General features: G+C 37.6%; 2 protein-coding genes across 5 annotated transcripts; both read left to right on the plus strand.

Moving 5' to 3' along the window:
• Positions 1–1,770: 1,770 nt before the first annotated feature.
• On the plus strand, positions 1,771–25,385 carry LOC145683802 (uncharacterized). Of its 4 annotated transcripts, none has more exons than XM_081755391.1 (5): positions 1,771–1,904; positions 17,491–17,575; positions 20,513–20,664; positions 23,956–24,189; positions 25,112–25,385. In XM_081755391.1, exons 1-5 carry the CDS (start codon positions 1,836–1,838, stop codon positions 25,370–25,372), a joined length of 801 nt encoding a protein of 266 aa, XP_081611517.1. In that variant the 5' UTR covers positions 1,771–1,835; the 3' UTR covers positions 25,373–25,385. The 4 variants fall into 4 exon arrangements, with proteins under 4 accessions (XP_081611517.1, XP_081611516.1, XP_081611519.1 ...); XM_081755390.1 differs by having other exon boundaries at positions 1,773–1,904; positions 17,437–17,575; XM_081755392.1 differs by having other exon boundaries at positions 1,797–1,908.
• LOC145683804 (uncharacterized) lies at positions 25,372–53,695 on the plus strand. Its single transcript, XM_081755394.1, has 4 exons — positions 25,372–25,515; positions 48,583–48,767; positions 51,363–51,528; positions 53,133–53,695. Exons 2-4 carry the CDS (start codon positions 48,681–48,683, stop codon positions 53,621–53,623), a joined length of 744 nt encoding a protein of 247 aa, XP_081611520.1. The 5' UTR covers positions 25,372–25,515; positions 48,583–48,680; the 3' UTR covers positions 53,624–53,695.
• Positions 53,696–72,089: the final 18,394 nt, after the last annotated feature.

Below are 72,089 nucleotides of genomic sequence, written 5' to 3' on the forward strand. Positions count from 1 at the left end.
CATTTCACTCATTTCTCATTATTACCGTCTCCTTTAGCCTAACCGGCATATCCGTGGGGCGTTAAACTTAAAGATTTCATTTTATTCAGCGGAAAGTCAAAGTTTGGTTTGGAAAAAATCATCGAAATTTATTTTATTTCTTCAAAAAATTCGATTACGTCATTTTAGCGTTTTAGTTCTTCTAATGTCCTTTTAACACGCAACCACCGAGCTATGTCACTGCTTGTGAAGTATTGCTTAAATTGGAGCTTTTGTACGGGGCAACTGTAGTTGCTTCCTCTAAAACAGTCGCCGCCACCGTTAGCTTTGGAACAACTGTCTCGAACAACTCTTAGTACCCGGCACTCGTGAAGAAGCATTGTGTTAAATGGAAGGATTCGTACGGGGACACGGCAGTTGACGCCATCGTACCAATGTATCTTTTTTTCTTTAAAAAAAATCTTAGTTGGAGTACTGATCACAGGCGAAAAAAGCGGAATTGTTTATCACTTTATTTTACGTCACATACTGGTGTTCTCCGATGTCTCAAAACAACTATAGACTATTCCTATATTCCATGTATATTACATTGCAGTATCATCCCTGTGATGAACGCATAAGATACCAGGCTTACATTGTTGCCTTCTTCTTTATATTTATACCATCTTCCAAATTACGGTTATAATATTGATCCTTCTGTAACGTACAACGTGCCCATGGAAGCTAACTAGTCATCTATTAGGTTTTGTTTTATGCACATGAAGCATACATATTAATCATCCGATTTGCAGCCACCGTTAAAGCATTTCTGGATGTATGTTATTACTATTATTGAGTTGAGTTGATTTTGAGTTTAACGTCCCTTTCAGCAGCGAGACTATATGAGACGGGACCTACTGATTAACGTGGAATCCGAACCACATGAGCTCCCGGCAGGAATCGAATCCGGGTCTCTCACGCCAAAGGCGCGTACGCTAACCGCTTAACCACGAAGGAACTCATTATTATTATTATTATTATTATTATTATTATTATTATTATTATTATTATTATTATTATTATTATTATTATTATTATTATTATTGAACCACTAAAGAAAGAAGTAAAGGAGGAAAATATGTTGTTGACCAAACCAAACATACATCGATGGGATTCCTCGTTGCCAAGTAGTTAGAACTTCGCTGCCTATGCAGAGGACCAGGTTTGATTCTCGATGGTAGGTACTGTGGTTTGAAAAATGAAATGAAATGAATTGAAATGAAATCTTTCAGTTTAACGTCCCGTACTTATGTCCGCTAAGGTAAGGGAGACGATGAACAAAGCAAATGAATGATGGATGGGAAGAATTGATGGAATGAGAATGTTGGAGGAAAAGGAGTACCCCGAGAAAACCCACGCACACGATGTTGCCCACCCCAAACTTACTTCGTCGAGGATCGAACAAGGGACCTCACGCCACAGAGACAAGCGATCTACCACTAAGCCACCGTGCTCTCTAATGTGGTTTGAATTAAAGCTACGGATCTACGTCTAATGTAGCCTCGGTGTTGTATCTTTCCATGTATATCTTGTGTACTGACAACCCAGTCCCACTACAGAAAAAAATACGTGGGTATTGAAAGGTTTAAAAAAAACAACAGAAAAAACAAATAATATATCAGTGTCTGCTATCAGTTGCTTGACGTAAAAAGCATTTTTTTTTATTTCCATTGCCCCATAGTAAAATTGCCCGTAGGGGTTACTAACTGGTGGATGTTTTTCATTGGTAGCATTAGCGGGCGGGTTGTCATTATGTTTGTATTACCCAGAATTCAGTAGCATAGAAGTGACTTAGCTTCGTCTTGGCTTGACATTTGATGTGCAAAATTAGTATAAGAAGGAGAGTGGAAGCGTTTTTGATCGTGGTCACTCACCTAGGATTTCAAGTAGGTTGGTTTTCCTGCACTAGAAGATCTACTATTTTACATTTCAATTAGTTTTGTTTTACTTTCACCTCAGTGCTGCGAGATTCCGTAAGCTCGTTTGTTTTTTATTTACGTAAATGTATGAAGGTATGTTTGTAGAAGTAGCAGTTTGTGTAGACTATGTTAATCTTTCATTAAAAAAAAAAAAAAAAAAAAGAAGAAGTTTAATGGGTAATAGTATACATGAGAACCCCCTTATCTGCGTTTCTTCTGTGTTCTATTACCACTTCTACATGAAATATCATAAATTTTCTTCGTAGTGCAATAGTGAGAAGTATCCATGTGCGCAAGACATACGATATGCGTTAAACCGCCCCCTCCCCACACACACACATAGTCATAGATAAAGTATAAGGGCACTACACATGCAGATATAAAGTACAGGTACGTTCTTTTTTATATTCGTATCAGTCGATAAGTAAATAAAAGTCGCTTTGTTACCCCCTTTGTGAGTTCGTACATAATGAATAATCCCTAAAAGTATGAGCGTCCTGCTCCTTCGGGAACTGATGCAGCTTCATGTATACTATATCCGTTTAATGTCCCACGATTATGCACTGGGGCTGAGGGAGACTGATTATGAAATGAATGATTATGATGGAATAACGAAAGTGGGAGGAAACGAGAGAACTCTGAGGAAAAAAGGGGCATGGTGTTTGTTCATCACAAAGCACTTGGGAATAGTGTATTTATTCCGTTAAGCCCCAACAGCTTTTCAACTTTGACAGTAATTACGGGGAAGGTTCTAGAATGCTGGTCCGCACATATAAGTAACGAGAGTTGGTACCCAGGATGGTTACTTTCTTTATCAAAGCTCAATATTCGAATTCACATAGTAATGCCAAGTGAGCGATAGCGAGTCAAGATTAGTTAGTAGTAGCCAGGGTGATTATTTTATTACGATTCAGTGGTTCTATTAAAAAGGAAAAAAAAAAAAAACTGGCATAATTACGTATAAATATATTTTGGTTAGGTTTGCTTAATTTTCGTTCACTGGTAAGAGTGCACTTTGAGCAGAACAAGTGATTTTGGGTATCTTTTAGTTTCTCCCCCAATCCTGCAAATATAAGATCTCCAGTGTTACTAAGCAAAATATAACTAAGCGAGTGACAGCAAGCGAACGGGGTTACACACCCCGCAGGGCTTGGTTTAGTATTGGTTCCAATGTATGTTCTGCTTAAAGTGCATTTTTGCCCGTTCACTTACATAGTAGGTCTGGACCGACGGAGTTTATGGAACTTAACCTTGGAACAAGAATTGAACAGGGAGGAATCCCTGACGTCAGAAGTGACCACTCTACCACTGAGTCACCGTGGTCCGAGCTCGCATTTCATAACTTAAATATCATACAGTATTGACTCTTGGATTAAGTCATTTGAAATCTTGGAGCATTTTGAAATTACTCAAAGGTGTATATAGGTTGCATAAAATATTTTTTCTTTACGTAAGTAATCGAAAAAAAATGTCCTATGTTAGAGGAACGTATGTTCACATAGAGTAGTATAACACGGTCATGTCCGTAGCTAAGATGTAGGCCAGGGGGGAGGGCTTGAGAACCCTTTTCGACCATCTTCAGGCCTTATTGAAAATTTCAGCTTATTGGTATGTATATATGAAAGTAAAGTGAGCTCAAATTAGCTTCCACAAAAATTAACTCATTCCCTTGCCTTAGTAGTTTGAAATACTAGAAATTAGTAATATAATTTTGAATAGTTAGTGATGTGCGATGGTTCTAGCTTATGACGAACTGGTTCCTTGAAATCTCTGGTTACTTCATATTTGGTCTAGAAAACGTAATTTTCAAAATTAAAACATGTTTTCATCATTTTGGATACAGAAATTTGGAATTTAGGTATACATTCCTCCCTTCCCATCTGCGTTAACTTGATATGGAGAGTTGGCGTGTTTGCGATTTGTATTTGTCTTCGCACTTGATTTGGTTATTAAACCATAGTTGAAAGCCATGGGTATGCACGCAAGCCGCCACGAGAGTCTGCAACGGACATTAAAACAAATGCCTGACGTGGGTTCGAATGCCAGGCAGTTTTAATTTCACCTTTCACAGTGAGACTTGTAGAATTGGACTGGGTTCATATTCTGTGGCTGGTAAAAACTTAAAACAACTGAATTTTAACTTGGACAGATGCTATAGATCAGCGTTTCCCAACCGGTGTGCCGCGGCACAGTGGTGTGCCGCGAATGGGTCGCTGGTGTGCCGCGAGGAAATCGGAACGAAATTATTAATTCTATAGCAATCAAATTGCAAGACATACAGAAAAAGGTATATTTGTATTTCAAATTACTACCATGAATCTAAAATTTAAAGTTTCATACTGTGTTACTTTTCTGTAGAACATTTTCCTGTACATTTCTAATTTTTTAAAAAAAGTATTTGTTATCATTGTTATGACCATTATTGCTTCTTTATTGTTGCAGACTATTTCGTAACTTGAAATTTTAAAATATTATTCAATCCTTCCGGCAAAGTAAACATGCATACGAATTACCTATATTTGTGTTTTAAAAGTAAAAGAGATTCGTTTGTTCGTTCGTTATTTAGTGATCCTCCTTCTTAATGAAAGGTTGGATACAGTTTTCGAAAAAAAAGTGTATTTTTAACAACTTGAGCCCTATATCTGATTGTAATTGTTTTCTATTTTTAAATTAAAATCAAAAATAAGCATAATGATTTACCACGGGGACAAAACAGTGGTCTAGCTTTCTTCTCTGTGAGAAGGATGTCAGTAATCAGAAAAAAATACTACAGTATTTTATATTTTCAAATAATAATAATAATAATAATAATAATAATAATAATAATAATAATAATAATAATAATAATATGTGTGCCGCGAGAATTCAAGTTACCCTGAAGTGTGCCGCAAGTTGAAAAAGGTTGGGAAACGCTGCTATAGATGTTATGAGACAGAGCATGTTACATTCAGTTATTATCGATAAGTAATAGTAAAGATATAATGTGGTTACTAACAGCAACGTGAAGACCACATAGTAGTTGGTAACTGTATTTTCGTTGTTTTACGAGTGGTGGTTCACGGTATAACCAGATCTGATCAATCAACTACTTGTATTATTAAATTTTATTACGTTACAAGCAGTGGCGGATCTAGCCCGGGGCATCCCCCCCAGTTTTTACCTTCCAGAACACTCGGGTTACAAGCGGGACGTAAATCTGAAAGATGTTTTACTTTGTTTCCATGTGTTTTCTTTATAGCTGTGCCCAACCTGGGCTAATGCGCCTGCCTGCATTCCCTAATGTCACGAAGATAATTGGGTCTAATTCTCTAGTTGGTATAGTTTAAGGGCACTGTCATAAAAATCGTTCCGTGATATTGGTGTGTACAGTTCACTATTTCAGATGAACTGCGTTAAATAGCATACTAATTATATACCCTGTTGGCATTTAGAATAATATTCCTTCTCAATTCTTTACACTAATTTGATTTCTACTTTACATTAAATATATTGCTACATTGTATTTTAGTAGTATTCCCCGCTGATCTAGTGATTTCCGTGTGGCCTTGGGCAACGTGGCCCCTCGTTCGATTCTCGGTGGGAGGGTGGAAACAAATTAAGTTACTTCCACAAACGCGTTTACTTCTATCAATCATCAGTCTCTTTTGGCCTAAGGTCGTAGCTGTGCGACATGAAAAAAGAAAACTAATTTTTAATTCCCTAGTTTGGCTTTTGTGTAGGGCTACTTGCTGGAGTTGAGAACTTCAACGGAACAGTAAGTTATAGAATTTATAACTAGTTTAATCAGTCGGAAATTATTCCGGTTCCTTGAGATTCATTCGGTTATTATTTTTTCTTCATAGTTTTGTTTCACTATTTCTAGAAGGAATTAGGTATTAACAAAGCAACTAATATGCAAAAACTCGCTATGCTAAGCTTTGATTCACTTGAATTATTTCTCCTATTCCGTTTAATGTGTTTTGATCCCCAGTTGCGCACATTCTAGTGCTTTGTTTTTAGACCAGGCCCGCAACTAGAGGGGGGCTAGCGGGCAACTGGCCCCCTAAACTTTTCGTGGCCCCTCCAGACCTCAATACGGAAAACACAATTTAGATATTTGTAAGAGAAGTTTTGATGACTTACCCCCCCCCTCCCCCCATATATTCATGGTCCCTCCAAACATATTTGGCTGGTTTCGGGCCTGCTTGAGACTACGTTTACCCTGCTGTATCCAGGTGGGAGGTGCAGTAACTCGAAGGGTTCAAATGAAGCTTCTTACGAGAGGGTGACTTTTCTAGATATACAATCAACGCTATTTATATCTGTGATGCAATACGAGGGTTGCACTGAAAGTTTCGGGAAAATGATAGAACGCAAGAACATCAAAGTGCATTTTTTTTTTCTTATGAAAGTATTCCCCCTGAGTAGCAGTGCATTTTTATGCAATAAAACCAAATCTTGAAACAGGCATGCCACTCCGAGGTTGGTATCTGTGAAACCTGCAGTTTGTATGCCTCGATGGCTTCTTCTGGAGGTGCAAAAGCGCTTCTCACGCAACATGTTCTTTATTGTTGGGAACAAGAAGAAATCACTGGGAACTAAATCAGGGAAATAAGCCGGATGTCATGACTTCGCTTTCCTGGTCCAGAAAATCACTTGTGGTAGCTGCTGTGTGCGAGCTGGTATAGTCGTGATGCAGAATGATACGGCGGTTGAACTGTTTGCTCACATTCAGTACTTCTGATAGGCACATGGTTGTGTACCATTCTGCATTGACTGTTCTGCGATTCTCCAGTGGGACAGTTGCGATATGCCCTGATTTATCAGAAACTTATGCAATCGTTTGTTTGGAGGCACAGTGTGCTTGAACAACTTTGATTGGTTTAGGTTCTCGCGGAACACCCACACAGCTGTTTCCGGTTCTTACGTATAAATCCAAGTTTCATCACCTGCTCCAATGTTAAACACCGAGATGATCCAGACTTGAACCGTTTCGTTATAACTTTGCACCACTTCACACGGGCGTCTTTTGTGCGCGACTTAAATTGTGTGGAATCCAACGAGTGCAAAGTTTTTTCACACGTGAATAATAGTGCAATATTATTTGTATTTGGCTCATAACAATGCCTAAGATTTCCTGAATTTCGCGATAAGTCACATGCCGATCAGTGTTCATAATTTCACGAACAGCAGCAACGTTTTTTGGCACAATGACCTGCACAATCCCGATCAGTCAGGCTGAGCTGGCCACACGTGAATTCCTGAAACCACCTGTAAATTGTCTGAGATGGGGCTTCATCAGGAAAAGTAGCAGTTATCTGACGAACACATTGTTGCTGTGTTTACCCTTGCCGAATATCGTAATAAATCATAATACGAAAACGCTCTCTCATCAGGTCAATTTTTGTTCAGGATCACCTCACTTCAAACTAGTACCCTATAACGGCAAAGATTGAGAGTTATATACGGTTTATCTTTAGAGTGAACAATATTAAATTACTTGGAGAGGGGAAATCTTCCTCATCCCTCTCCGTTCATTCGGATCTTGTGGAAGCTCAGTGATGCGTATTCCACGTTAAAGCTCTAGAACCAAGTCTCAGATAGCCTCGGACCTGAATTGGACGCTAAAATTACTACTAACAACGCTTGTGTAATGACTTGTGGTTTATTAATTGCGAAAGATTGGTAATGTACACTATATGTATTTTGTTAAATCATTTTTTATCTTAATGTCCCAGGATTATGCACTTTAGACTAAAGGTGACGGATGATTAATGAAAGTGAGTGATTGTGAAAGTGATCGAAGCAGGGATCACGTGCAACGTCACATGTGCTACCCATTAGGTCATCTGGGAAGGTTGTTTTTTCTCTGTGATGACGCTAGTATAAATCATTCCCTTATATTTCATTTAAGGTTATGTCACGAGCATAGTTTTCTCTTTTTTATGCCACAAAGTAGTAAAGAATTTTCTGAATTTATGTAGTTTAGCGTCCGTTCTAGCAGCGAGGCTATATGAAATATGGACCTACAGTTTTAACATGAAATCTGAATCACATTTGTTCCCACCAGAAAGCGAACCCCGATCTCCCTCGCCAACTTACCTTATATATTTACAGAATTGAGTTTTTAATATTTACGTATTTTAGTTTTAAAAGGCATATTAAAAATACTTTTTTTTTTTTGAATATTGAGATAATGGAGTATAAAGTATGTTTTGTAGGAGATCGTTGAAATGAAATCGTAATCAGTGACGCAATGCTAAAAATTTTAGTAGGTATACACTCCACCCTGAGTGTGAGATTCATTACGTCCCTGAATGTGAGGGATTACATCATCAAGATGCAACAATCTTGTGTATTTATTTACTTCGCGATTTTGAGATTTTTTTCTTTCAGTTTTTAATTTTGATTATTTTCGTTCCGAAATCTAATTAATTCGTCACCGTGTCCTATTCCCACAACCGATTACAAGTTTTGCTTACTTAAGGTAATGGTTCGCAACCTTCTTGACTAAACTCCAACGACATCACGATATATTTGTTTTTAGGTTAATTTCCGATAAGCCCAGTCTCATCAAACCAAGGTAGGCATACTAAGTAAACTAAACCAAACCAAACTTGAACTAACCTAACCTATCCGTAATTCATTGTCACAAACACGGCACGGAGTTAACGGAATAAATGCATATTTTGTATTAATAATATAGACTATATTAGTGTAAGCCTATAAGTTTCAATAAAGTACCGACTATGTAGTACTAAAATCTTAAGTGTTGATGCTTCTGGAGGCGTTAACTGGTAATGTCTCCCAATAGATTTTAACTAAATGCTTCGTGGTGTCTAAAGTTTCGGGACACACTGGTTAAAACCACTGACTTAACGAACTATGCCAATTAAGGGAGTTCACATGTGCAGTAGACTCATAAGTATCCGGCTCACGACTATTCGACTTCCGTACTATCCAGCCTAGTTTTCTTGTATCGTAATTGAGGAAGGCAAGGCGTTGCATTGGCAACATTGCCAAGGCATTGGAAGCAGGCGTTTACTACGATCCTCCTACGTGTCATGTGCAAAATACAAGTTGTGACAGGAAAAGAGCAGCGTTCTGCTCCTTGTTCATTGTTTCGTCAATGTGTAACGGACCTCAATACAGTACGCTTCAGTTATTCCTGCTTATAACTGTACGGTACTGTATACGTCAATTGTTCTTGGGGTATGCTTCATGTAGACTGTACTCCGGCCTATCCGGCTTTTTTTGTTATCCGGCCTGCCCTTCCGCCACATTAGCCCGGATATTCTTGAGTCTACTGTATTCCGTTTGCAATATGTGTGTAGATGAAGCTGAGGGGAGGCATGCGAGATATGACTATAAAATTTTCTCAGCCTAAATCACCACTTAATGTCTTAAATCTTACTAATTAGTAACCTCTCACTAAATAGTAGGTATGTTGGGATGAGGATTAGCTTAGTTACTCTTCGGTCATTGTAGGGAGCGAAGGCAGAAAATTAGCTCGTGGAGTTTGCGCCTACGGCGCAGGAGGGTGCACTTTCCGAAATCTTAATGGATGCGTCAAGTAATTTCGTCGCTTCCACTCTCAACCTAATTGCATGGATATGAAATCCACATTTTTGGTTCCGAACAATACCTACGCTAGATAAAGCATAGGTCGGTGTATATTTCACTTTTCATGTAACTAAGATTCTCTCTTATCTTTATTTGCTCTTTGAGTTTCCCTTTTCAACAACTTAATCATATATTCCGATCCTTTCTGATTATAATATTTATAAATCAAATGAAATATACCTATTTGTAAGTCCTATATCAGCTCACGACTTCGAAAGCCAGCGAAAACAAATGAACAGCGAATATTGGTGAGTCGGTAAGGGAATATGAATTGCTAATTACATTAAGATTGTACATGATCTACAGTAAATCAGTGCCATTACTTTTTTTTAGCACTACAATATACACATGGTGATCAGAAAAATGGAAACACTTGAAGGAAATTGCAACTTACCAGATTAATATGGTGTCGGGCCACCTTTCACCTTCAGAACAGCCTTGATGCGACGTGGGATGGAGGCAGAGGTCGTGAATGATAGCAAGTGGAATTTTACACCATTCCTCGTGCAGGGCGTCGGCCAGTTCTGTGAGAGGAGATGGAGGTGGAAATCGTCGCCGGAGTCGGGTTTCCAAGACTGACCACAGATGTTCAATTATGTTGAGATCTGGGGATTGGGCGGGCCAGGGGAGGCGTTGAACTTCATCCCGATGTTCCTCAAACCACGCTGCAACAACGCCAGCTGTGTGAAAGGGTGCATTATCATCCTGGAAGATGGCGTCATTGTCCGGGAACAACATCCGGACCATAGGATGCAAGTGGTCTCCTAAAATTGCGACATAATCGTTGGCAGTGATTCGTCCGCTAAGTGTGACCACTGGCCCAATGAAAACCATGATATGGCAGCCCACAGCATCACAGAGCCGCCGCCATGTTTCACAGTTGGGCGGAGACACTGCAGATCATAAGCTTCTTTGGGCGTTCTCCACACACAAACACGGCCCATGGTTGGGAATAGGGTGAAGGATGACTCATCCGACTATATCACACGTTTGCAGTCCTCAACGGTCCAAGTTGCATGGTCACTGCACCATTTGCGGCGTGCGAAAGCGTTATGGTCCCTGATGAGCGGTTTGGCCCGTGCAACACGACCCCCTAAGTTCATGTCATGTAATTCGCCGCGGACTGTGATTGTCGAAACAGGGTGGGGGAGGTGCTGATTGAGTTCCTCCGTCACTTGCTCCGCAGTCACAAGACAGTTCTGCGTGACAATGCGCTTTAATACCCGGCGTGAACTGTCACTCATGATTTTCTTCCGCCCACTGTTCCGCTTCCCCGATGTGTTTTTTCCGTGTTGTGTAGGCCGTTATCCCCTTCGACACTGTCCCACGCGACACACCTAACACAGTAGCCACTGCCGTCACACTCACTCCACATAACCGCGCACCAACAATTTGCCCTCTTTGAAATTCTGAGAGGTCTCCCATTTTACACTACCTCCGTCTGCTGCAGCCACTGGACACTGCTGTTCTACTGCACCTGACGTAGTATGGAGACCGACCTAACACATCACCATCAGCAGTCCGGCGCTGCGGGCTCCACGACACCACTGCCAATCCATACATCTGACGTGTTGCCAACTACAGGTGTTTCCATTTTTCTGATCATCTATATATATATATATAATAAAATGGTTTCTACGTACACTGCAAAGTAGTAAAAAATTACTCTTAACTATTTTAATGACGGTATCATACAAAATTTAAGATATAATATGCAAAATGTAACTAAATTTAACCTTGTGTGTGTAATTTACATTATTGCTATTTCTTTTACTTTTATGTTTAGCCTATATATAAAGATCTGTCCACTTCAGATGCATTATAATACAGTGCTAAATGTATGTAAAAAGGAAGAAAATACGATACCATGCTTCTTGCTTAACTTGCCCATTGTTGCGCCCTAAAGTGAAAATACATATGTTTTAATTCACGCTCAAATTCATTCCAACATAGCTATCTAATTTATAGTTAGCCAGGCTATTCGCCTGTCAAGTTTACCAATACCCTGTTTGAAAATAGAAATTTTCTTATACGAGTATTAAGGCGTTCGAAAACTGACAGAACTCGTTGGTGCGTGGTAAGAATGGCTCGATCCAGAGATTGTGTGCGTCAATGAAAAGTTGACCCACCACCCATCGTGACCCACTCTGATCAACCACTCACCAAAACCCATTGTCATCAACTCTGCCTCATAATCCACAGTCTCGTTTCCATCGACTTTACTAAGATTACACTTGTAATAAAATAAGCCTTTGAAATTCACTAATCGAAGTTTGAATTTCTACGAGTTTGTTTGGTCAATCGTTGAAGTATCGCTCTGTTACAATACCGATGGACCGGACCTTTATGATATAAAATTGTGAAGTGTTGGTCATACGGTAAATTTCAATTTATCATATACAATTATTTCTTTGTTGAATTAGATACTTTTCAGTGAAAAATAGAATGAAAGTTGTCTTAAATCAAGGTAAAGTAAACCAACGTAAAGGAAAATACGAAACAGAGTAAAATTTTCCATATAATTAAGCATGCCGTACAAATTTAAAATTTCCATGTAATTAAGCTTAAAGTAAAAAAAATTGTCTAGTTTTCTCAATTTTATGGTTCGATTGCCTAGTGCTCTGAACGCTCAATATAATAAACATAAGCTTCAGCAATTATTATAATAGAAAGCAATGGATATCGATTGCGGAGCGCTGCAGTTTTTCTATAGTTTCTCAATTTATTTCTCAACTAATATCGATCGTTTTCGATTATTTTTACATATCAACCCACTACGAATTTCCTACCTATAGTAGCCGATCCCCATTAAAAGAGAATTTCAATAGATGCTAGGACACGCTCTGTTTAATAGTTAATATACTGCATTTCGGCTCTCAGTAAGCTAAACGGCTCCTGAGATGTTCAATTTGTATATAATTCATATATTACAGGTGATTAAAAATATATTTATTCCAATAGTCAGCTCTTCTAAAATCGTACAGCTAGTCTCGAATGTCAAGTAGTAAGTCCTATTGCTATTATTACAATTACAAATATCAATATCCAAACGTGGCTGAAGTTCATTTTCACTTAGATATACTTACCTCAGGTAATAAATAGAAACTAATGAAAAAGGAAGATAATGGTGGGTCACGGTGGGTGGTGGGTCACAGTGGGTCACGTCCTGATGACCCACGACCTACTAATCTACTCACAAATCTTCACCCACTTGACCGACGACTCACTGACCCACTCCATCTATGGCTCGATCCAGCCTCGTGTAAAGATGGCGTTTAATAGACCATTTCCGTTGTTCAAAATGAACTGTAAATCACTGCGGATATGCATCTGAGGCTTTGGTACCTCACATAGCACTATCTACTGGTTTAACGGTTATTGCGCCCGCGTATGTACACTTGGTGACAGCTTTGATTCTCGCTGGTAGAGTATACATAAAATTGTGATTCGGGTTCTATCATTCCTAGGTTCATGTATCATATACCCTTGCTACTGAAGAAGATACTAAACTTAAAAAAGTGAAGTGTCCTTCTCAGAAGGACCAATTAGGTTTACTTCGAAACATCGAACCATATGACGTGTTTTTGACCTTACTATTGCTAGAACTATTTTGTATAATATACAGGATGTATCAAAAGTTTACCATCCTTTTTAAAATCTATAAGGATATAATTTCATTGAATGTGGAATGGGCGATACACATTAAGTCCAGGGGAACACTTTCAGAAGTATGTCATGCGGACGGCCGCGGCCGCTATCTTGTTTCGCTATCCAGATTTCAAAAGTGCTATTATTAACAATAGGTGGATAATGTGATACTGTACATGACCATGAGTTAGAATTGTGTATGTATTGTCAAGTATGCAATCAAATTTCATATAACTTAATTTGGTGAAAAGTTATTGACAACTGAAAGATATGTTTACCTGTTCCACATGTCCACGCTGAGCAATTGCTGGGACACGAAGCAGAATATCGAGTAAAATTTGCGATACGTTGTTCCAGATGACAAAGATTGCAAATGTCTACAGCACAAACCATAGACTTAACATATCCCCAAAGGTAGAAATGAAGTGGCGTTAGGTCTGGTAATTGGGCAGGCCATTCAACTGGCCTACGTTGATCAATTCATGTTCTAGGAATTCACGTAGCGAATCCAAGATGGCGATCGTCTGCATGATATACAGGGCGAGACATAAGGCGGTAACACCGCTGTAGCACACGAACGGTTGGCGTTCACACTTGGTTCATGGTATACGTTGTTTGGGTGGGTAATTGACCATATTGCATGACATTGTTGCCCTGGCGGCCATCTTGTAAGCCACCATCTTGGATCCAAGTTTGGATTTTTAAATGGGAAGGGGGCATGTGGGGTATCATTTGATACGAGCTCGATCTCAGGAAAACAGTGGTGTAGTTTATTTTCACCTATCGTTCTTGAAGTTATTGCGTCACAAAGGGGGAAAATTTGGCATTACAACATGTGCTCTATGTGCTGTCCTTCTTGAGCAAGGCACTGCAAGACGCATCTGCCAATCCTTATTGACTCGCAACAGCATGTCCGGATCGACGGTTTCACAACATTACAGAAGGCGCTGCATCACATAGTGGATATCACGGATGGGTTCTTGATAAACCAGGTTCTTCAGATGGTCCCAAAGGAAGAAGTCTAGCGGCGCAAGATCTGGAGATCGTGGTGGCCGCTCTATCGGTTCCCGTCGCCCTATCCAATGTCCCGAAAATTGTCTATCGAGCAATTGGCGTGAACATAACGCATAGCGAGGTGTAGCCCCGTCTTGCTGGGAAAAGGAGGGGAAATCAATCCTCCTTCAAGAGAGCAGGGAAAACCTCATTCTCGAGCAGATCACGATATTTCTCACTAGTCAGGGTGTCGTGGATGAAGTACGGTCCAATAATGCGTCCCCCAGATTCCACATCACACCACAGCCATTTCCCCACCAATCTCTTTGCTGTCTTGGTGTCAATCTGGGTCACTCTAGTATCTATGCTTTTGTTCATTGACCTGTTCTTGAACGAAAAATAATGCATCACTGAAAAGAACACGTTGTGGGAACATGGGGTCCTCATCATAGCTTTCTGTGGCCCATTCAGCAAACGGCATCAGTCTGTTCGGATCCCTCTGTTAACCGCTGCTGGAGTTGTTGCTTGTATGGGTGCCACTTGTTCACACGCAGCAATCGTAGCACGGATCACTGATTCCTGTTATAGATGCCATACGACGATCCTTGTCGATCACAGAGCCCGTCTCATGGAACTTAAACAACTTGAATACTGTTACGTATGAGATGTTCTCCCCTTTCGGTGGGATGCATTAAACTCAGCCACATTCACCCTGGCAGATCGTCCACAACTCTTCTCCACGGTCTCGATTCGTTCTGGAATTGTTAGCGACATCTTCCATCACCTGGAACAACAGATAAAAATATGCTGTAATGCCAAATTTTCACCCTTTGTGACGCAATAACTTCTTAATCAATAACGGTAAGTGAAAATGGACTGCACCACTGTTTCGCTGAGATTGAGATCGTGCCAATACCCATGTCCCCTTTCCCATTTAAAAGTCCAGTTGGATCCAAGATAGCGGCTTTCAAGATGGCCGCCAGGGCAACATGTCGTGCACTATGGTCCATTTCCCACACGAACAATACCATGAATCAAGTGTGAACGCCAAGTCGTTCCTGTGCTACAGGGGTGTTAAGACTTTTGCCTCACCCTGTACTCTCAAGTATTTCACTGGGTCTAGAGTGTATCGCCCAACTCACATTCAATAAACCTTCATCCATGTAGGTTAGAGTGGTAGAGGGCTTCTGATACACCCTGTATATATTTTTAAAATGTACAGATGGATTTCTCTAATTCCACAGTTACACCCCTATCCCCCTATATATATATATATATACTTTTACTCAGGGTGGATTGATTTAAATCAGTCTGATTTAAATCACGATTTTAATCAAGATTTAAATCACTTGATTTTTTTAATAAAAATCGTTGATTTAAATCAAATTCCGAAATGAATTAATTTAAAGTGAAAGTAAGTAAAATCCCGTTTCTCTTCTGTTATTCCGATTATGGAAGATAATAATCATAATACAGTGAGACTCAAATGTATGTAAGCACAGCATGAAACGAGTATCATGTGGGAACTATCAGGGAAAATCCCGTTTGAACGGGTTACGGGTGAACCCTGCTTTCTTCTCTTTGTAACACAGGGTTTTAAAATTTCTGTTCCAACGGGAAAATCACCATGGACATTTAAGATGAAAGCTCTTTTGTGTTCATGTCTATTTGTTTGTTTCCAGATAATAGGGGCGTATTTAGAGGGTTCGATCCCCTCTCCGAAAAAAAAAAATAGATTTTAAAATTTTGGGCGAAATTTATGTACTAAATACATAGAAGTTCCTCGGGATCGTAATACGACAAATTTTGGATGCGTTAAAATATCGAATAATACTTTTGATAAAGTGGATACTTGACCCCATTGCAGAACATGCCGCGATCTGCGATGTGATCGCAGAAAATTTGCCGCGCCTGTGCAGGAAAAATTGTAAGAGAAAATAAAATACCCAACAGAAAAGTATAAAAACGTGCCTGCTATGTATAGATGTCTTAAATGCACGGACAACTCGCATTTGAACTGTTTTTCACGTCACATAAAACATATTTTTAACAATCACAAGTGTTTCTTCTTCTGGAAATGATCATCTTGATTTTTTTATTTTGGAATTCCTGCAGGGATTTCGTGTTACTATTCAGTTCAAAATCTCTTATCATCGCGAATTGTATCGAGGAATTTGAAGCTTTAAAATATATAAAACGATAATTATGCCTGTTGTGCTGTATGGTTATGAAACATGGTCGCTTACGCTGAGGGAAGAACGCAGACTGAAAGTATTTGAGAATAAAATCCTGAAACGAATATTCGGAACCAAAAGGAACGGAAATGAGAAATGGCGAAAACTTCATGATGAGAAACTGCATAATTTATACCATTCACCAAACATTGTTAGGGTCATCAAATCTTGGAGGTTCAGGTGGGCAGGACTGTAGCGAGAATGGAAGAAAGTAGGAACGCTTTCAAAGTTTTAACTGGAAGTCCAATCGGAAAACGACCATTAGGAAGACCTAGTCGCACATGGGAGGGCAATATTAAGATGGATCTCGCAGAAATAAAAATACAAAATAGAAACTGGATTCAGTTGACTAAGGATAGAAGTCAGGAGAGCTTTTGTGAACATGGCATTGAACCTCCGGGTTCCATAGGTCATAGAGTGAGTTAGTTAATTTTAGGCAAAATTTATGTACTTTATATGTATTTCGTGCCGCTAGCTAGTTCCAATTGTTTAAAAATATGCCCCTGCCAAATATCAGTAACTTTCGTGAAAAAAAAAGTGTCATGTTGATATACATTGCTGTACTTTTTCCTTAATGCTTAAGAAACATTGTTTGGGGTTGAAATAGGTTAACGATTGGGATTTAAATCAAAATTAAAACCCAATACTTTCACTTAAATGACATAATTAACATTTAATACTAATTCCTAATGTTTTTTCTTCAGTTCGCGACTTGTATCATACGAAGAAAAAGATTTGATTTAAATCAAAAAAATCGATTTAAATCAAAAAAATCAACAAAAATGATTTTTTTGAAAAAAATCATGATTTTTTTCCACCCTGCTTTTACTGAACTCCTTATCTTATGACATATTTGATGTCACTATTACTGTAGTATAATGTAGTTCGTTTAAATTTACCATTTAATACAAGCAGATTCTGACTTACGGGATTTTCGATGCAACTTTGTCTGTAACTAATGAATTCTATTTTATTAAATTTAATATTTAATACAAATTCTTTTATCTTCATGATTAACTTAGTGGGTTTGTATTATACTGCAACTGATTATTATAATCCCATTATTGCTTGAGAAGAAAGAGATGGACAAATCTTCCTGTGGAGAAATCAAAGCTCTATTGGAAAGCTGGGGACTACAATCGTTACTTTCCACGTTTCAAGGTACGCAAATTAGAAATTTTGTGTTTTATTAATTACTATCATTATTTATTACTATTGTGTTTAAAATCAATCCCTAATCTCATGATTTTGTACACTATGAAAATTAGCACAGAATATTAAGAAACATAGCTATGCCATTTGGGTAAGGAATACCATTGTAGAATTAACTTCCTGCTGGTAAGACAGTCGGTGCAGAATAATAATACAGCTACTAATATAAAAGTTGTTCATACACCTTCGCACAAAATCGAATGTTATTACTTTCGAACATTGTACTGTACATGCGACAGTCCATTCCGCTGAGTTTTAGTACAGGACTTCCTTACCATCCTAGCTAAGAAAGTGGGGAAATTCTGTATGAAATTCGTTTCATATATTCTAGAAAACTGATAGCTACTTTTACCAGAATATTTGCCCGAGAATATTGTTTTTAATTATTTGCAGGGAGTTTGATATCCTGCGATTAGGATCGATGTTAAAGAATGAATGGTGAGATGGATAATAGGGGAATAATGAAGGGAGAGGAAACGGGAGTTACCTCAAGAAAAACAACGCAGCCTTTCTTTGATCACTATAAAGGCTTATTTATAATTCACTAGCTTATCTTACCTATTTAGTGGTAGTGCTTTTACCTCTGTTGCGAGTGATTCTGGTTCTATCCAACGTCACGAGTTTGTTGTGGACAATATTGTCCGTGGAGTTCCTCGAGGTTTTCATTAATCATTTGTGAACTTCAGCCTACATAGAATAGCAGTACGTAAAACTATTTTCTTTTTGTTTCCATGAATTTTCTCTGTAGTTATAAAATAAGTTCGTAGATCTGTATGCTGCTTACCTGCTTACCTGCTTTCGTGCTCAGCCGCCTACACTTCGAACATGTGGACAAAGCAAGCCTAATTTTGGAGGGATTGGGATGGTTTTGGAGGGATGTGAAATAAGTAGTTCCATGATATGTGTGAATTTCATTAGTGTAGATAATTAGTAAATAGACTAGCAGTTACTCTAAGTAAATGCACTGTCCTGTGTATTAAGTTGTTTTGGGTGCCGCGGAGCTGTAGTAGAGCGCTCTCTGACGCTTGGATTCTTGGCTTCATCCCAGCTCACGTCAAGTGGGCTTTGTGTTGGACAAACATCATTTGAGTAGGTTTTCTCAGTTTCCTCCCACTTTCTTTTTCACTATTGCATTTGTCAGCGTCAGTCTTCTTTAGTCTACCTGGTATAACTGTGAGACGTAAAACTGATAATCTTACGTTTTATTAGTCTCTTTTGTGAACTTACTCTTGTGAAGATATTCAACATTAATTAGTTATGGTGTTAATAAATGATAGTTTAAGCAGTCTGAAACCACAATGGTTCTTTGTGTTCTATTATTTTGAGTGGTGTTTCTTTATAACTTTGTTCCAGATGTCTCGAAGAAATATACAACTAACAAATCAGAAACGGCCAGAAAACTCTTTGCCCTGCTTTACATAATATATTTGTATTATTTCTTCTGCTCCACTAAACATTTGATCTTCAGATAGCGCATACTTACAGCACGGTTGGTTTTGATTGGTATTGTAGAGTTAACACGCTTGTGTATAACTTCCTCGTCACCATACTATTAGTGCCCGCACCTTAGCTGTAGAAGACCTGAGTTCAATTGTCGGTGGAAAGTCTTATGGTTAGGATCTGACGTTAAGCAGTTAAGTTCGTCTCATATGCCGTCTGTGCTGAAAGGGATGCTAAACTGCAAACTAACCTATCTTGTGTGTGTCTACCGTTCTGGTCTACTGGCCAGTGCGTTTCCCTTTAGTGTACGTGGGCAATGTAGAATCTATTTTTGTTGGAAAAGCAAATAATTTGATTTCACAATAATTCACTCCTTGATCATTCACTACTTTGACTTTACAATTAATCATCCGCCTCCTTTAGTCTAAAGAGCACAATCTTGGAACGTTATACCGAAGAAAAAAAAACACCTAATTTTCTGCTCACTGGTACCTTGCTTCCAGTTTTCTATTCGTCCTTTATATTGGTTATTTTTGTGATTAAATGAACAGGATTAATTTTGCTGCTTGTGAGTATATTACTAAACGTGTTCTGCGCTATTAACTTGTAGGGAATATCTAAAGATAAATTACAAATTGTTTTGAACTTGCAGGAAACAAACTGAATGTTCAAAAAAGTGAAATAGCAATAACAGTATAGAAAGAAGGTTATATATATCTCGGGTGTTCTAAACATGGCGCCAACGGACCACAGATCACTCTTCTACAGATCAAAATAAAGCGAAAATGTTGTGTGATGAAATGCCCTGCGGGGCCTCCTTCAGCCGCTATGGGGATCAAAATTTCACAATGTGGCAACGTCGCAGATTAACTTGGAGCCATTAGCATTACACTATGAATACAAGCAGTTGAATCGATTCCTACACTAATAAGTGATACTAGTGTCAATATCGACTTTAGCTGCCATCTGGAAAGAATCGATATAACTATGATAGATTGATAGATCCAGGGGCGGATCCAGGACAGACTTCTGAGGGGGGCGGTGGATTGTCATACTGCTACTTTTAAGGGCTCCAAACTTTGGGATGATTTTTATTTATATATATAAAATAAGAAATTTTCCTCTTTTGGGGGGGGCGATCGCCCCCTGGATCCGCCCCTGGATAGATCTAATTAGTTTTTTTATTTGCGACGTTGGCACATAGTGCAATGTGTGACTCCAGACGATAACTCCAAAAGTATACAAATATATATATTTTGTGCTTTATTTTGAATTGTGGAATAATGCTCTGTGTTCCGTGGGCGCTATTTTTAGAACACCCGATATATATATATATATATATATATATATATATATAAGATAAATAGATGTGTGTGTGTGTGTACTTTAGTTTGTTTTGATTGTATGTATGACTAAATGTAAATTTAATTTCATTTTTTTAAATAGAAAATCTCGTTGATGTACCCGCTTTGCGGCTGTTAACAGAAAGTGATTTGAATCAGTTGATACCCCTTGTTGGATTGAGAGCTAAGTTTCGGGAGAAGTGGAAGGCGTGGGTTAACCCATCGAATGCTACTGATAACTCTTCGGTGGGAAGTGTATGTATTTTGAATAAGTGATTGAAAAACGTTAGCAATTTTACTTGAAAAGAGGACCTAACACTTTAAATAACATAATTTCTTAACAGCCATTTAGACTTAGTTTAAGCTTTCTCAAACTTTTGCACAGTGGAGCCATTCAAATAGTTTAACAACCGGATCTATGGTCAGTATACTAAGTTGACGTAATATTAGTACTATATAATTATAATTTCAATGATACTAACAATAGTAATTAGGATTAAATCTTATACCATCTTTAGATTTATATTTTGTATATTGTAAGGTGCGTTGCAAAATGACACGATCCGTACAAGATATCGTCATATTATATGATCATAAAGGAAACTGAAAATGAGAGGTATAATAAATGACACTGTTGTATTTGTTACACGAAAACAGGTATTGCAGGAATAGATACGTATAGACGACAGGGCGAAACGAAAATGAATAATAGCCCAAGAGAAATGTTGTAAAATGATACGAACGCAGACATGTTTAGCATATCACGTAGTTTGGTCGCTGCTACGGAACATAGAGGGCGTTGGACGAGAATGCGAGATGTTTAGCAAACGAGTGATAAAGTTAAGGTAGTGAGTGCTACGACGAGGACGCTTGTGTGAGGTGGCGAGTAAGAAGCGTAATGGACCGTAACAAAGTATTGTCTGAGTGCGAAAAGGGGCAAATAGTGGCATATAAAGAAGGTATGTTAATGAAATTGCATGTCGAAGTGGACAGACTGCTTGTGTCGTGAACAATTTTCTTAAACTTGGGATGCGGTATGGAGTAAGGAACTCATCAGGAAGGCCGCATACACTAACTCCACAACAGGAAAGACAAGTTGTTTGAAAGCTAAGTTGTGGTGGAATATCTCTTACACAGTTGGCAAGAGACCCTAACATTCATGTACATAAATCTGCCCTATCAAGAGCTGTGAAATGCTGCAATCATCTCTGATATAAGAAACACAAGCGTCAGCCACGACCCACGGTGCATCACAAGGAGCGACTGCTGGTCTGGACCAAAACACATGTGACCTGGAAGCAGAATTAGCTGTCGTGTCATCTTCAGTGACAAAAATAAATGTAATTTGGGTTGTTCCGATGGCTGACTGTACTACTGCGGAAGGAGGAACAAATGTTCTCTAAGCGACAGTACGGATGAGTCTGTAATATGGGAGGACTTTGGTTATTATGGTACTACAAACTTCGCATATTCTAAAATTCTGACATCAACCACGTACCAAACAGTACTTGCAGACAATTTGTTGCCATTTGTCGCGCGAATTGCTGGTCCCGAGTGGATCTTCCAACAGGACAATGCTACTGCCCACGTTGCTGGAACCACCAGGGATTGGTTTCGTGAGAAAGACGTGATTGTCCTTGCTTGGCCTTCCAATTCCACAGACATAAAAGCGATGGATAACCTATGGGAAATGTGTCGCTCAGTATACGCCAACGGTACCCAGTACAACAGTGTTTGCGAATTGCAGGATGCCATCATCGCTGCATGAAATCAAATTGATGTAACGCTGCAGTAAACGCTGCTAGACAGCATGTTTGATCGGGTGTTCAAGATGGTGTTACGCAATTGCTCATAGAACTGGCATTTGTATTGCGTTCGTTTCATTTTGCTATAGTCATTATCGTATTTTGGCTTTTTTTTTTTTCAGTTTGCCTAGCCGTGAAATGAGTGAACTATCTGTATATATATTCTCCTTGTCCATCTCTACATATCATGTATTCCATCCATGACATAAGTTTTCTGAAGTTACATAACATGTTTGTATCTTCTGCATAATTTTGCAACATACCTTACATTTGTATAATTTCCTTAAACGGCATCTAGATTTTTCATATACGTCATTTACACTTCGCTCTGGGTGGACAGTTATTAACATCCCTATTATCCACCATCAGTAGGATTGTCCACACCGCCATGCAAGACAATAAAAGAAAAATAAAGATAGTCATTTGACTGCTATTTTCATCAATGAAAGCCGTAGGAAATAGTTTTGTTCTGTTTTTCTGTGCACACTGACGATGTAACGACAGGAGCGCATGTGGTTCAGATTCCATGTTAAGATGTAGGTCCACATCTATATATATAAAAGAGAACGTACAAAATTTTGTCCGCTCATCACGCTAATACGGCTGAACCAATTTCTTTCATTTTTGGGGGGTTATTAGGATTTGGACCCTAGATGGTTTTTATCATATCACTTTAATTTTTAATTACCAGCGTCTTGAGATAATTGACCATTCAAGTGTCCATAACGTACAAATCCTTTGTTATTAGTTCATCATAGGTAAAAATAAACGTATTTATATGCAACCCGCATGACCGTGTCACTCGGCGGGTTAACATAAATGACAGGCGATATACAGCGGAAAATAGCTTGAATCTTCTGTTTAAAATTTTTTAATTGATTTGCTTACTTTTACAGACACTTTTACAATATGCCAGCACCGGGATGACCGCAGCGAAGCGGGGCGGGTTAACATAAATGACAGGCGATATAATGTTAAGATTTACTGCAATCTTCTATGGTTTTTATCATATCACTTGAAAGCGAAAAAGTAAAAATTATCTAAGTAACAAAGTTTATTGCGTTCCGGGGTGACCGCAGCGAAGCGGGGTGAACGCTGCTAGTCTCATATAACCTCGCTGCTGAAAGAGACGCTAAACTGGAAACAAAATCAAATTAAACTAAACAATACAAATTAATGGATAAGTAATCAGAGGCGATAGGTAACTGGGGCATTCACAGTAGCTTCCCGGATCTCAGAAATAAAGGGGGCGCGGTGGCTCAGTGGTAGAGCGTTCATCTCCGGTGCTTGGGGACCCTGGTTCGATCCCAGCTCGCGCCGTATGAACTTTGTCGTGGACAAACATCGTGCTCGTGGGTTTTCTCGGGGTTCTATAGTTTCCTCCCAACTTCTTCATTCCACCATTTCACTCATCTCTCATCACAGTCTCCTTTAGTCTAACCGTCATAATCATGGGACGTAAAACTTAGATTTCATTTCATTTTCGGAAATAAAAGGGAAACTTTAATTCCAGACGACACTAAGAGGTTTCTCGTCTGGTTACTGGTCACAGCAGCTACAGGCAGCGTATTGTGAACTGAGGCCCACATCTAAGGGTTTTGTATAGGTAATGCTAGGTTGCTTGTATGATGTTAAAATCAGAGTTGAAGTTGTATGTACCTGAAGTATAATCAATAATAAATGAAATCTTTTCATTAATGTAGATCTGGTATTGAACATGGAAATGTTTAATTTCCTTAAGGTTTCTGTTCATTCCTATAATGATGGAGACTGCTTAGTGGATATATCTGATGCTGTTCTAAGAGCTACAGGAGCTAAAAGTGCAACAGACAACGACCTTGTAGAAAGACGACAAATTGAAGATACTTACGAAGCAGAAGGACATAACGAGGGTGTAGATAAAGCCCCCTCCAATTTAGATGGAAGTCAATCCCAGATATATGGAAATTGTTTGAAGCCTTTTGACCCTTTATATGTAAGTATCAATACCATCGATATTTCCCTTACTATTTTGCTTATTGTTGCTATATTTATCATAGTAAATAGGATTGGATAAACAAAAAATCTGTTACAAGTTTCAAAAGTAAATGGATATTGAGATACACATTTTAATTCATACTTTTACTAATGGTAATTAAATTCTTTATGCTTTTCATTTATATTATGTAAGTTTATGGTGTGTCCCTCCACATTCTTCACTCATATTATGTTCACTTTAGTTACATTATCCTATCAAAGGTTTGTCTTTGTATACTATTATTTACCCTCACTCTACACTTATAAATTACTTACCAATGCCGAGCATTTAACTTCTTTTATTTATTTTTTAAATGTACAGCTTTCATATCTAGGACTTTTTCTGAGACTTGCTTCCTCCCTTCATATACATATTCTTGATATCTGGGTTTGTTTCAGGTAACGTAATGAGTTTACAAGTGAATGTTACGACTCATAGTTCATTTCATTCATACTTCTCCCTAATGGCATCACTCAATTGGTGCCACATATGACCACGATCAGTAGAAAAATTGAGAGTAGCAACCATGTAACTTAGCAGTGCACCATCTTGCCATGTTCTGTCGTCTTAAAATACAGAAAAAACAGAGGAAGGATGTCAAGACGTTCCTTCTGTGCAAATGTTGCTTCACCATTTGAAGGGAAAAAGACTATACATTGCTAAAAACAAAATAATAATAATAATAATAATAATAATAATAATAATAATAAGTGCTAGAAAGGTCTGTGGTCTTGAGATTAGGAAGGAACAGGACGACCTTCCTGTTCTCATACTGTATATGAAGAAATGAACATATTGTCTATTTAATCTCAAATACTTTGTTTCCTTAAGCACATCCAGTGAGTGCACACTGAAAATGTTTTCGGATCTTTTGTTTCAGGTCTTTAATGTTCTGAACGAAACACTTGATGGAAAGGCAATAATAAATTCATCAACACAAAACAATGGATTGTTGCGCGGAAGTCAACGAAAAGAAGTAGGACGGCTTTTGATTAAGCACATCCTTTTTGAAAACCCATACAGAAAAATCCAGATGTTTGACTTCACAACCTTGGCAAAGCAAATTGTAGACCTATTTCCTAAGGAAGCTGCATCTCTTTATTATACCTGCAACACGATATCAGACGAAGAGAAATGCTAGCGGAATATTATACGAAGCTTACATTACACGGAGAAGGAAACTTCGGGAGTTAAAAGATCCCACCTCATCTCAGAGTTGTCCATCAAGGCGTTCTACGTCTTCGAATTTATCTTCAGTACTAACAGTAGAGGAAGAAAATGAAGGTATATAGATCTTACATTTACTAGCTTTCGTTTCATGCTAGTATGTAGTTTAGATAGTATGTAAAGTAATTTGTTACATGAAAGCAAGCATATAATGACAAATAATAAACCGGAGTTACTTTGGCAGACATCTGCTAACAAATTTTCAGGGTTGCAAGACCACAACAATGAATATTAAAAAAATTAAACGAAACAAAAATACCAAGAAACGAAAAGTAAAAAAAAAAAAAAAAAAAAAAAAACTGCAATAGAGGGCTATTACTTCTTCAAAATCTAAATATAATTAAGGGTTCAGAACAATTGCATTGGCATGGTTAAAATTATATTTAAAAGGAAAATACAAGTAATTCTGGTTTTTCGTTATCTGCTCTGAACCCTACAACTCAGCGCATCACCAAATTGTTCCTAAATCACACAATGGGTACCACACTCTTATTTTCCAAAATATAAGAGAAATCGAAGGCGTGTCTCACATCGTAACGGCACGGTAAACATTATATTGAAAGAGAAAATACAAGTAATTCTAACTTTTTCGTTATCTCCTCTGAGCGCTACAGCGCAGCGCATCATCAAAATAGCCCTAAATCACGCAATGTGTATCACACTCTCATTTTCCAAAATATAAGAAAAATCGAAAGCGTGTCTCACATCGTAACGGCACGGTAAACATTATATTGAAAGAAAAAATACAAGTAATTCTAACTTTTTCGTTATCTCCTCTGAGCGCTACAACGCAGCGCATCACCAAAATATCCCAGAATCACACAATGGGTATCATACTCTTATTTTCCAAAATGTAAGAAAAATCGAAGGCGTGTCTCACATCGTAACGGCACGGTAAAAATTATATTGAAAGAGAAAATACAAGTATTTCTAACTTTTTCGTTATCTCCTCTGAGCGCTACAACGCAGCGCATCACCAAAATATCCCAGAATCACACAATGGGTATCATACTCTTATTTTCCAAAATATAAGAGAAATCGAAGGCGTGTCTCACATCGTAACGGCACGGTAAACATTATATTGAAAGAGAAAATACAAGTAATTCTAATTTTTCGTTATCTCCTCTGAGCGCTACAACGCAGCGCATCACCAAAATATCCCAGAATCACACAATGGGTATCATACTCTTATTTTCCAAAATATAAGAAAAATCGAAGGCGTGTCTCACATCGTAACGGCACGGTAAAAATTATATTGAAAGAGAAAATACAAGTATTTCTAACTTTTTCGTTATCTCCTCTGAGCGCTACAACGCAGCGCATCACCAAAATATCCCAGAATCACACAATGGGTATCATACTCTTATTTTCCAAAATATAAGAGAAATCGAAGGCGTGTCTCACATCGTAACGGCACGGTAAACATTATATTGAAAGAGAAAATACAAGTAATTCTAACTTTTTCGTTATCTCCTCTGAGCGCTACAGCGCAGCGCATCATCAAAATAGCCCTAAATAACGCAATGTGTATCACACTCTCATTTTCCAAAATATAAGAAAAATCGAAGGCGTGTCTCACATCGTAACGGCACGGTAAACATTATATTGAAAGAAAACATACAAGTAATTCTAACTTTTTCGTTATCTCCTCTGAGCGCTACAACGCAGCGCATCACCAAAATATCCCAGAATCACACAACGGGTATCATACTCTTATTTTCCAAAATATAAGAAAAATCGAAGGCGTGTCTCACATCGTAACGGCACGGTAAAAATTATATTGAAAGAGAAAATACAAGTATTTCTAACTTTTTCGTTATCTCCTCTGAGCGCTACAACGCAGCGCATCACCAAAATATCCCAGAATCACACAATGGGTATCATACTCTTATTTTCCAAAATATAAGAGAAATCGAAGGCGTGTCTCTCATCGTAACGGCACGGTAAACATTATATTGAAAGAGAAAATACAAGTAATTCTAACTTTTTCGTTATCTCCTCTGAGCGCTACAGCGCAGCGCATCATCAAAATAGCCCTAAATCACGCAATGTGTATCACACTCTCATTTTCCAAAATATAAGAAAAATCGAAAGCGTGTCTCACATCGTAACGGCACGGTAAACATTATATTGAAAGAAAAAAATACAAGTAATTCTAACTTTTTCGTTATCTCCTCTGAGCGCTACAACGCAGCGCATCACCAAAATATCCCAGAATCACACAATGGGTATCATACTCTTATTTTCCAAAATGTAAGAAAAATCGAAGGCGTGTCTCTCATCGTAACGGCACGGTAAACATTATATTGAAAGAAAACATACAAGTAATTCTAAATTTTTCGTTATCTCCTCTGAGCGCTACAACGCAGCGCATCACCAAAATATCCCAGAATCACACAACGGGTATCATACTCTTATTTTCCAAAATATAAGAATAATCGAAGGCGTGTCTCACATCGTAACGGCACGGTAAAAATTATATTGAAAGAGAAAATACAAGTATTTCTAACTTTTTCGTTATCTGCTCTGAACCCTACAACTCAGCGCATCACCAAATTGTTCCTAAATCACACAATGGGTACCACACTCTTATTTTCCAAAATATAAGAGAAATCGAAGGCGTGTCTCACATCGTAACGGCACGGTAAACATTATATTGAAAGAGAAAATACAAGTAATTCTAACTTTTTCGTTATCTCCTCTGAGCGCTACAGCGCAGCGCATCATCAAAATAGCCCTAAATCACGCAATGTGTATCACACTCCCATTTTCCAAAATATAAGAAAAATCGAAAGCGTGTCTCACATCGTAACGGCACGGTAAACATTATATTGAAAGAAAAAATAAAGTAATTCTAACTTTTTCGTTATCTCCTCTGAGCGCTACAACGCAGCGCATCACCAAAATATCCCAGAATCACACAATGGGTATCATACTCTTATTTTCCAAAATGTAAGAAAAATCGAAGGCGTGTCTCACATCGTAACGGCACGGTAAAAATTATATTGAAAGAGAAAATACAAGTATTTCTAACTTTTTCGTTATCTCCTCTGAGCGCTACAACGCAGCGCATCACCAAAATATCCCAGAATCACACAATGGGTATCATACTCTTATTTTCCAAAATATAAGAGAAATCGAAGGCGTGTCTCACATCGTAACGGCACGGTAAACATTATATTGAAAGAGAAAATACAAGTAATTCTAATTTTTCGTTATCTCCTCTGAGCGCTACAACGCAGCGCATCACCAAAATATCCCAGAATCACACAATGGGTATCATACTCTTATTTTCCAAAATATAAGAAAAATCGAAGGCGTGTCTCACATCGTAACGGCACGGTAAAAATTATATTGAAAGAGAAAATACAAGTATTTCTAACTTTTTCGTTATCTCCTCTGAGCGCTACAACGCAGCGCATCACCAAAATATCCCAGAATCACACAATGGGTATCATACTCTTATTTTCCAAAATATAAGAGAAATCGAAGGCGTGTCTCACATCGTAACGGCACGGTAAACATTATATTGAAAGAGAAAATACAAGTAATTCTAATTTTTCGTTATCTCCTCTGAGCGCTACAGCGCAGCGCATCATCAAAATAGCCCTAAATCACGCAATGTGTATCACACTCTCATTTTCCAAAATATAAGAAAAATCGAAGGCGTGTCTCACATCGTAACGGCACGGTAAACATTATATTGAAAGAAAAAATACAAGTAATTCTAACTTTTTCGTTATCTCCTCTGAGCGCTACAACGCAGCGCATCACCAAAATATCCCAGAATCACACAATGGGTATCATACTCTTATTTTCCAAAATATAAGAGAAATCGAAGGCGTGTCTCACATCGTAACGGCACGGTAAAAATTATATTGAAAGAGAAAATACAAGTAATTCTAAATTTTTCGTTATCTCCTCTGAGCGCTACAGCGCAGCGCATCATCAAAATAGCCCTAAATCACGCAATGTGTATCACACTCTCATTTTCCAAAATATAAGAAAAATCGAACGCGTGTCTCACATCGTAACGGCACGGTAAACATTATATTGAAAGAAAAAATACAAGTAATTCTAACTTTTTCGTTATCTCCTCTGAGCGCTACAACGCAGCGCATCACCAAAATATCCCAGAATCACACAATGGGTATCATACTCTTATTTTCCAAAATATAAGAAAAATCGAAGGGGTGTCTCACATCGTAACGGCACGGTAAACATTATATTGAAAGAGAAAATACAAGTAATTCTAACTTTTTCGTTATCTCCTCTGAGCGTTACAACGCAGCGCATCACCAAAATATCCCAGAATCACACAATGGGTATCATACTCTTATTTTCCAAAATATAAGAGAAATCGAAGGCGTGTCTCACATCGTAACGGCACGGTAAACATTATATTGAAAGAGAAAATACAAGTAATTCTAACTTTTTCGTTATCTCCTCTGAGCGCTACAACGCAGCGCATCACCAAAATATCCCAGAATCACACAATGGGTATCATACTCTTATTTTCCAAAATATAAGAAAAATCGAAGGCGTGTCTCACATCGTAACGGCACGGTAAACATTATATTGAAAGAGAAAATACAAGTAATTCTAACTTTTTCGTTATCTCCTCTGAGCGTTACAACGCAGCGCATCACCAAAATATCCCAGAATCACACAATGGGTATCATACTCTTATTTTCCAAAATATAAGAGAAATCGAAGGCGTGTCTCACATCGTAACGGCACGGTAAACATTATATTGAAAGAGAAAATACAAGTAATTCTAACTTTTTCGTTATCTCCTCTGAGCGCTACAGCGCAGCGCATCATCAAAATAGCCCTAAATCACACAATGTGTATCACACTCTCATTTTCCAAAATATAAGAAAAATCAAAGGCATGTCTAACATCGTAACGGCACGGTAAACATTATATTGAAATAGAAAATACAAGACATTCTGGTTTTTCCTTATCAGTTGTGAACCCTACAACTCAGCGCATCACCAAATTTGTCCAAAATCACACAATGGGTACCACACTCTTATTTTCCAGAATATAAGAAAAATCAAAGACGTGTCTCACATCGTAACGGAACGGTAAACATTATATTGAAAGAGAAAATGCAAGTCATTCTAGCTTTTTCGTTATCTCCTCTGAAGCCAACAACGCAGCGCATCACCAAAATAGCACTGAATCACAGAATGTCTATCACACTCTCATTTTCCAAAATATAAGAGAAATCAAAGGCATGACTCACATCGTAACGGCACGGTAAACATTATATTTTTAGAGAAAATACCAGTAATTCTTGCTGTTTTGTTATCTGGTCCGAACCCTACAACGGAGCGTATCATGAAAATATTCCTAAATAACATAGCGGATATTACATTTTTATTTTTCAAAATATGAGTAAATTCGAATGGGAGTCTCGCCTTGTTACACACGAGAAACATGCTATTTGAATTAAATCGAAAGAGGACCGGGAGTTTGAGTCAACGACAGTTACTTGTGATTCTTTACGAGACCGTAGGCCTAGAAGACAAAGACAAAACCATATTCAGTTTCGGTAGTCTTTTTTACTTCCTTTCTTGACGAAAATGTTCTGAAATTATGTTTAAGAAATGTTCAGTCGCGGTTTCTTTTTATGTGGGTTCGTAGAATGATTGCAATTAAATAGTGGTAGGGGTATGAATATACGTTACGTAGGGACAGGGTCTGGGTTAGAAATTACCACCTCTGATCACTTTGTATATCAAAACCCCTTTAAATTGTACACAATTTAGAGTTTGTTGTCAGTTTTTAAAACATTGTTTCAGTCATTTTTATTACTCAAAGAGTGTTTCTAAAATGTAATTTTTTAAAGCAAGTATATACGAATTCATCTTTCTAGCATTATGTTTCTACTCATTGTATTTACTGATAGAATTTCGTTAATTTTATAAAGGAAGTTTTACTGAATTTAGTCAAATTTGACAGGTACATTTTGTATCAAACCTATCTTTTATATATCTTCTTTATCTATGTCTTCTGAGCTCTGAATATAAAATAATATTTATTTAAAAGGAAACAATTTTAGTCTGTAAAGATATTTAAATTACAATTTCAATAATTAACTTGTTACAGAGGAATTACGGTTTATATTCGCAAATTTCTAAATTTAAAATTCATCTTTATTGTATAAATTTTCATAATATGCAACTGTTAAAGAGGACTTTAGAATATTTTTATTTTTACTACTAGTATTATTAGTAACATTGTTGGCAAGAAATTAATCCCAGCTGATTTTATCTCCCCTTTGAATTTATTTTTTCTTAGTTTCTTTTATTGCTTTTAGACTTTAATATGATTCGTCAAATTCTGAAATTATCGCAAGATTGATTGATTAGTTAGTTTACACACTTTGAAATAGTAATATTATAGGGAATTGTTTAATTTTCCATGTAATTTTATTTTTTCATTTCCTTCCTCTGTCGGGGAAAGAGCTAGAGATGGGCGGCAGTTTGGGATGGGTTCTTTTCCTGGAATCCATTCTTTTCAATTCATTCCAAACAAGGACTCGGTCCTGCGAATCGAATCCTCTCGTTTCGAAAGGTTGAATGATTCCGAGTTAATAGATTTCCGATTTGGTTCTTCCAAGAAAGGATTCGTTCTTTTCTGAATCGAATCTTTTTGTTTCGTTAAGTTGAGGAATTCCTATAGCCCATATGGTTCTCCAATATGATTCTTCATTTATCAAAAGTGGTCAAACTACTTTTATCGTTTGAGGAGGTATTGCAGGCAGTGTTTTTTTCTTTTTCTTTTCTTTACGGTGGGAAAGAAGATTGGAACAGGCCCGTATCTACGACGGGAGGGGGCTAGGAGTAGGGCCTCCCTGAATTTTTACTGCCCCCAAAAAACTTTCACGATAGGATTGGAAGAGTAGATATTACTATTTGATTAACTATAATATGTTTGGATCGCCCCCCACCCCCTACATTTTTCCGCTGGCTACTGGCCTGGATTAGAATGAGTGAAATGAAATGAAATGAAATATTTAGTTGAACGTCCCACAATTATGCACCGAGGCTAAAGGAGATGGTGATGATGAGAAATGAAGGAGACGGTGGAATGAAGAAAGTGTGAGGAAACGGAACAACGCCGAGGAGACCCACGCATACGGTGTTCGTCCACTACGAAACCCACTATGAGTGAAATGGTGGAAGCATACAAGCACAGAATATGACTACTGTTTCGAATCATGTGCAGAATGTTCCATTTTTCCTGGTACAGATAATACTATACACATTTATACAAAGATGTTATTACGAGTGTATGATGAAGCTGTTAAGAGAAGCATATTTTCTATTATTATTATTATTATTATTATTATTATTATTATTATTATTATTATTATTATTATTATTATTATTATTATTATTATTATTATTATTATTATTATTATTATTATTATTGTTATTATTATTATTATCTCAACGTCTTCTCACATAAATTTATTAAAAGCCAAAACAGTTGAAAAAAACACACACACACATTATCTTACTATTTATTCAAATAGTAATACCAGCAATTACGAAAGAAGTCTTGGTCTCCCTTGTAGAAGGGTGTCATATATAGGAAAACAGGGGAGCAATTGCCCCACCCCTGAGTTTCAGTATTTTCTAATCAATTTTATATCCATAAAAATCTTGAAGTTCATATGTCGGTGGAGAATCTCATTTCCCCTCTCAAGGAAAATCCGCACAGCTATATGGTTAGTGTACGTCCCGTCAGTACAAGAGTCACGGGTTATATTCGCGGAGGAAGATGTATCTCCATGTTTCATACAGAGTCGCCCCAGGAATGGATATTAAACTCCAAAACCAAATACAGAAGAAATCATGAGAGTTCATATAAGCGGAGTGTGTGTATGTGGGGGGGGGGGATTGCTATTCATATCACTGTTGTACAGAGCACGCCCTTTTGAAGAACTTGTTCCAGTGCACCCCCGTCACACCTATAAGAAAGCTTGAAGGGGAGGTTCCATCTACTTTATAGTTCTTTGTCGTATACACAAGACCTACATTATATCAAGCCTATATTAAATACTAGCTGGAATGCCTGTTCTTTGCACAGTGGGAATAGGTGTAACAAAATACTGAACCCATAGGCATTTGATGAAATTAAAATGATAAAAGGCTATTAGATAATCTACTTTGGCAGAAATTTTAAAACATTCTTCCCGCTTAGGATTCTTAATGTTAGAATTCAATTCGACGGGCTTAAATGTCCTCGGGGCTGTCATCAATCAATTTAGCGATCAAAAAACCATAAAGTCGACACTAATCTTGATCAATTTGGAAGTTTATTCACCGCCTCCCCACGGCGATGGAGGCTATAATTGTGCTTAAATATCATTGCAATTGCCACAATTGGCTTAACAACCCCGAAAACTATGCATACGACAGTATACGACAATAATATCAATCCAGTTCGACTACTTTTACATGTTGACCCCTATCAGCCTCCTGGAGCTGCTAGGGATTCGGGGTTGAACTTGGAGTTTAACAGCACTGAGAATTTCACCAATCAGCCTAGCGACCCCGAAAACTATGGACATATTATTTTCCCTCCCCCTGCCGGTGGAGCCTGGGACATATCTCGGTGAAGGGACCTCCGACATATCTCGAAAATATGCATTTTTAAGTTGTGACTACCATTCATGTTTGACTCATTTCCTTTGTTACCTGTCAAAAGTTCGTGGCTAAATTTCCACTGGCTCCGGAGGTATAACACCGGATATATCAAATGAACCCATTCGTCTTGTTAACCTCTGATCGCTCTCTTGAAAAATCGTAGAAATCAAGATACGCCACTTCGCTTCTTCACCGACGATGTAATGTCTGTTTAATTTTTATCTTCCTAAGTTTACAAACTCATGAAGTACTCAAGTTTTCGCATGAAGTTTGACTTACCCCATCCTTCCCTTAGGATAGACCCTTTAACGAAAGTGACATGATAGAAACCTAAGTTAGGTCGTGGCCTATTCATGAAGGGGTACGCGAGTGGTGGGTTCTGGTGCTCCGGACCCCTTCGAAATTCCGATTTTTCTGTATATTGTAATATCCTATATCATGTTATAAACAAACAATTCCACGCATCAGTGTTTACGAACACCACCACATGGTTCGGCAAGAGGATCTCCCATCAGATGGACCTATAACCACATGCAGACGACGGCTTCTGGCCCCTCCCACGGAGCAGAAGACGACATCAGAGCAGCAGCGCTACCGCCACCCAAAGAACCATATAAATTGGATGGACAAAGGCAACTCGACACCAGTTTTCTGGTGACCCTCCTTTAGTCTGCTACGGGACTCTTGGAGTAACCTAACCTCAGGCCTCTAGTCTTCTACGGGACTACGCCTATCCTATCTCCTGGCTTAGCCTGCTACGGGACTCTGTCTGGGAATCCTAACCTCATATGCTTAGCCTGCTGCTTGGCTCTGTTGGCCACAACCCGCCTCTGCTTGCTACGGAGCATTGGTTCCTTAAATCCACTCCTCTTAGCCTGCTACGGGGCTTTGTTGGAGATCCTGTCTGCGACCTTACGGTCAAAGACCACCTATAACTAACCCTTGATTCCAGAGAGATTAATTTCTATAGTATTTTGTGAAAATACTTTTATAGAGGAAACTTTTTATAATAAAAACTGGTAGTGGAAGTCGATTCCGGACGCTCTTTTTATTAAATGCTCTACCCACAATCCTATATGAGACAAAGTTTTACAATATTTAGTCTAATTTTAGGAGCGATATTTAAAATTTTAATATAATTTATCCTCAAATTGAATCTGGACCCTCCAAAGCTTTGGACCCCCTCTGAAATAAATTCCTGCGTACATGCCTGTATACTGTAAAACATCAAAATTGTTGTAGTGGTCTAGGAGGAGATTACTGCCAAATATTGTTAATTTATTTTTCATATAAATACTTAGATAGATGAGTTAACAAGTTACAGCAAAGAGCTAATTTTCCTCTTGCAATAAAAAGTCTATAGACCTGGTAACGCTGTATATATTTGTAGACATGCGCAGCGTGCTCATTATTTGCTTTTCAGTTTTGCAGTTTCTACGAGTTCTCAAGTGTTGTTTTTGTTCCATCCATGTCAATCCGACTCCTTTCACATCAATCCATCAACTGGATCCACTCGTTTCATTTTCTTTCTTTTTTTTTCGCCATCTGGTTCCACCAACCGAATCAACTGATTCAATCCATCAGTGATAAAATTAAAATCGAATGAGATTATGCCCATTCACTACCATACAATTCAAAAAATCATGAAGGATAATAAAATTAAACACTATATGGGGGTACTAAGAAAACGTACGCTGTGGGCAGCAAAGAATGAAATCATTAAACGTGAAGTAAGGTAGAGACAGTTGAATTCAGACATACCTCAGAGGGTTCACACCCATAGGTTTTGGTGTCGTCCTCTTGAGTTGCATGAGTTGAGTTGCGGTAAGTTAAGGTGTATTGGTACGAAGTAATGGTATCCGAGCCCACTGAAACTTATTAGTGTCCCCCTGAAAATAAAGTCTGAATTCAGCACTGGGTAGAAAATGAAAGAATAAAGTATAGGAATTTTAAGGTTGACTTGAGGGAGATATAGGGAGTGAAGTGATTTTATTGGGGCGCGTCACGTACCATAGAGGGGGTGGGGTGGGCACCGCTGCATTTAATGAGTAAGTAAGTAGGGTAAGTCGTGTATCCCAGGGACACTTTTTGTCATTTAACTTTCCAGAAGTAAGTGTATTTGTATTAGGCTAAAGAAAACGTATGTTCCTGATAACTTAATATTCCAGCTTCATACTGTAAAAGGTACAAGGGTATTGCAGCAATAACACGAATGACAGAGCAATTTTAAATGAGCAAATCGTGTATCCCAGTAGCGTATTCAGGATTTGTTTCGGGGGCTATGAGCAACACATGAATAAGCATTTTAATGCTGTGCCGACAAAGTTTGCTTTTAGATGCAGACGAATTTTAATAAATTCCGTGGGACTTGACTTGAGCCCGATTGCCCCTAAATACACCACTGGTGTCAATTGGTATGTAGGTGAGAAATGTATAAAGTGATCTGGGTTATTGTACCTAGAACTAACATTAAATCTAAAAATAATTGATTGTTGTCAAGAACTAATTCATTGTTAACAAAATAAACGATAAAGAGTACTGTACAGAAATCATAGTCTGCTTCCTCTTTCTGATTAAAATAGCAATTTTTGCTTTGTCAAGAAACTGTAAAATCAAGAGCATGTAGCACGTATAAAACATATAAGATCGATGCATAAGTTCGTGCGGTTTTCCTTTGGGTAACAATGCAGCATGAAGGGATTGTTTATCGTTATTCCGTTGTTTTACCGTAGTTTGGAGTTTGTGTGTTGTGAAACATGGATTTGCTTAATTGTGAACGTATTATTGTATCATATTTCAGACAAACTAATATGGAATGTCAAGTTGAGAAAAGTGATAATTTCCGTCACGTTTTACCCTTGAGTTTAACCGAGGATCCAGTGCAACAGAAGCTGTGAGAACAATTTGTGCAGTGTACGGGAATGAAGCAATTGCTGAAAGAAGAGCATAGAAATTCGAACAGGACGTTCCCAATTTCGAACAGGACGTTTTGACTTGTCTGGTGATCCACGTTCTGAAAAACCTTCAGATTTTGACGAAAATCGCTTGAATGAGTTGCTTCATGAGAACCCTCGTCAAACAACGCGGGAAATGGCGCAAGTTTTTGAATGTGATCAGTCAACTATTGTACGCCATTTGCATTTGATGGGTAAGGTACAGAAATTGTGTACATGGGTACCACATGAGTTAAGTGACAGTAACAAAAATAAACGATTAAACATCTGTTCGTCATTCCTTGCCCGGCACCAGTTGGCTTGTGATAGGCACAATGCATTCCTTTTGAACATTGTCACAGGTGGAGAAATGGTGCCTGTCTGTCAACATGAAGAAGAGGAAAGAGTAGCTCAGCCCATCAAAAAATCAACTCCCCGTGCCAAGGATGGTGCCCATCCACAGGAAATCATGTTCTGTGTTTGGTGGAACAAAGATGGCATTCTTCACCATGAACTTCTTCCGAAAAACGTATGCTCTCTGCTATGTATAGCGACCAATTAAGACGTCTTGCTGTTGCTGGTGAAAACAGTTTTATTACTCCATGATAATGCTCGTCCGCATACGGCGAAATTGACCAAAGATCTGATAGTTGAACTTGGCTGGGAACCACTTCCTTATCCTCCGTATTCCCCTGACCTTGCCCCCTCAGATTTTCATCTTTTTCGCTCTCTCTGTAACCACATTCAGGGGTAAGTGTTTCCTGATAAAGCTTCTCTTGACCAGTGGCTAACATTTATTCCAGTCAAAACCAAAACAGTTCTACAGGCGAGGTATTGAACTGCTACCTGAACGTTAGCAAAAGGACATAGATAGTGGAGGGGAATACATCACTGAGTGATTGTGAGTTAATGTAAGTGACAGTAAAATGTATGCAATGTATTGTTACACTCGTAGAATATGTTAATGTTATGTCTATGTTGTATTTATTTTTGAACTAGCAGCGTTCACCCCGCTTCGCTGCGGTCACCCCGGAACGCAATAAACTTTGTTACTTAGATAATTTTTACTTTTTCGCTTTCAAGTGATATGATAAAAACCATAGAAGATTGCAGTAAATCTTAACATTATATCGCCTGTCATTTATGTTAACCCGCCCCGCTTCGCTGCGGTCATCCCGGTGCTGGCATATTGTAAAAGTGTCTGTAAAAGTAAGCAAATCAATTAAAAAATTTTAAACAGAAGATTCAAGCTATTTTCCGCTGTATATCGCCTGTCATTTATGTTAACCCGCCGAGTGACACGGTCATGCGGGTTGCATATAAATACGTTTATTTTTACCTATGATGAACTAATAACAAAGGATTTGTACGTTATGGACACTTGAATGGTCAATTATCTCAAGACACTGGTAATTAAAAATTAAAGTGATATGATAAAAACCATCTAGGGTCCAAATCCTAATAACCCCCCAAAAATGAAAGAAATTGGTTCAGCCGTATTAGCGTGATGAGCGGACAAAGAATTGTACGTTCTCTTTTATATATATAGATTAACAGAACAGCAGAATAAAAATAAAATATTAAATATAAAAACCGCACGAACTTATGCATCAACCCAATAATATTGCAGAATTATCACATTGCTAAAATAACATACAATAAGTATTGAAGTAGGTATCTTCGATTTAAAAGCATACATATGCTCAGTTCATTACATCAAAGAGTGATTATCATATACAAAGTATTGGTCCTTGGTACATTAAAATCCGTGTCTCTTGGTACATGTATCACTTTATTTATAAGCAAACTCAAATATAACAAAATGAACGCGTAATAAATTAAAATTATTTATATGTAGAAATCATAGTTAATCTCTTACATAAAATTCAAAGTCTTGAGTGACTTACTTATCCTCGCTCAAGCCAAACAGCTTAAGTTAGAAACTTGAAATTTGGAAAGTACATAGTACATAGGGCACCTCTAAGGAAGGATTTTTGGAAATTTGACGGGGAAGGAGGTGAAAAGGAAAAAGGGGGTGGTTTGGAAATATTATAATAAGATGTCGATATATCGGGACATTTGAAGATTAGGAACATGGAATTTGGAATTTCGACTTCTACACATCTTGCATGTTTTTTTTTTTTTTTTTTTTTTTTTTTTGGAAATTCAACGGGAAGGGTGGAAAAGGGGTGGGAAGTATTTTAATAAGATGGCCATACTTCTGAATCCCTTAAGCTTAGAAACTTGAAAACTTCAACAATTATATAAAATAGCAAGATAATAAAGGAATGAACTATAACTACTACCACAATCTTCTGGTCACCCGGAGAAATTACGCATAAAACTGCCCACTTCTTCCCTCGCAATGTAAGTGCAATAAACGGAAAAATAAGCAGATACGTGTCCGAGGGTTTTAGAAAATACCGTTTATTAGGGTATAGGGTTTCACCCGAGACGAGACGAGACAGAATTTTTGTCACAAAATTCGAGCCAAGACATAGCTCTTCCAATAGAAACATATGTACTTTTCGAGACGAGGCATCATTTTCATGACATATTTTCGAGTCGAGACAACCTTAAATCTTGTCTCGTGCGCATCCCTATTAGGGTGGAAGGGGCTCAAATGCTGGTCTGATGTAGCGAAGCGGGTACGTTCAACTAATTATATTAATATATTGCGTAATTGTTTGCACTTCCACTTTAAGGCAGCAAGAAAAAGCACTCCAAATATCAGCAGCAAAAATTACTTGGATAGGCCTATATGAAAAACATAATTGCCTTTTAGCTCATTTGTTTCATTGCTGCATGCAATTACTTTATGGTGCCCAAATGAAGCATAGGTAATTGATTTCGCTGGCAGGAAGAAAAAAATGCTACGAAATTCAGGAGGGCTGTAGGTGCATGTCCCCTGGTACATTGTGTCCCTGGATGTACGAGTTCCCCTAAATACAGTACAGTAGGTCGTTTGCTTTATATCCGACCATTTTCTATTCGCTACTACCACCTGGCATATCATGCTGGAACTATGGATTTGCTGACGAGAGCAGTGCTGTGTTTTACCTTATAGGTGCGTGAGTGTAGGTATTAAGTGTTATCAAATAGCACCGAAAATCAAGCGGTATTGGGAGGGTTACCTAATGGCCCTTTTCCAGGGCGCGCGATCGACGATGTTGAAGACGCCATTTCAAGAGTCAAAAGGCACACAAATTTATGAAACTGGCTATCTGGGCTTTTTACAGGAATGTCCTCAAACTGAATGACAAGAAATCCTAGTTCTTCTGCCATTTCCTGATAAAAACGTAGATATGTTTTGGCGGTATGACTCGAACCCTTGTCGATATGGATCATCACCTGGTTCGCGTCCATTCCATACAATTGTTAGATGTCTCTCCGATAGATAGGTGTCAGAATGGATTCTTGGAAGTATCTAGCATTCACCTTGAGATGTTTGTCCACCTTGCATATCATCAACTTACCCTCATCCGATTCCCGTAACAACCATAAAGCCACGAGGGAAACTTACACGCTTTCGATTTTTCTTATATTTTGGAAAATAAGAGTGTGGTACCCATTGTGTGATTTAGGGCTATTTTGGTGATGCGCTGCGTTGTAGGGCTCAGAGCAGATAACGAAATATCAAGAATTACTTGTAATTTCTGTTTCAATATAATATTTACCGTGCCGTTACGATGTGAGACACGCTTTCGATTTTTCTTATATTTTGGAAAATAAGAGTGTGGTACCCATTGTGTGATTTGGGGCTATTTTGGTGATGCGCTGCGTTGTAGGGCTCAGAGCAGATAACGAAATATCAAGAATTACTTGTAATTTCTGTTTCAATATAATGTTTACCGTGCCGTTACGATGTGAGACACGCTTTCGATTTTTCTTATATTTTGGAAAATAAGAGTGTGGTACCCATTGTGTGATTTAGGGCTATTTTGGTGATGCGCTGCGTTGTAGGGCTCAGAGCAGATAACGAAATATCAAGAATTACTTGTAATTTCTGTTTCAATATAATTTTTACCGTGCCGTTACGAAGTGAGACACGCTTTCGATTTTTCTTATATTTTGCAAAAAAAGAGTATGGTACCCATTGTGTGATTTAGTGCTATTTTGGTGATGCGCTGCGTTGTAGGGCTCAGAGCAGATAACGAAATATCAAGAATTACTTGTAATTTCTGTTTCAATATAATGTTTACCGTGCCGTTACGAAGTGAGACACGTCTTCGATTTTTCTTATATTTTGCAAAAAAAGAGTATGGTACCCATTTTGTGATTTAGGGCTATTTTGGTGATGCGCTGCGTTGTAGGGCTCAGAGCAGATAACGAAATATCAAGAATTACTTGTAATTTCTGTTTCAATATAATGTTTACCGTGCCGTTACGAAGTGAGACACGCTTTCGATTTTTCTTATATTTTGGAAAATAAGAGTGTGGTACCCATTTCGTGATTTAGTGCTATTTTGGTGATGCGCTGCGTTGTAGGGCTCAGAGCAGATAACGAAATATCAAGAATTACTTGTAATTTCTGTTTCAATATAATGTTTACCGTGCCGTTACGAAGTGAGACACGTCTTCGATTTTTCTTATATTTTGCAAAAAAAGAGTATGGTACCCATTGTGTGATTTAGGGCTATTTTGGTGATGCGCTGCGTTGTAGGGCTCAGAGCAGATAACGAAATATCAAGAATTACTTGTAATTTCTGTTTCAATATAATGTTTACCGTGCCGTTACGAAGTGAGACACGCTTTCGATTTTTCTTATATTTTGGAAAATAAGAGTGTGGTACCCATTTCGTGATTTAGTGCTATTTTGGTGATGCGCTGCGTTGTAGGGCTCAGAGCAGATAACGAAATATCAAGAATTACTTGTAATTTCTGTTTCAATATAATGTTTACCGTGCCGTTACGAAGTGAGACACGCTTTCGATTTTTCTTATATTTTGGAAAATAAGAGTGTGGTACCCATTTCGTGATTTAGTGCTATTTTGGTGATGCGCTGCGTTGTAGGGCTCAGAGCAGATAACGAAATATCAAGAATTACTTGTAATTTCTGTTTCAATATAATGTTTACCGTGCCGTTACGAAGTGAGACACGTCTTCGATTTTTCTTATATTTTGCAAAAAAAGAGTATGGTACCCATTTTGTGATTTAGGGCTATTTTGGTGATGCGCTGCGTTGTAGGGCTCAGAGCAGATAACGAAATATCAAGAATTACTTGTAATTTCTGTTTCAATATAATGTTCACCGTGCCGTTACGATGTGAGACACGCTTTCGATTTTTCTTATATTTTGGAAAATAAGAGTGTGGTACCCATTGTGTGATTTAGGGCTATTTTTGGTGATGCGCTGCGTTGTAGGGCTCAGAGCAGATAACGAAATATCAAGAATTACTTGTAATTTCTGTTTCAATATAATGTTTACCGTGCCGTTACGAAGTGAGACACGCTTTCGATTTTTCTTATATTTTGCAAAAAAAGAGTATGGTACCCATTTTTTGATTTAGTGCTATTTTGGTGATGCGCTGCGTTGTAGGGCTCAGAGCAGATAACGAAATATCAAGAATTACTTGTAATTTCTGTTTCAATATAATGTTTACCGTGCCGTTACGAAGTGAGACACGTCTTCGATTTTTCTTATATTTTGCAAAAAAAGAGTATGGTACCCATTTTGTGATTTAGGGCTATTTTGGTGATGCGCTGCGTTGTAGGGCTCAGAGCAGATAACGAAATATCAAGAATTACTTGTAATTTCTGTTTCAATATAATGTTTACCGTGCCGTTACGAAGTGAGACACGCTTTCGATTTTTCTTATATTTTGGAAAATAAGAGTGTGGTACCCATTTCGTGATTTAGTGCTATTTTGGTGATGCGCTGTGTTGTAGGGCTCAGAGCAGATAACGAAATATCAAGAATTACTTGTAATTTCTGTTTCAATATAATGTTTACCGTGCCGTTACGAAGTGAGACACGTCTTCGATTTTTCTTATATTTTGCAAAAAAAGAGTATGGTACCCATTTTGTGATTTAGGGCTATTTTGGTGATGCGCTGCGTTGTAGGGCTCAGAGCAGATAACGAAATATCAAGAATTACTTGTAATTTCTGTTTCAATATAATGTTTACCGTGCCGTTACGAAGTGAGACACGCTTTCGATTTTTCTTATATTTTGGAAAATAAGAGTGTGGTACCCATTTCGTGATTTAGTGCTATTTTTTTCATGCGTTGCGTTGTAGCGCTCAGAGTAGAAAACGAAGAATCCAGGATTACTTTTATTTTCCCTTTCTATATAATGCTTACCGTACCGTTACGATGTGAGACACGTCTTCGATTTTTCTTATATATTGGAAAATAAGAGTATGGTACCCATTTTGTGATTTAGGGCTATTTTGGTGATGTGCTGCGTTGTAGGGCTCAGAGCAGATAACGAAAAACCTAGAATTACTTGTATTTTCTCTTTCAATATAATGTTTACCGTGCCATTACGATGTGAGGCACGCATTCGATTTTTCTTATATTTTGGAAAATAAGAGTGTGGTACCTATTGTGTGATTTTTGTCCAATTTGGTGATACGCTGAGTTCTAGGATTCACAGCTGATAAGGAAAAACCAGAGTTACTTGTATTTTCTCTTTAAACATAATGTTTACCGTGCCGTTACGATGTGAGACACGCCTTCGATTTTTCTTATATTTTGAAAAAATAGAGTGTGGTACCCATTGTGTGATTTAGGGCTATTTTGATGATGCGCTGCGTTGTTGGGTTCAGAGGAGATAGCGAAATATCAAGAATTACTCGTATTTTCTCTTTCAATATAATGTTTACCGTGCCGTTACGATGTGAGACACGCTTTTGATTTTTCTTATATTTTGGAAAATAAGAGTGTGGTACCCATTGTGTGATTTAGGGCTATTTTGGTGATGCGCTGCGTTGTAGGGCTCAGAACAGATAACGAAATATCAAGAATTACTTCTAATTTCTGTTTCAATATAATGTTTACCGTGCCGTTACGATGTGAGACACGCTTTCGATTTTTCTTATATTTTGGAAAATAAGAGTGTGGTACCCATTGTGTGATTTAGTGCTATTTTGTTGATGCGCTGCGTTGTAGGGCTCAGAGCAGATAACGAAATATCAAGAATTACTTGTAATTTCTGTTTCAATATAATGTTTACCGTGCCGTTACGATGTGAGACACGCTTTCGATTTTTCTTATATTTTGGAAAATAAGAGTGTGGTACCCATTGTGTGATTTAGTGCTATTTTGGTGATGCGCTGCATTGTAGGGCTCAGAGCAGATAACGAAATATCAAGAATTACTTGTAATTTCTGTTTCAATATAATGTTTACCGTGCCGTTACGATGTGAGACACGCTTTCGATTTTTCTTATATTTTGGAAAATAAGAGTGTGGTACCCATTGTGTGATTTAGGGCTATTTTGGTGATGCGCTGCGTTGTAGGGCTCAGAGCAGATAACAAAATATCAAGAATTACTTGTAATTTCTGTTTCAATATAATGTTTACCGTGCCGTACGATGTGAGACACGCTTTCGATTTTTCTTATATTTTGGAAAATAAGAGTGTGGTATCCATTGTGTGATTTAGGGCTATTTTGGTGATGCGCTGCGTTGTAGGGCTCAGAGCAGATAACGAAATTTCAAGAATTACTTGTAATTTCTGTTTCAATATAATGTTTACCGTGCCGTTACGATGTGAGACACGCTTTCGATTTTTCTTATATTTTGGAAAATAAGAGTGTGGTACCCATTGTGTGATTTAGGGCTATTTTGGTGATGCGCTGCGTTGTAGGGCTCAGAGCAGATAACGAAATATCAAGAATTACTTGTAATTTCTGTTTCAATATAATGTTTACCGTGCCGTTACGATGTGAGACACGCTTTCGATTTTTCTTATATTTTGGAAAATAAGAGTGTGGTACCCATTGTGTGATTTAGGGCTATTTTGGTGATGCGCTGCGTTGTAGGGCTCAGAGCAGATAACAAAATATGAAGAATTACTGGTAATTTCTGTTTCAATATAATGTTTACCGTGCCGTTACGATGTGAGACACGCTTTCGATTTTTCTTATATTTTGGAAAATAAGAGTGGGGTATCCATTGTGTGATTTAGGGCTATTTTGGTGATGCGCTGCGTTGTAGGACTCAGAGCAGATAACGAAAAGCCAGGATTACTTTTATTTTCGCTTTCAATATAATGCTTGCCGTGACGTTACAATGTGAGACACGTCTTCAATTTTTCTTATATTTTGGAAAATAAGAGTGTGGTACCCATTGTGTGATTTACGATTTTTTTTTTTTTTTTTTTTTTTGTGATGCGCTGAGTTGTAGGATTCAGAGCAAATAAGGAAAACCAGAATTTCTTGTATTTTCTCTTTCAATATAATGCTTACCTTGCCGTTACGATGTGAGACACGCCTTCGATTTTTCTTATATTTTGGAAAATAAGAGTGTGATATTCGTTGTGTGATTTTAAGCTATTTTGGTAATGCGCTGCGTTGTAGGGCTCAGAGCAGATAACGATAAATCAAGAATTACTTGTATTTTCCCTTTAAATATAATATTACTTTCCCATTGCAATTATTTTGAAGTCTGATTATATTTAGATATTCAAGGAATAGTAGCTTTCAATTCTAGTGTTTGTGTAGAACTGTTCGTTCCTTGATATTTTTTTCATTTCTCTGTGAAAGTTTTGCACCATAATTTTTGAGGTCTTGCAACCCTGATAATTTGTTAGCAGATGTCTGCCAAAGTAACTCCGGTAAATAATAATTAGTCCTGGAAAGGCTCATACAGAGCTTGTAGTTTAAAAGGGCATGGGTTTTGGGTACTAGATTTACATATTAATACTCTTATTTTCTGTCAACGAATACATACTGAACGAAATGACTAAGCTATTATCTTCCCATGGTAACAAGACATTAGAAACGCGAACTTATTCTAAATGTTATTAAATTGCATGCAGTGAGTACTTAATGATATTACACCAATCATTAAAATATTAAAGAATAAATGACTTCCATGATAAATCATAGAACGTGCAAACCAGGTATAGTTGGAGCTTTTTGGTTTTATTTTAGTTTAGCGTACCGTTCAGCAGCGGGGCTATATGAGACTTGGACCTACAGTTTAAAGTAGGATCCGAACTTCCGCCAGAAATCGAACCCGGATTTCCCACGCCAGAGGCACGTATGCAAACTTCTTACCCACGGGTACTGTACAGTATTACTGGTTTTTATACCGTGAAGCCTACTCAGGTGAATTATTGCATAAACTACTTTTACTGGCGTATCTAAACTAATGATGTACGATAAAATTAGTTTTAAAACTTCGTATTATCTACAGGTGTAGGGAAATATGCTTTATTAAAATTCAGCTCTAAACAGTGATTGATAAACTTGTAATAGCAAGTCAGGCGGATTTGGCATCTAACTTTGCATGTCACTCTACCTGAAAATATGACTAGATATGGATCACTCGATCAATAAATAGTTACTGGATTTCGCTTTACACTTTTAACTACTCACTACTAATCAATTACAGGAAAAACAATATTTTTCGAAAGTAAGAAATGGTGTTTTTTAGCATAACAGCACACAAAATAAACATTGTGTTAATGACTAAAATCATTTTTATAATTTAAATGGCAGGATTTAGAACGTAGTTAGTAGTATCGATTAGTTCTTCACTTGTGCTATAGGTTTTTCCCTGTTCAATGTTTAGAGGTACAACATAATATGCCGCTGGGCTTTGGGGCATACCTGATAGAAAACATGTTAACTTCAGTACTTTTCTGTAAACTTGACATAACTGATATAAACGTCTGCTTAATTAGTAGTACTAAGATGTTTAATGAGGCTTTTCGGATGGTTGAGAGAATTCGTTGTTCAGCTCAGTTTTTGGCTGCAATCTTCAAAACAGAAATCTTTTTTTTACGTTCCACAGTTGTCATAGGCTAAGAGAGACTGCACTAATAAGAATGAATGAAATGAAGTGAAGAAAGTGGCAGGAAGCTGGAGAACTCTTCAGTGTTTGTTCAACACAAAGCCCACTAGGCGCGAGCTTGGTTGAACTTGGGACTCACGCACAGATGAATGCTCTACCCCTGAGCCACTGCGGCCTCTTCAGTTTTCAAGCTACAGTATACAGGGTGTTAACTGATACTTGCAATACTGGAAAGCAACTGGAAATTTATATCGATAACGAAAATACTGAAAATATATTGAAAATTGTGTAATATTGGAAAATTCCTTTTGAGACGCTTCAAGATGGCAGCCCCTTCATCTGGGTGTAGGTAGTGATAGATATAACTGGTAACCTAATCAGAAACCTAGCTAGTTCGAGAAAGCAAATAGTTATTTTATATATAGTTACGTTCATGTAATATTTTTGCAGTATCAAGACAGTAGCACACCTAAATGTGAACATTAAACACGTTACTCTGATATTTGTAATTAGTTGGTCTTGACTGTTTCTGTACAAATGTAATGAGACTGTAAAAATATGTAATACGGTGAACTAGCTGAGAAAAGTTTGCTGTGAGGACTGGAGGACCAACACACCAAAAAAGTGGATTGAAAGGCATTCTGAGTGAAAAAAGGTCCAGAAAACTCTTCTGGTTGTTGTTTTAGTCCACTAGTTTGATTTTTCTATTAGCATACAGAAGACTGCTTGTGTAACATTTTACAGGCCATTCAATACCATAGCATACAGTCGTATGTGGCACTCACGTTGTTTTGGTTCACCATAGTTTTCTAAACATTTTTCGGTCAGAATACTGGAAATATTTGAAATACCAAAGTCAACTCCAGTAGACCGTACAGTCAGGGGCGTCATTTAGGGGGGGCAGGGAGGGGCAATTGCCCCCCCCCCTGAGTTCGAGATTTCTATAGATTTTATCAATTAAATAGTAGTAAATCAGTGAAATACGCGAAATTTTACTTATATCAAGGGGTCTTGCCCCCCCCCAAGCAAAATCTGAAATGACGTTCCTGCACATGTTGCAAATTATAACGTATTTTTTTCGCCTTTTTGAAGTATCGGAGGTCTGAAGTTTTCTGAAAACACTATTTGGGACCTCACGAACACAATGTGATCAGATTTCAACCGAAAATCCGAGGGCCTGTTTATCTAGTCTACTACCACAAAAAAAAAAAAAAAAAAAAAAAAAAAGTTGCAGTAGCGTAAAGTAAATTCGATGTTACATCTTTTTCCTTGTTGACTTCTAATTTTGCGTATTTTTAATAATTTTAAATAGCAATTTAAGAACCTGACCAACAGGGGCGTCATTTAGGGAGGGCAGGAGGGGGCAATTGCCCCCCCCCCCAAGAGTTTGAGGAATACATATACTTTAATCGATTGTCTACTGATATACTAGTACAAAACGTGAAAATCTTATCTCCATGGTGCTCTTGCCCCCCTCAAGCGAAATCTGAAATGACGCCCCTGCGTACAGTTCCTTATCTTTATATTTTAGTCATTGATACTGTGTATTTTCTTTTGTAGATGAGCCGATTGTGGATGAAAAAGTTCAGTGGCTTCAGAACAGTATCGATCCATGGGCACTAGTTGAAATAAATTGGAACGACACAGTCCTCAATCGCATGCGGGAAGTCGAAGATTGTGCAGGAACTGTCGTGGACTATTTTAACAAATATCCTGCTCTAAAACAACCTCAAGGATTTCAATTAGTAAGTGTTGTACGTTTATATATGAGAAATTAATCAATATTGGGCGTCCCCAACTCTCAGCATTTAAGATGTTTATCAAAATACGATGATTATACGATTCTAAATTCTTCTAGAGCAGTGTTCAGCAACTAGTGTGTCGCGGCACACCAATATGCCTTGTCAAGGTGAAAGCTGTCACGTAAACGTTTACCTATTGTAAGACATTATTGAACTCTTTATCCCTGTTTCTGCGTGCCGAGGGGGTGTCAAAATTCACTCAGGAGAACTGCAATCACCTAATCACCTAAAAGAAATCCACTTAGGAGAACTGCAACAAGGATTGTATTAGTACCTTTCTACATAGTCACTGTGCCTAGCGACACATTTTTGCCAGCGGTTCTGCACTTTTCGTAAGCCTGTTTTGTAAAAGTCTGCAGTTTGGCTTTGAAACCATAGTTCCTCAGAAATAACGTCTTTCCTACTGTCAAAATAACATTCTCTGAGTGGATGCTTCATTTGTGAGAAGAGAAAGGTCACTTTGGTGGGTCAACCTTTCATATCCTAATTCCACTGCCTTCATGGACACGAGCTGGTACATTGTCTGCCAACAGTAGAACCCCTTGTGTGGCCACTCCACGACGTTTCTTCAATTCCTCTCGTGACTTAGTCAGGAGATGGGAATAATAGGTAATAGTTAGTCCCTGTCGTAGGTAATCTTCGTGATGACCCCTTCAGTCTCAGAAAACTAAAAGCATCACTTTGGCGGTCGACTTCTGTGTTGTCTTTTTAAGGGTTGGAAGGAGGGGTGTTTCCATTGTTTGCTCATTTCCTTTGCTTGTGGATCATAAAGATAAACCTAGCGTTCGTCAATTGCCATTAGTCTGCCTAGGTCCTCTTCATCCATCTCACAGCGATGCAACATTTCTTTGCAGCGTCGTCGCGAACACTTCTGGAATGAGCAGTCGTGGCACTCATCGTATTGACACTTCGTGAAAATGCAGCTGGTTGTGAGTATTATTTCAGGTAGACCCATAATCCATATCTATGCACACAGAACATTTTCAATGGTAATCCTCCGGTCTTCCATTATCTCAACTTTCTCTATCAAGGCGACATCATTCATGAAAGATTGTCTTCCAGATCTACAGACGTCCGCGGTGGTCATTTGTAAGTTTGGAATTGGTTTCCACTTGGATCCTTTCATAGGATGGGGTTTCATCCTCAGACTTCTCTTCATGAATCTACTTTCGTGATTTCCCCTGCAGATGGAGGAATTTAATGACGCTTCATGCTTCAAGCTTGCCAATCATCGCACATTCAGAGATTTATCTGGAAAAAGTTGTAACTAGTCCATGTTCATGGTTCACATACGTGGACCTAACTATAAAATGCATGTAAAAGGGGGGTTGTAGTTCGTCATTCTAGGTGATTGTACGAACTTGTTGATGCTTCCTCATATACTTGTACAGTATTTAATTTCCTGTAATTTTTTTTCGAAAGTTGTTGGATTAAAACAACTTGCATGACTGTAATACTATGTCTTTCGCAAAGTGTTCCGGAATTTAGTGATAAGGTAGTCAAATTATCACAGAGGCCAAGAACCCATTTACAATATCCGTAACGTTGCTAATGCTTCCTGCAAGGATATTATGAAAATAACCTCTCTCAGCTATTAGTGAAATTTGAAACATTCGTCTCTACTGAAATTACTTAGAGTTCATTTCCAATTCCATTGTATTTGTGAGAGTTGGAGTTTTAGACGTAGCCTGAAATTAAAGCGTCAAAAAAGGAGACTTCAACCATTCAATGAAGAAATGACTTGCATTAACAACTATTCCTCCACGAACCAGTGAGACACAACTGTCACATTGGAGGTATAACTAGAACTAGGTATTTATTAACCTATTATAACAAAAGTATATTTTCTTTATGTATTCTGAAGTATAACTTCATACACACAGAACTAAAATCCATGTACTTGTGCCATAATATATTTTAATACATTTTAATTGACATAAATAATTTATAAATGTGACTCAATTTGTTTAATAATAATAATAATCTTTAATAACGTGCTTAGAACTAAAATCAATAATACAACTCTTGGTCGTGTAATTCAATGATACGAATATAAACCTATAGAATACAATAAAACCATAAAACGATAGAAAATATTATGCTAATTACATATGAAATAAGTGAATTAAACCATAGTCAGTGCACTAAGTCATTGCAAATCAAGGTAAATAAAATAGTTTTAAGATGTTCAATGATTGTAATGCTTTACAGGTCTTGAGACTAAAACTTGTTTTGTTGCTAGGTTAGGTGGCTCAGTAGTACTTAACTCTCGTGCATGGGTTCTTAGTTTGATCCTCGGGTAAGTTTGTGGCTTACAACATTGCACCTGTCGGTGGATTTCTTACAGTATTAATTTCTTGCAAAATATTACCTTCAATCTCATTGATTAACAATAATAAACAAAAATATTTGTGAAATAGCTGCAAAAATTAATCGTAAGACTGTCCAACTGGTACGTGTATGTATCGCTGTTGGTTGAACATATGTACTTATTTTTTTTCTCCATTGGTGTTTTAATGTTTACAATTTTCTTTTCAGCTGTTACACGATTTTTCGTACCTCTATCCAGAGAAGGACAACTGTTTCTTCAGTACTATAGTGGCAGTACGAGATAGAATCATCAATATCGCTGAAGAACGCATAAAGACTTCCAGGGATCCAGAATTAAAGCATCAAATTTCAAATTACATAGGACAAATTAGAGGTAATGCAAATTCAATTTTAATTTGAATTTTGAAGTATCTCTGAAAGTTGCGTTTCGAGCATAGACAATCATGTTACCTGAACCCACTCTGTCCTAACACTACATATTTTTAATACAGCTTAAGTGGGTCATATCACAAGTAGGTAGTATTTTGTATTTTTTTATTTTTATTTATTTTTATTTATTTATTTATTTATTTTTGTTCAAGGGCTTCCATGAAAGGCTCCCTAAGCACGAAATATATTTGTTTCTGGGTACTTTACAAGAGTTTAAAAATTATTCCTCTCTTAGACGGAGTGGGTAAGGTACTGGTAGGCCCACAGCGGTATAAACTAGTTTTCCAACTAGACCAGTAACTATCATTCTTTGAAAAGGAATGAAGTTTCATCTTAAATTAAAACAAAATGCGAAAGTTATTATTCCTTATCATGTACACTTATTATGTTCCTGCTCCATATTTGTATGGCATTTGTTTAATCGTTCTGTTGTATTACGGAACTTATATTAAATTCGTTGTCACATTATTTCTATTCTAAGGAAGGCTTTGGATGCCAGATGAAATTTCGTTGATTGAAGGAATACTGTTGATATTGGCCTCGACGTTATGCACCAAGGCTAAAAGAGACTGTGCTAATGGTGGTGAACAAAATGGTAAAATTGTTTGAGAAGTCGAGAAAACCCACGCACACTGTTTGTTCACCACAAAACCATTTGGCGAGAGCCTCTCCGTTGATCTAGTGACTAGTGTGTGCGTCTTTGATGCACGTGGTCTCGAGTTCAATTCCCAGTGAGAGCACACAAAAAAGTTTAGTTTAACATTCACTTTAGTTTACCGTCGTTCTGTCTTTTACCCTAATGAACATTACCGTGTAACATTAAACAAAAATGTAAATAAAACATATATGAAAACTTACGATCATGATCAGCAGAGTAGAAAATAAGGACAATTATATATATTTAGAAAGTACTAACTTGGATATTGAATGGATTTTAAAAGGTAAAACTAGGGATGACATATGTTCATAATGAGCTATTTAGCATGTGCTGAATTCGTAATGCAATCAAGAGACTGAGAACTGAAATTAAACAGAAAACTTAGTGAACCTTCACTTTTACAATAAAATAGCTTAGTTTCACATACATGTTCATAGACTTAGAAATATTGTCAAATAATACTAGGATTTAGTTCGACCTAAACAATACACTGGTATATATTTTGAAGCTAGTCGTTAATTAAGTGTTAAGATAACTCATTGGAACTCTTGGCTTGAAATCATTGAATAATAAAACCATATTAGTCATAGTAGGTAAAAAATAGAATGAGAAAATGTTTCGACATCCAACCATAATAGCGTGTAATTTTTCTTTACTATGACTGGTGTTATCAGTAAATATCAGCTGGTCGCTTATCTTCGTATTTCTGAAATTCTTCGCATCATTCAATAGTGATTTTATTTAATTCTTTCAATTAGTTCCCTCTTAGTTATCACCAATGTTTGTCAGTTACCGGTAACTGAAATACTCAGAGAAGTGTCGATTATAATTTAGCTCTAGTTTACTTTCACACTGAACGACCCGATTATAACTACTGTTGTTCTTTTCAGATCAAGATCCTGACTCAAGGAGTCTAGTGGCCCTTTTGTTAATTCCTTACATAATTGGAATTCCGCCCTGCAGACGGAATAGAGGATTTACAACATGGAAACCATCGCGCTCAGAAATAAGAGATGGATTCATAACTCAAGTTGCATCAGGAGATGACGTACAGGTGTGCGTTGAATCCCGAAGGAACAAACTTCAACGTCTTGGACGGTCTTTCCAGCCCCTTGTGTTATTTGTTGGTGACAATCTTACGGAAGTGAAGGGAGTGTATGTTGTAGTGGATCACACATATTATTCCATGCACAGTGTAATCCAAGCTGTAGATGTTGCTTTCAAAATTTTTCAGTCCGTTGGTGCTCAATACCCAGAAGAAGCATCAGATATTTGGCTCGTCATACAGAGAGGATTTTACAACATAGAAACAAAATTCGATCGTATAAATCAAGCAGTGAGGAACTTACTAGCGGATCTTTGCCTCTTAACTATTACATAAAATGTATACGTGTTACGGATGTGCGAAGAAATTCCCTGTAGTATCTAACTTAATAAAGCACATGAGAATTTACTGCAGGAAGTTAACTACTGGTACGAGGGATTTCCGTTGCGGCGAAAGAAGGTGCTTTCGCCTCTTTTCATCGGGAGTTACTCTTAAAAGACACTTAGTTAGTCCATTCAACATGTACTTCGTCCCCATCAGTCATTGATTCCCAATCAAACCTAAATATTGTACTTTCTGATACCCCTTCTACACCCACGCAAGATTTTGTTCATGAAATAACCAAAGAAAACGCTATAGCACAATTTGTATCATCACTGCATGCAATGCCACTTATTCCTCGTTCTACAATTCAGTTCATTGTGGAAAACTTGAATAATTTTTTACATGCCTCAAAAAATATTCTTAAAACCCAATTTTATAATATGGTTGGTAGAGATAATGTTCCAAGATACATTCAAGAATGCTTCGAAAAAGTGTTGTCATCACATGCTGCATGTGTAACGGATCTTCGTTCAGAATATAAACGTCTTCAATTCTTTGAACGTTTGGAAACTTACATTGCTCCCATAGAAATTACAATTGGGCAACGTATGGAGTCCAAACGTTCAGGAGATGGTGTCGGTTTTGTATCTATACCTTGTACAATGCAGCTTATACCTATCAATGTTGTTCTTCAAAATTTTTTTTTCAATTAATAAAGTCTTATTTGAAACCTTACAATATTTAAAGTATTTAGAAAATGATGCAATCTGTTTAGAAAACATTGTGCAGGCGAAAATTTGGAAAGATGTACTGAACACAAGTGAAGGAAATTACCTTCACCTTCCCATGATACTGTATTTCGACGATTTTGAGATTGGGAATCCTCTTGGTAGTCATGCTACTATTCATAAATTAGGTGCAATTTACTTGTCGTTGCCCTGTCTCCCCACTCACTACGCTTCCCTTTTGAATCACATTTTCCTTCTCGCATTGTTCCATTCATCTGACAGAAACAAATTTGGAAACAACATGGTTTTCCAAAAAATAATTGAAATACTCAATGAATTAAACCATACGGGTGTATCAGTGGCCACCGATGTTTTCAGCGGAGCTATTAAGTTTCATGTTGTGTGTTTATGTGGCGATAATTTAGCCTTAAATGGCATATTGGGTTTTGTGGAGAACTTTGTGGCAAATTATTACTGTAGAATCTGTACTTGTAGCAAACAGCAGATGCAAAGTATGTTGTATGAAGATAAAACGTCATTGAGGAGCATGGAAAATTATGAGCAACATTTACTCTTAAATGATACGTCGAGAACAGGTATCAAGGAGAAATGTGTTTTCCTTAATTTAAATGGATTTAAACTTTTTGATAATGTAGGAGTAGATATTTTACATGACTACTTAGAAGGTTGTTGTCGTTACGTAATGAATTTTGTTATTACTTATTTAGTTCAAGAGACGAAACTAGTTCCATTGAATATTGTACAAGCTCGATTGTTTAATTTTGATTACGGTCCGGATTCTTCGTCCAAACCTGTGAATGCATTAACAGTGGAAGGATCAAACTTGAAACTTAGAACGTCTGCTTCTGAAATGGTTACATTAGTTAGGTATTTTGGTTTACTTTTTGGCTATTATGTTCCAAGAAAGAATGAAGTGTGGAATTTGTATACAGCGTTACGTAGAATTTTGGATAGATTGTTAAATAAGAGGGTTTATAATGATACGTCTGAGCAACTGACATATTTAATAACAGATCTTAATGAGACATATTGCAACCTTACTAAAAGTTCGCTAAAACCAAAATTCCATTTTCTTTTACACTATCCTAGTATGCTTCTTAAGTTTGGACCTTTGACCCAAGTGTGGACAATGAGGTTTGAGGCCAAACATAAAATTTCTAAAATTGCTGCCAGGGCGTCTTCGAGCCGTGTGAACATATGCAAAACAATTGCAATGAAAAACCAACTAATATTGAACGACATGATTTTAAAAAATAAACCTGTGTGCTCTTTCATTTGTGAAAAAAAGCGAAAAGTGGGAACTATCATCACTAGTTTGCTGAAACAAGTTTTTTCTGACATCGAATCCTGTGATATATTCTGTAGCCTGGGTAAGAATTAAAGGTATTAAATTAGATGTTTCTTCTGTTGTTACTGTTGATCTGTGCACTGAAAACTGTTTACCTATATTTGCCCAAATAACGGATATATGGGTTACTGACGATGAAAGAATATTTTTATTATGTTCTTTGTTCGAAACTAATGATTTTGACCTACACTTCTTTGCATATAAAGTTTCAAAAAAGAATGAATCTGTTTGGCTTCGTTATAGTGATCTGATGACGTACATACCAAACACATTTACAGTTATGTCCGATCATAGTCTCTATGTAACTGTTAGATCGCCTATAAACTAGTTTACATACCATAATGAACAAAACGAATAAAGTTACCGTTCATTTTTAAGTAACTAATAGGAACGATGGTACTTGGAATAGACCGCACTTAAGAAGGAATCCAAAACACATGATATTAGGAAAACTATTGAAAAAAGAAATAACAAGGTAGTGAAACATATCTACTTGTAGAAGTTATAGGGCACATATGTAAGAAAAGTGGCTTACCTTGTGTCTGCATATTACTTTAGTTAAATATATTCTTCCTCTGGATATGTAGTCAGCACCATTTTTATTACGGTTACCGAATTCTTACTTTAACATCTATTAAGTTTTGCATTATTTAGAGAACAATTGCTGCAAATTATTCAGTGATTTAATTTAGTTTTTTGATTCCTTTTAATCATTGTCCCTGTATTTGCTGTCTATTAAAAAAAAACTGTACTGATTATTGTGGAAATAAACAATTTCTTTAATTTGTTCTTTACCTGGTTATCTTTTTTGGAAACTCTTTTGCAGGTATAATACTTGAATTTTAGGACAAGGATATTTGAAAATGTATTTTGGCTTGTGTAGTTTGTCAATGTCTAAGTTATTTTTGTTTTGTTGGCACCAGATGTGAATTATTTTCGAATTCCAGGTAGGGGCAATGTGTTCAGATCTAATTTTTGAAGTAATGTAAATGTCCCAAGGAAATGAGATTTTGTTAGATTCTTTGTAAAATTGGTAATAATCTTAACGGTAAAGTTGTGTAAACTGGAAAGATTTGTAATAAAATGTATAATACAATATAAATAAATAATAAAGAATTATCGTTTACTTTCTGAACAAATCAACATCCAGAATTATCCTTTATCCAAGTCATGAGAATGGGGTACTTTTGCACATCGCTATACTTTGTATCAGGTGTTCCATGTTAGTTTCATAACTTTGTAAATTTTCTAGTGCTGCCATCATCGCAGGTCAGTAGGAGCGTTTAAGGATTTCACTCATGCAGCCTGATGACTAACGTGCGTTCTGTTATGCATGGCACTTGGCATTAAACAAGTGCGAAAAACGACACGAAATGAGATACAATTGTCTGAGTCATAGGCAGTATCCACAACGAACAATGTTGAGTGTGCATGAGTTTTCTATTTATCATTTGGCTGAATTCAATGTTGCATTTACTGCTGAAATCTGTACTTTATTTCGTACTTTGAAGATGCAGTTTGATGTAAGTTTTAAATTCTTGCGTATATATGCTGTACACTTGTATCTTACACGTAACTTTAAGAATCATCACTCTTTAAGGATGTATGAGAAAGTTACTGTTCTCCATTAAAAGTGCAACACTAAGACGACATCGTTGGAAGTCCAAATTTACAGTGCGTGGACCATGGAAGGTTACAGTTCATTAGTATAAGTGCCACGAAGAAGTACCAGTTATGTCATATAGTGACAGCAAGTGAAAACCAGTCAGTCATATTTAAATGGTAAGCGAAAGGTGGTGTGGCGCGAGTGATTACAGAGCGTAGGTATGGGATACTAGAATGGAGTTGATTATGAAGAGATTGGATATTTTCTTTCCAAAAGAATCCTGCTTCTGTATGCAGTATCACAATGGCCGCATTCACTTCTCTCGCCCGTGGCACTAAGCTGGATGACGCCTGTATTTTGCTTCGCCACGTTGAACAGGCGCACAGTGTTAAGATGTGGGATGTCATGTGCCTGTTTATGGCTCCTACGCATTGTCGGGCATTGGACAAGTCAACGGTACATTAACAAGGTGTTGGATTTTATTGTAGTCCCTTTATTTCAGGTCTTGCCGGATATTTCATTTCTGCAGGAAACTCCCTACACTACCTCACTGGATATACTACACTTGCTCTGCTTTCTTGTTCAGCGCGATCCTCCCACCTGTCGCCGCTTAAACATGTCAGATCGATGATTCCATAATGCTTCTCATACCTGCAAACTTCTCGAGCTACAGTTGATGAGTTGTGGCATCGGATCGAAGATGCATGGCTTACCATACTACAAGAGAAACTATTCTCGATGCCTTGCCGTGTTGCAGCCTTCTAGCTATCAATGTTGGGCTCCAGTTCTGCTCCGCTGTCACCACGTTGCCACACAGCGAATACAGCGGTAAATTTAAGCATATTCTACACTTACTATTAGGTATCGGAATGGGAACTTTGGCGCAGCTACCCTGTATCCTTCTTGGTGTTGCATTTTTAATGGCGAGCACTGTGTAGGAATCATGTGAGCGAATAAGTTTTAGGCTCTCATATTTTTAATTATATCTATATTTAAAAAAATAACTTATCTGTTAAAATGTACAGAGAAGTTTTCTGAAAAAGTCTATTCAGGCTTCTTGTGGCAATAACTTCTGTATTTTGGAAGATACTATTATGGAAAAGAAGATATGGAAGTCGTCTCTATATAGTACAAGCAATGGATAACAGCAGCTTAATAAATGATTGTACGTAAATCTTGTTTGAGTTTGAATATAGAATTGTACATTGTTGTGAATTTTGCATTATTATTGAAGTGGTGCAACTAACTTACTGCAAAACGTATGATAAATTTTTACAGTAATATTGTCACATATTGATTTACTCTGTATGAAAACTAAAATAGTTTAACATGGTTAACCGCCTTTCTGCGAATATTTCTAAAATTAACGCTCGTCACTTTTCAACACTTGGCTTCGCAGTAGCTTTCCAACGAATTAGCAGGAAGTCCATACTTATAGGACACCCTGCAGGCAAATACATTTCTTTGGACAGTTTCACTGCTCCAAACTAAAATTTGAAAAGTGTAGTATTGTTAATTTTATTATTATTGGCACAAAGGAGATCAACCATATTTTAAGCTATTTTTGTTTTCATGCAGTGTAAAACAATATTTAACAACATTACAGTAAGAATGTATCATGCATTTTGCAGTATGTTGCAGCACTTTAATAATGGTGCACTATACGTACAATCTAGATCCTAAAAATGTCCAATCCATATATTACAAGAAGGCAATACGTATGCGATACAGGTAAAATCCGTATATTTCATATAGACAACCAATTAGCTACATACATCCAATCCATACATAACATATGGCCAACCTGTACGCTACATAAGTATAATCTATATGCTGCATGCAAACAGTCTGTAAGCTACATATGTGCACTCTGTATGGTGCATACGGATAAGCTGTGTGCGACATAAGGAAAATCTGTATAATACATACGTACAATACGTATACTGTATCTAGTCATGCGTACGGGGCATAAGTACAATATAGACGCTGTCTCGGGGTTGAACGCAAGAAACATACGTATAATCTATATACTGCATACGTCCAATCCGTATATTACAAAAAGGCAATACGTATGCGACATACGTAAAATCCATATACTTCATACAAACAACCTATAAGCTACATACACACAATCCATACATTACATATGGCCAACCTGTACGCGACGTACGTATCATTTATATGCTGCATGCAGACAGTCTGTAAGCTACATATGTGCACTCTGTATGGTGCATACGGATATTCTGTATGCTGTATCTGGACAAGCTGTGTGCGACATAAGGAAAATCTGTATAATACATACGTACAATACGTATACTGTATCTAGTCGTACGTATGGGGCATAAGTACAAAATAGATGCTGTCTCGGGGTTGAACGCAAGAAACATAGGTACACAGCGTATAATACATACTTCTTGAAATTATGCTTCGTCCTGAGAGTCAGTGTGTGTCATCATTGTTAACTAATATGCTGTATATGGTCCTGACGTCACAAAGCTAGATATCACCTCCGTATATACTTGTTACTGCAGATGACGTCACACGAGTGACGTCATTGCACGTATGCAGACAGTACGTATAATACATACATTTTCAGCTATACGTTTGCTGCAGGATGTTATATACGGTTGTACGTTAAGTCCAGAAACTACAGGAATTACGAATGTAACCTACGTTTTTAAGTATGCCACCTACATTTTTTTTTCTCAGTGTGGAAAGAGGGCCATGTGAGGTATCAAACAACAATGATTTTTCCCCACCCAATCGCATACACTAATTAGTGTGTCCATATTTAGAACAGTTTACAACTTACAGTTCTTTGAATATTGAAAAATTCGATGTTTGTAGCAGATAACTACAGTGGCAATGAACATAGCTCCAGAGATAACATTCTTACAGAAAAAAATTACGGCAATGCAAGAAATGCAAGTCCTCAGCATTCATAAAGTGGTTCTGACCTCGCCACTTTGTGTGTGCGTTTGTACATTCAAACTGAAACTATAAGCAGTAGGGGCAGCACGATGAAGAGAATAGCAATATTAGGTGCCAATGGCATTCCTGGTCGTAGCAGCTACGGTATAAGGTAGGAGCTTACGTGCATCGTGTACCATTCTACAGCGACAAACTATTTTGTAAGGAGACAAGTGCAGGAAATATTTATTCTCAATCAGTTCTACCCGTGAATTCGGAATTTTTTGAGAAATAGTTATTTCGTTTATTGCATTGTGCCTGTAATTCTGTGAGGTGCGTGCGTGTGTGTGTAAGGGAGAGTGGGTGCAGGCAACAAATATAGACTAAAAACAAGACGATATGACGTTAAATAAGGCAAACGTTGCCATGTACCTCTTACAGCAGTTGCAGACATTACGGTTCAAGCACAAAGCAACAAATATATCAGAACAGGAAAGAGCAATCGCAGGTGACATAATTGGATTCCTAGCAGATGAAGAACTGGAATTCGAAATGGAATACACTCTTGATATTCTAGAGGAGACACATCATCAGATAAACAATCAAGAAGCTAGTGTGGAAGCGGAAAGAGGTAATCACGCAAGAGATTCCGAAGATGCTGACAGAACACCAAGTGTTCAAGAAACTATGTCAGACGCATCACTTCCATCACCAGCGAAACGCAAGAAGGGCGCTTCATTCTCGGTTGAGAAGACGAGAGAAATTATTAACTACATGACACAACATCCAAACCACGGTAAAAAGACAATATGTACCGATTCGCATTAGCGAATGGATCTACGATTGTGTTGTTAAGGAAAAATAATAAATAAATAAATAAATAAATAAATAAAAGACTATCACGCGAAGTCAAGCGTTCCCTTATACAGGAGGAATTGTACGTGCAGTTTGTCCACGCATGTGAAGTACTTTTCCAAACGGTATCAGACAGTGATCTTCAGCGAATGGCATGCCACGTTGTGCGTGCTATTGGGTATGAACAGTTTAAAGCCTCGGAGGCCTGGCTACTGAACTTCAAACGACATTATAATATCGGGCTATGGAAAGTGATAACCTTTAAAACAAGACTTCAACATGAGCGCCAGCCATACCTAAAGCAGATTGCTAAAGACTACGTTCACAGCATCAAACAGACGTTGCCTAATCTTGAGTTTAAATATGGCTGTAGTGCTGACCAAAGTTGTTTTCAATTTGAAATGCATCGCCCGAGAACTCTGAATATAAAAGGCAAAAGGAAAATCGAGGCCCTTGCAATAAATGTAAATGCTATGACAATCATATCTTTAATTAATTTAAAGGGAGAGTTGATAAGCTGTTCATTGTTCTCCTGGAAAAGAACGGACAAGTGCCTGTAAGATTGCAGACTGGATTTAATACATTAGTGCAGAAATTTGGCAAGATATATGTGACAGCATCAACATCTGGTAAAATGGAATTATATGAATTGCGAGAAAGGTATGTGAATTGCTATTGGCCGAATGCAGGTAGCAGTAATTTATTTATGGTGGATAGCTGGGCATCATTTAATAATGTAGAGGTGCGACATACAATATCTCTACCTGGGAAATCAATGGGAGTGCGACAAATTCCAAAAGGTACCACCGGCATATTTCAACCTTTGAATGTATTTTTTCTTTTCAGACAATACAAAACATTGGCGTTCCATATGTGACTATGTAATAAAGGACGAACATTTCCATTCAAAACTGCATGCAGAGATACTATTGTCACTCTGCATTCCCTTGTGTACAATCAACTTCAGTCTCCTCGCTTCACAGGAATATTCAATATGCATTTTGTAAATCACTATATATTGATGATTTGATCGAATGGTTGTGGTATTTGTGACGCTTCGTTATTTTATTAGGTGCTCATGGTGCTATGCAAAATTCTCTTTTGACCATTTTATGAATGCTGAAGACTTGCATTTCTCGCATTGCAGTAATTTTTTTCTGCAAGAATGCTATCTCTGGAGCTATGTTCATTGTCACTATCAGTGGCGGCGGTTGAACCTTAAAAGTGGGGGGCAAGACATGACCTGAATATTTGTGTACCAGTGTTGGTTTTCCTTGTTGCCTCTAACACTTTGTTTGATGAAAGGTTGTATAACTATTAGGATACTGTCTTTTTCAGTTAAAATACCGTATATCGTGTTTCATATTTTACTAAATAAATTGACAAGAGCAACGCAAGTAGATAATAGCCCTTTGTACTCTTAAACAACGAAAGTGTAAGAAGAGATTTGATTTCTTGCTCATGAACATGTTAAAATTCTGTCTGGAAAATTGTGTGATGAGATTAGGGGCCTATTTAATAACAAATTTTGCAAAACAAATAAATAGAAAGAATAATATTAATCAAAGTAATGAATGATGAGGCTTGCTTTGCAAAAGTTATATTGAAATTGGGAACAACTTATATATTTTTTTTTTTAATTCCACGCATGCTATTACTGTATATGTGTTATTACTCTTAGAAAGACAGTAAATACTACAAGCATATGCTACGATACTTAAAGAAATACTTTTGCAGCTTCCCGAAACATGTTCGTTACCATTAGGTATAGTTTTCACTTTCTTGAAATATATCAAAACCTAACGATATTTAAAATTACTCCATACTCCAGTTATACAAAATAATCCTAAAACCTAGAATTGTGTTGAATTCACTAAATACAATTGTATATACAAAATTGTATATGTACACCCTAAACTCGTATATTACACTGCAAAACAATGGAAAAAGGTACAAGTTGTTTCTTGTTACTCCCTTTCTGTGTATTCCTTACTGAGCTTCTTCGTAGCTAAGCGGCTTGGACGTGGGAGACCCAGTTTGATTCCTGGTGGGAGCTCAAATTCGGATTCCACGTTAATCATTAGGTCCACTTCTTATATAGCCTTGCTGCTAGGGATGGGCACGGGCGAGTTCGAGCGAGTTTTCTTTGAAACTCGACTCGACTCGAAACAGACATCTTTGAGCTCGACTCGAGAACTCGGCTCGAAAAAATTCCTCCAACTCGACTCGAATTTGGGTTGAGTTTCGAGTCGAGTCGAGCCAAAATGAGCCAAATCGAGCCACACTCTGTATGGAGTTACAAATACTCTCTTCAAGTGTCCTACATAGACAATATAATTATTATCAATGATACTATTCCTACTACTACTACTACTACTACTACTTATTATTATTATTATTATTATTATTATTATTATTATTATTATTATTATTATTATTATTATTTCCGACCTCGGTAGTCGTGAGGACTAGGAGGCAAGGACATCGTTCAGGAGGATCCAGGTTGTTCCGGATTTACATTTCGGAGGAGCATCAGACCCGTTGCCAGAAGGGGTCAAGCAGTGAACCAGTGGCATACTTACGATTTTGTTTCGGGAGAGGCTTTGCTAACTTTCGGGGGGCGGGGCTTTGTCTGAAAATGTGAAAATTCTGCAAGATATTTCATATACTTTACTATAGTAAGTAAGATTTCAGGGGGAGGCTTAAGCCCGGAAGCCTCCCCTAAATACGCCACTGGAGTGAACCCTCCCTCAAGGTTAATTGAACCCCTGGAACTGTGAGTGGTGATAACCTGTGTTTGAGAATTTAATCAAAACATTAATTTGCTATAGAAACAAATTTTGCTTTCAGGATTACTTTACGTCATATATCCAAAACTAAGCAAATCCTTGAGTTGCTTTTAAGTTTAACGTCCCTTTTAGCGGCGATGCTATATAAGATATTGATTAACGTGGAATACGAACCACATGAGCTCCCGCCGGGAATCGAACCCGCGTCTCCCACTCCAAAGGCGCTTACGATAATCTCTTAGCCACGAAGGAGCGCCGAAGCAAATTTGTATGTAGTTTTAATTACTGTACAGAGAATAGTAGAAAGAACATATAAAGAAATAACGATCACCCGCAAATTCAATGTTCACACTCCACAGAGCTGACGTCGTCTTCAAGAGCGAGGTGACAGGTACAAAACGGAATTGAATTAAATTTAATTACAGCAAACTGACATCTTGGCTTATGCTGCTGGAAAGAGATGAGGGAAGTTAGCTGCCAGGTTAGGGCTATTGTAATATAGGTACCATCCCGATATCGCCTTGTAGATGAAAACAGTGTACCGTCATTTTCTTATGTCAAATTAATAGTATCAGAAGAAAGTACTGCAACGCTCAAAAAAAAGATAGCAAAATCAAAATTTATTCGTCCGTCCTTTCTCTTATATTTTTCAACAATTCGCTTAAAAGAAAAAAATATAGGGCATGACTTTAACGATCAGTTGTGACAACAAAATACATTAATGTTGATAGTGCAATTTTCCAACAATTTTATAATAGGCTTTTATGTTTGAAACACAAATAAAAATATCGTATAATACACCTTGCTGCTTTGTCTTTTGTCGGTTCACCTAGAAAATCAAATCTAAGCGTGCGATAGCAAGTAAAACTGTTGAAAGTTATACATATTATAGTAATGTACAATAGGAATATTGGTGAAGGCTACAAGCATATTATTTGAAGTACGGGGATTCAAGAGGTCCCAGTCCTTCCACGGACCTCCGCGTCGAATTGAGTTGTATTCGAAGTTTGTTCTTGTTGAATATTAACTTATTACGTAATGTAACGTTTGTCATGTCGTCAAGTCTAGGAGACTTAGTAGTGGCTAAAATTCCGCTCAAGTTGTTTTTCCTCAGATGCAAGTAGATGTGGGATGATACCTTTACAGCAGGCCAAACGGTTGTTTCTAATTCATTCTGTTCCATTGGGTGTAAGGAATGTAATCTCTCTCTAGACTTCAGATAATATATTTAGGGCGCAGAGTCTATCACGCAAATAGAAATTGGGAAATAATTGACAAAAGTGAAAGTGGATTATGCTGCAAATTATTTTAGAAATTATTGTAAATAAAGCATAAATTCAATCATATATGAACTACGTATTAAAATAAAGATGAAAACGACGTCTTTTTAAATTAGTCCTAATGCGAAATGAATTTCTCTACCCACCTCACGTATTAAATCTATGTTATATCCAAAATATTAGGTTAATAAAATATCAGAATTCGATATAATCCACGTAGGTATAATAAACTTAAAATTTCTGTTTTAAAAAATGACAATTTTCCAATTTAAAAAATGTTGACATAATTGTTGATACACAAGCATATATCCTATAGTATAGTGGAATAGATCAAGGATACGAACATATAAAAAGTGTTGTTACTATCAACACTTTCTATTGTCTGACGAAGCCATGAATTCAGAGTTCTTAAGGTAGAAAATAAATAAATAAAAAGTTTCTAGCTTTACATACCATAATTATGAACTTTGGACTAAAAGGAACGACTGAATGAAGAAAGTGAATTATTATGAAGAGTGCTGGGATGAGAGTGTAGAAGCGCCCTGAGTAAACCCATGGACACCGTGTTGTCCGCCAAAAGTTCACATAGTCTGGCCTCGAACCAGGCTCCTTTCGCACCAGAAGTGAATACTTTACCAGAGAGCCACGTTATCCCATCCCTCAAAAATCAATATGAATCATTATATAATATGTATATAATATGGTGAGTACAGAGGAGGTGTTTACACCACTTACGCAAAACTAATCGTGGGTACGCTATTGATAATAAAGCATGCAAGCAAATGAAAATATTTTTAAGAGTAACAAGAAAATTAATCGTTCTGGGGAATTTTCAGGCCACTTGTCCCGCCAAACAGCAGAATGTTTCGTTTGCCTTGACCTCGTATACAGACAGGCCCATATCCACGGGGGAAGGGAGGGCAAGAGAGCCCCCCCCCTAAATTTTGGCTTTCCCCCATAAAATTTCACGGTAGGCTTGCAAATGAACTATAATATGGTGATGAAGTATATGATTGGGTCAGGCCCCCCTAACTTCTACCGGCCCCCCTAAATATTTGGGCTGGCTACGGGCCTGTATACAGACATTTATTTATATTTCTGTTTGAATCATTCTACGGAAGTTGTGGAAGGTAATTTTCTCTCGAACGATCGAGTCGAAGGCAAGGTCAATGGTCTTCGGGGATGTTGGTTTATTACACATGTCCACCGCCCGCTCCTAAACGAACTCCTACAACTGAAGATGCCCCCAATACCGACTATTCAAAGAGAGAGAGAAAAAAAAGTAGCTACCTGACTTGTCATAAACATGTCGGAGTACTTTAAGGATACTTCTGAAGGCGCCCAGATGAATTTGATATATCAACTCCGTGGGTGAACACTCGTTTGTCCTCTTGGTTAAGAAAGGGAATATTTGTTTCTCTCTTTTTCACCTACACGCTATGAAACGATTTTTTTTAGTTTTTCTCTACATAATGTCATTACTATCGACGATACAAATAATAATAATATTAGAACATGTATAAACATATCTGAATACTAAAAAATATATTATTTGTTTACTGGTTAACTGCCGGTTTCGGTCGTCGAGAAGTTTAGGAGGCAAGGAACGACATCGTTCACGAGGTTCTGGGTTTGAGTTCCAGAGGAGCAACTATTTGGGCTCGAGCCAAAATTTGTTATAAGTTATAAGGTGCCAGCCAAACATGTTCAAAACTGATCGTCCTGGGTTTAGGGTTGTCAATGACTCGAGCGGCTCGGCTCACTATCTAGCCGGACCGAGAAGTGAGCCGAACCAACAGCTCACCCAACCGAGTCAGCTCGAGCCCTCAGAAGCTGATCTCAAAAGTCCACTTTCAAAAGCTTCTAATGTTCTTTCTTATATTAACGTACACAGCACTACAGGCAAAATAATTTTTTTATGATTTTAGTCTTTAAATCCTTAGATAATGCCTTGATTTGTTAACATTTTCATTGGAGAAAATATATACCAATGACAATTAACCCACATTTTCTTCACTTTTATTGAACTCTGTTGGTCTGTTGGATTTATTAGTAAAAGCATTTAATCAGTATCAATTTGGAAAACAACGAAACACTGTTTTCTTAGGCTTCACAACGTAAGCGTGAACATTCATAAATGATCATAAATGTAATTGAATAGAAATTGGGTCATTTTGAATAATATGGGCACATTAAAAACAAAATGATAAAATATTTCATTGATATCAAAACATAATTTGACAGAAACATGAAATATCTTGTCTAGAGTTCAATCAGTTGGTTAAGTTACTTTTAAAATGTAACGCGTTACTTTGTCATCAACTTTTCCTTATATACAATATATGACGCAAATTAAACAAGTTGATAGTTGTTACTAATATCATTCACACGCAAGTAATGCTGCCTCTTCGCTGCCAAATGGCGAATATACTTGCCTTCTATATGTGCGTTCCCGGGTCTATTCTCGGCGAGTTTGCTTCCTTCAGTTTTAACAAGCAGTAGTACCAAATTTATTATTCTTTTAGTCGATTTTATGTATGTATAGAAAATTAAGGAGACGATTAAAGTTAAGGAGACGATTTAGGGTACCAGGATCATACCCTAAGGAGCGGCAAGAGACTCATCACCTCACCCACCTGAACCAATGAAAACTACTAAACACTGGTTCAATCCGTTTATTTTTCAAGATAGTTATACAAGAAAATTATCGAGTTGGAAATTTACACCTGACTGTAGAAGAACTTAGATTGTAATAGTCTTCTTTACAGTCAAACCAAGGATTTCTTTAAACGAGAATCCAGATAGAAGAAACCTACTGAGCCGGATATACAATAATTTCCTAAAACCGATATCTGACCTCTAGCGAACAAAATTCGATCCATTTGATCGTGTTGTATGATCTGTGCCGACTCTAATGGCGACATTGATTTAATTGGATCGGTTCACGGTTTGTTCACCACAGAGCTGAGATCAGAATGACTGTTCACATGTTACGCCTACCGAGCCGATGCTTCACCTCAAGCGAGTCGGCTCGATCCGATGGCTCATTCCAATCCAGCCAGCTCGAGCCGATGGCTTACCTGAGCCGAACCGAACCGAGCTGGTTGCTCACCCAAACCGAGCCGGCTCGAGTCGATGGCTCATTAAACCGAGCCGGCTCGAGCTGTTCACTCAGTTGAACTGGACCAAGCCAATTGATATCACTACTCGGGTTAGTCTTCTGTTTGGGTTCAAAAATTCGACCGTGCAAGTTTCAGTCTTGATGGTAAGAATTACAGTCAGTGGCCCAAAAGTAGGTATACAGACCAGCATCGATCAAGTATGACATTTTAATTTATTAAGATAATGCATTTATTTACTTCGGTCTGTTCAAAGCTTCAGGTATAAGTGAAAAGACATTAAGAACAAACAATGAAGAAACTAAATTAATACCAGTGTGTAAATGATATAAAATGCCATGAGCCGATCAGTACTGGACTGTATACCTACTTTTTGGCCACCCTGTATTGTAATTGTGCTCACGACATTTGAGGCTGTCTCATTATAAAAATCTGTTGTTGTCTTGTTGTCTCGCAGCGTCCCCTCTCATGAGCAACACTAAAAATATTCTACATTACTGCTTACATTTCTCATGGCTTTTGCTTTCCAGTCTAATTACGCCATGATTTCAAAACGACTTAAAACGAGCGAGCCATTTATCAAACTCGACTCGACTCGAAACTCGACCTCAAAAACAGTGACTCGACTCGAGAAAATTACCTTTGACTCGAATCGTAACTAGACTCGAGAAAATTACCTTTGACTCGAATCGTAACTCGACTCGAATTCGAGTCGAGTTTCGAGTCGGGTCGAGTTTTAGCTCGACCCGTGCCCATCCCTACTTGCTGCTGAACGGGATGTTAAACTCAAAAAAATCAAATCAAAATATTCCTTATTACTAGAAAGAAGAAAAGTCATTTCAGAAACTGTCGCTTCGCTTTTTGTGTAATTAAGGAATAACTTGTGAAGAACTTCTTTTCTTGTGAAATCTTATCTCAATTAGTTCCAAAGCGGCTGACTAACATATCAAGCCCTTGTAAGAATGAATGAAAGTACGCTAGAATTTTGGATCTCAAATAGGTTAGTTTTGGGCCATTTTTCGTGGCTATTAAAAAGCAATTCCCCTAGCTTTCTTAACTCCAAGGGAAGACAATCGATACGTACTCACGGAACGACTAATATTTCATGTCTCCATTTTTATTCTATGAACCATTAATACATACAAAAATCTTTATATTTCCAAATGAAAATATAGCTATATAATTATGCATCATTTCAAAAAATGGGGGGGGACAACTGCCCGCTTTGCCCCTCCTAATCGCCGCCCATGGTCACTATTGTTATCTGTTATCTGCTACAAACAACGAATTTTTCAACATTCAAAGAACTGTAAATTGTAAACCGTTCTAAATATGGACACACAAATTAGTGTATGCGATTGAGTGGAAAAAATCATTGTTGTTTGATACCTCACATGACCCTCTTTCCATGTGAAAAAATTGACGTCAATCCAATATGGCGGATTTCAAGATGGCGGTCATGATCCGGAATGTCATAAAAACTTGATTTACATAGTCATGTTCCCTCCTAACTTGATTTACATAGTTGAAGTCATAACTATCATTCCTCTATCTATTTCGAAAAAATATCGGTCTTGCAACTATCAAATTATACAGGGTTTTCACAAAGTATGGACGGATTTAATTCGCTTATAATTTACATAAAAATGCTCATATTGAAATCAAATAAAGTGCAAACGGTAGCGGAAGAATTAAATTTTTACCTGTAATCTGCACCAGCTCAGTTCATTCACCGCCACACCTCCAACTGGGCGCCATTTACGTCCACACATTCGCGTAGGCGGCGCTGGAATCCACTCACAGCGTTCCGCCGTGTTTGATCCGAAATGCCAGCCATAGATGCCCTGATTTTGTCCTTTAAGTTCTCCAAACCACTTGGCTTCTTTGCATAAACTTCCGTTTTCACATGACCCCAAAGTCGAGTTCCATGGACCGTCTAGGAATCGACTTCTGTGGGCTGTTGACGATGCTTTCCCTTACCCTGCTCACTGTTGCAGGCGATGTTGGCGGCCTCCCACTTCGAGGACGGTCCAGGACGCTTCCTGTCTCCAAGAACTTAGCATGCCACTTTCGGATTGCACTCTCAGTGGGTGCCGGCTTTTTGAACTCTTTGGTGAACTTTCGACACACCAGAATTGGTGATTTTAGCTCTGCGTACCACAGAACACATTGCGCTTTCTCTTTCACCGACGCCATCTTTGATACAGTAAAAAGAATAGTCTTCTCAGAGGAGTTTTTCATTTATTTATTTCTTTAAAAGAGACACACACCAATACAGCTTACAACTTACTTTTAACAGTCAACATTGAAACAACAATGAAAACAACAATGGATGGAATTTGGTAAGAAACTGACCCTTGCCCTCCCTCTCCCTCTCTTAACGTGTTCAGAGTTGCCGGTTATCTAACAGTGTTGCCAACTAAAAATTTAATCCTTCCGCTACCGTTTGCACTTTATTTGATTTCATTATGAGCATTTTTATGAAAATTATAAGCAAATTAAATCCGTCCAGACTTTATGAAAACCCTGTATTGTAAATGGCTTTCCCACATTCACGTTTCTATTTCGTTTTCCCATATTTCTAGTGCTCATTAGCAGCTAAAATTTCTGTCAGTGTCTTATATTGAACCCTACTTTAGGATAGTAGTTGTTTCCTTTTGCTAATGCAACGGCGAAGTGGTGAGGTCTATTTGTGAGACACAAATCCAAAAACAAAAAGAAAAAAGAAAGAAAAAGAAAAAATAAAAAAAATAAAAAAACGGGAAACAAAAAAGTAATACTGAAACCATGCGAACGAACCTATTGGAGCTGATGGATGTTGATTCGAATCCAGCAATATCAAGATTAACACTACAAGCACACACCACGTGTTGTCCATGGTCTTTGTAGATTGTTTGGCTTTAAGAACGAAATCGGACACTTGGCCCCTTTATTTCCTTTTTAAAAAGAAGTCCAGCCAGTCACGTCATAAAGCACGTCCATCTGATTGCGTTTTCCACACCATACGTGTCCCCTTTCGCCTTGACATAAACAAAATACATTCTCATGTATACATTCTTCCTATCAACGTTGAGTTGAGTTGATTTTGAGTTTAACATCCCTTTCAGTAGCGAGGCTATATGAGACGGGACCGACTGATTAACGTGGAATCCGAACCATATGAGCTCCCGCTAGGAATCGAACGGGGGTCTCCCATACCAAAGGCATGTACGCTAACCGCTTAGCCACGAAGGAGCTCTTCATATTAACGTATTCGTCTCCAAAATACTAGGTTTCTTCATTGCTACGTGTGTATAGTCAAGTGCTCCGATAGCACCCGGAAATGTATATTGTTTTTGCCACTCTGGCTTTGCTGTTTGCATACTACGTACACTTCCGGAAACAATCCATTTTCGGATTTCGCAATAATCGCATCCATTACACTTGTAGTAGTCATAGACACAGTACTTTGAGCCACACCAGAATCCTCTGACATTCCGAACTGGAATTCCGGATCACTCACGTAACGCAAGAAAACCCGCATCTTTTCTTCATTACGTAGTGCACTACCCCGAATTTCGATTAATTCTCCTTTAAAAAAATATTGTGCTAAGCACTCTACATTTTCTTTCATGAACCTATAATTTTTTTTGCAATCTCCATTTGCAACATTTCTATGCGGTTTAAAAGTTTTTCTACGTAGCAAAACAATAATATAATCTGCCGTATTTCACACGGAGTCACCTATTGAGCTTGCTCCACAAATTTGGAGAAGTTACTAGCATCACAGAAGAGTCTCTGATTTTTATTGATATCAAACGTGGAGTAGTTACTCGGTTCAAG

The sequence above is a fragment of the Thermobia domestica genome, chromosome 4 (genome assembly GCF_964235325.1).
Source record: "Thermobia domestica chromosome 4, izTheDome1.hap1.1, whole genome shotgun sequence".
Taxonomy (NCBI): Eukaryota; Metazoa; Arthropoda; class Insecta; order Zygentoma; family Lepismatidae; genus Thermobia; species Thermobia domestica.

Coding starts and splice junctions, on each gene's coding strand:
- LOC145683804 (XM_081755394.1), top strand. CDS start 48,681: ATGCGGGAAGTCGAAGATTGTGCAGGAACTGTCGTGGACTATTTTAAC. Junction 48,768..51,362: donor AACCTCAAGGATTTCAATTA/GTAAGTGTTGTA, acceptor TTTTCTTTTCAG/CTGTTACACGATTTTTCGTA. Junction 51,529..53,132: donor TTACATAGGACAAATTAGAG/GTAATGCAAATT, acceptor TGTTCTTTTCAG/ATCAAGATCCTGACTCAAGG.
- LOC145683802 (XM_081755390.1), top strand. CDS start 1,836: ATGTGCAAAATTAGTATAAGAAGGAGAGTGGAAGCGTTTTTGATCGTG. Junction 1,905..17,436: donor TCACTCACCTAGGATTTCAA/GTAGGTTGGTTT, acceptor TGATTAACTTAG/TGGGTTTGTATTATACTGCA. Junction 17,576..20,512: donor GTTACTTTCCACGTTTCAAG/GTACGCAAATTA, acceptor TTTTTTAAATAG/AAAATCTCGTTGATGTACCC.